Genomic DNA, 72,089 nt, shown 5'->3' on the forward strand with positions numbered 1-72,089 from the left:
GGTTTCTTCGGCTCGGTGCCTTCGCCTATTTTCATTCCAACGCGTAAGCCTGGCTTGTTTAAGCCTTTCCGACTCACTTTCCATTGTAAAAGGAATTATATGAAAGGAAAAGTGCAGTATCTGTCAAGGTCACTTGAGGGGAAAAACTGGCGCTACGCTGAAGGCTCGAACTACCTGTGAAGCTTGCGCTTCAGGAGAGACCCGGAAAGCGCGGTGTTTAAACTATAAAATTAAAGAGCACTGCAGAATCTGCATTGGACTAATGCGAAAGCACAGATGCTGCTGTTGGTCTCTTCTGGTTGCTTCTAGCAGCTAAATTCAATAATTTTTTACCAATTTAATTCTGCTACTTTCAAATTGCGCGCCAATTCTTTCCTAGTCCCTTTTTCGGCTCTACTTCCAGTTACGTGACGTCACATTCTTGACGTCACCCTAATTGACTGCCTTAATTACCTACTTCAGTCTTTGGTACTTTCAAATTGCGCGCCAATCCCTTCCTATGCCCTTGTTTGGCTGGACATCAGGTTGCGTGACGTCACATCCTTGACGTCACCTTAATTGACTGATTTAATTGTCTAGTTTAGTATTCGATACATTGATATGGGATGCCAAGACATTAATTATACCATTTTTGCTTTACTTTTACATATTTTGCCTCAATTATTTCCGTAATTAACTTAATGGCCTAATTATTTTTCGGACACAACATTACGTCACCCTCTATCGATTGACACCACTTATTAACCTCTACCGCTTCTCAATTACTCACAACTACTGCGGATATGATTTTGTGTGTTTTCCCTCTAATAAATTACTAAATTACTTATTGGCCTAATTATTTTTCGGGCACAACATTGCGTCACCCTCTATAGATTGACACTACTCATTAACCTCTACCACTTCTCAATGACTCACAACTACTGCAGACAACTTTAACATGTTTTACCCGTAGTTAACTACCTAATTAAGTTATTGGCCTAATTATTTTTTCGGTGACAACATTACACAATCTTCTGTCGACTGACACCACTCATTAATCTCTACCACTTCTAAATTGCTCACAACTGCTGCGGACACGATTTTGCTGGCGCGGTCTGCGGACTCAAATCTGTGAACAGAACGAAGTAATGCTTTCGCATTAAAACAGCATCGGAATAGAAAAGCGACTCCTCTGCTCGCATAAAAATCTAAAATTACTGCTAAAATGCGGCAGGTATTCACGTTTCAGTTTATCCGATTGGTAGGACACTTTTTTCGACGCACCAGAAAACAAAAATAATTTAAGAAAACTTTTTTTCTGCCTTTCTTGTAATTCCACCCAGGCCCTACACACAGCCAAGTGAGGGCACGAACTTTTTCTCACGTTTCGTTGCTCATGCTGTCACACCGTCTAGAGCAACCTGACAACTCTGCTCGAAAGGTCTTTCCATCTTTACCGCGGTGAGAACGACCGCGGAGTCGCGTCGACAAGTTGCGTCACACTGACGTGAGCGTAGAGCGAAAGACTTCTTGGCATGGGTGCTCTATTGAGCAGCTTTTGCTTCGCAACGCGAGACCCACGCTGTCTGCATCCTGGGTGGGGCTCCTTCCTAATCGTCCTACACGCTTCAGGGTGGAGACGGCGTTCCACTGAGCGCCAACGGAACATTGTGCATGGTTTCGGCCAATTTGCGTCCAGCCGACCAGCCTTGGTTCCAAGCCAGCTATAAGGGGTTTTCTTAGGAAGCTATTCTTTTGGTGGTTCAGTAGGACGTTCCGCAGGTTTCATTCCTTTTATTTACCCTTTTGTGCCGGTCCCGCGCTTTGTTATCACTAATCTAAAATGCCTGGTTATATCTGGTATAATGAGCACATGATTCCAAGATGTACATTTGTGCCACGTTAATCTGACTATGGACAACTCGAATTATGGACAGTGTTCCTGATGGCCAAAATTTTTCAATATATTTACGCCTCCTTAGTGTGGAAACACTGTCCGGAGAATGGACAAAGAAAAAATGCACAAAGCCCATTGGAGCCAATGCATTTTTGTTCCATTAATATTGCAGTAATAGGGCCATAATATTTTCTGCCCCAACCAGAAGTTTCATCTCCTGCACTTCTAGTGCATATCATCAGAGGAACGCAATTAGGAAGTGCAAATGACTAAGTAATGCCTCTTTTATTTCGTGGTTTTATATTTGCAGTGTAAATTTCCCATGCCAATGCACTTACTCTTCATCGTATTGCATGAATGGCTGTGAAAAAAGCTCTGCAGCGTGTGCAAGGTAGAAAGCCAGGTTCAGCAGCTTTCAGTCAATTGAATGCTGATTTCAAGAAGCAGCGGTTTGTGGGTTGTGAGCAGTTGTAATTGAAGGGACGTCAGTTTTCCATGAGGTGGCATTACACGTACCTGCCCTGTAAGACGCATCTGGTTGCACTGCGTTTGTTTTAAACACAATGTCGCCTGGGATAACGAGGTTGTAGTTCCCCAAATTACGACATCATTTCGGCTTCGGCGGCCTTCGCTATGCACAAAAGCGGACAATAATTGTAGCTTGCTTAAAAAAAAATTTTTTTTTCATTCCCGATTCGTTTTACGGACGACTCGCTTTATGAACGATATTGGTCGGCAACAAATGTGTCCATATTAACTAGGCAGGACTATATATGACCTTGTGCGGATTCTAACTGGGCCGCCCTGTGTATTACATTAATAATGCGTGTGCGCTTCGCTGCACTTTTGCGACAAGCATTTACCGGCACCACTGACTATATGATCAACGTTTCCGTAGTTTGTCACCTAAATAGCAAAGAAGGTTATAGTTGAGATCAGTTCCGCAGTTAATGGAAACGCGCATGGCTATGAGTGCAGATGAATAGCGGGTTCTAAAAAATAGAAACCTACTTGGTATTTTTCGGAAACTAAAATAACAGATCTGACTAGCTCATGCATGGCAACGCCATATCATGAGGAGGCTGGTAAGTAGTACAAGCCGAAGAGGTGCGTAAAGTGCGTTCGCGTTTGTTATATTCTGACGATGGCTTTACTACACATTATACTGCAGGGGTGTTTAGGTGCTGACGAAATTTAAGGCTGAGGACATGGCGTGGTTCATGATTTCAGATAAATAAACAAGCCGCTTTAGAGACATGTGAACCACAAGATTGTAAGGTTGGTGCCGATGAACGTGGTCTCTGAGCTATTTTTTGTATTTACGTGTGGTGCTGCCCACTGATACGCTTTTTATCTTCTTTTTCGTTTCGACAAGTCTGACGCCTCTGCGTATGTCTCGATTCTGCACATTACGTAGTTTTCGATATTTTTTTTTTTATTTCAATCTGTGCGAGTAGGAACTCCCCTGGTGCTGTAATTATATCCTGTGCGGCGTCACATTTCTCAGGTATTTAATGTGGTATTTAAGGTATTTAAGACATACAGTGCAGCGTAAGGCCTGCATATTTTGTAGCAGAAGCCTGGTTACCACAGCGATCGCTAAGGGAGCCCTGCCTTGTATAGCGGGCTCTGGGGATGTGACGGACACCGGAGCAAAATAGGACCAGCGGGGTGGTTGCGCAGAATTGCTGTCACAACAAGAATAAAGGACATTCGTCTTAAACACGCGCGCTTTGATATTTCGGAGCACTCCGAGGTGTTGTAGGCAGCAACACACTACGGCACGTAACTTGTCGGAAGGCATGCAGGGCAGTTGCACGTAAGATTCTATATATCGGGACTTGAACTGGGATTTGTTTGGACTGGTACTGGGATTTTTGTGTGTTTTGCGTGGGAATTTTGTGTGTGGGACGTTTCGTGATCGAACGCGGTGAATCAGAGAGCACAAGACATGCGCAGGGGTGTGACGACGCGAAGGAGATCAAAGAAGAGTTCAACGGTTCCCCGGAACCCCCGTCTGAACTCATGCCGGAATATTCGGTGTTGTCCTACGCGGAAGAGCGGACTGCAGGCAGCTCCGCAATTTACCTGCCCCCCCCCCCCTCCCCCCTTCATTTTCTGTTGCAGGATGTTGCAGGATGGGCCTACGGCCTACGCCGGCCTATTGCCCTGTACCGACGAAGAAGAGGCGCGGAGGGAGTTCGGTTAGCTAGCGCGCGACAGATCACGAAAAGAATCGATTCGTGCTTCTCTGGGTCTCTTGCATCCTGGTCTCAATTTCTCTGGGTGAGCTCGCCGTTCCGGTACAATATCAATCAGTACTAAAAGGAAAGGTCTCCTACTTTCCTAAGCCATTTTTCCCAACTTTGTATCTTATCCGTAAGGGCTGACCTGCAACCGAATCCTTCATGTGTGCATTTATTGTAAAGCTGAGATGCTTGGTCCATCTCAATAAGGCGGTCTAGTATACACAAGAAACGTGGATGACTTTTGATGCGTACTTTTAGAGTTCCGTTAGTGTTCATTGCTCAGAAACACTGCATGTTTATTACAGGGAATGCTCAAAAGCAACGTTATGGCTGCGGTGTTTGTGATTGAAACCAAGCGGGTCTTCGGAAACTATGCCTGCGGCTCTTCGTGTAACGGCTGACCTGCACTCGTATAACTAAATTTGCTTCAGGTGGGAGCCGCCATCGCATTTGTTCTTGGGCAAACTCTTGTCGAAGTATAGGAAGTAGTCAGAGAAACTCGGCAGGAGATAAACTGTTATTTTGAGCTTGCTTTTTATGAATCCGGTCACCCTATGTTCTTCTCTCAGCCAATAGGAACATTCCTGTAGTGCCTCCGCAGCGTCTAGCTTGCAGCGTATGTTGTACACAACACAAACCTGAACATGCTTTAAATAACCAGTTCACTTCCATGCTTACATCGTGTGTCTGAAGTGGAAACTTTCTCTGTGAAGTGCGTCTCATTTCAGGCATAACGCCAAATTCTTGTTGGCAGCAAAGGCTGCCCATACTGCGCAGCCCTAAGCATTCTTTGTTCATTCCCTTTCTACTGAAGATAAACTGCGGGCTAATATTTGAAAGCTGAGCTAGAAGCTCCTATATTTGAACGGGTTATATTACGAGATCTTCTTGATATTGCCAGTCAATTTGATCAGTTTCAGATAACAATGTTATCTCCACTGAGTTCAGTGCTCTTCTTGTATCGTCACAACAGCAAGGAAAGAAAAAGATATTTCGTTCACAACAGGCGGCATCAGAACGTTCTGATGGCTGAAGAGCTATTTAAAATTGAATACTGTGTTTGAATGACAGCATCGCGTGAAAAGGAGTGTTGAATGCGTAATTTCTTTTCAGTAGACTAAGACCAGAAAACAATTAAGCCAATTATGCGTTTGCGTCCTGAAAAGGTGTAAAGTTTTTCGCGCATCGAACACCGTTGATAACTTTAATGTAGTTAACCTTCGAGAACAATGACATTCTTGTTTGTTGTGCCCTCGATGATTCATTAGTTATTGAATTATGTAACCACTGCATTTGGTTTCCTGTGCGTTGCAGCCTCAGAAAACCAGAAAAGCATGCACTTTCCTCATAGCTCTAAGTCTCGTTAATCGGCTGTAATTGAAATACCCTTAAAAGGATTTTTGGTGCGCTAAAGCACGGCACAGACAGGAAAGAAGCTCAGGACGGCGTTACGTATAGCGCAGTCCTGTGCTTCTCTTCTTCATCGGTACAAATATCTTATTAGGCTATGAGCCAACATATCCATCTTGAACTTTTGCTACGAAATACCTTTAGCGCTTTTCCAGCCCGAAAGCAATTTCGTCACCCTAAACTCGCCTTATGTGATTACGAACAAGAGCGATTTCACAGCTCTGGTTCTCGTCTTTCCTTACAGGCTTCTTGGGGCTCTCTGGTATTGCCTGCATAAAATATTAATCTGCCTCTTGTCTTACAAGAACCTCGCGTCATCAGCGATTTTCCCCAACACTCGCTGTTGTTCGATTGTTATTCCCTCGCACTTCCCTCTCTCCGGTGAGAACAGAGCGCTCGTCCCGTCACACTGGGTCGCAGATGTGCGCGCCTTTTTTTATGCCACCTCCGTGCGAACCTGCCAACAACCAGTGCAAGGATCGTTGGGCAGCCACAGCCAAGGTTGGCCACCTGCCGCGCCGGCTCTGCTGTCGTTAACTGCGATTTTGCAGTCATTGAGAGTCCTCAAAACGTCTCCCAGATACATGAGAAAGTGGGGAAGGAGAATGGAAGAATGGGGGGAGGGGGGAGGGGTGCTTGTACGAGACGGAGTTCCTCTGATATCTCCGGGTCCATCTCTTGAGCGGCGGCAGCACCCTGAAGACATCTTCGTAAAGCGGGTGCCGCCTTGCTAACTGCGCACTCGGCCGGCCGCATCTCGCAAAGCGTGGCAGGCGCTGGTGTGACCTAGAAGCCGGCCAGAAGGGCGCCTATTTCCAGCGGCCTCGTCGCTGGGCTCCCCTAAGCCAAGGGTCCTCGGCCCGAGGCACGCGTTCTTCGGCCGGCGGCTGCGGAGACATGCGTGGGAGGAGGTCCTTCTCCCTCCCTTCAACTGTTTGCCCTCACTTGCCCCCGTCTGAACCAGGGGAGAAACAGTGTACCTATTAGAGAGCAGTTGAACTTGCCTCCTCTTCTACATCATCTACCCCACTGTCTGTGCGTATATCCAATTTTGTGCTTTCCCTGACCGACACAAATGTGCAGATAGAGATTACAAGGATAACGGGGGCAGCTCCTTCCTTAACGCCGCGGGAGTGGAAAAGCGAGAGCAATACGAGCACACCTTGTAGTTCTCTCCCATAAGATGCCCCTCCACCTTCTCCTCTCCCCATCTCTCCCGTTTCTCTGTCATCCTGTCGTTCTAGGACACTCTGCTTTCCCTGGCACTCGAGCAGCTGGAAAAGGAATGTGTGAGTGAAAAGAAGGGGGCGTGAAACAGGAGAAAGAAAGAAAATGGTACAGAGAAGAAGAATGAGCAGAGTGCGACGCACTCGCCGATATTTCTGTGCCGCCACGCAATGAAGCGAAGTTGGGTGCGAGAGAGCCGGCAGAAAGGCGTTGCTATGTTTACGGCAACATGTGGTTGTCGCATCTTAGCTTCTTGCTCTCGAATATTATCTGTTGCAAACACGAAACAATTTGCGCGTAATACGGGTGTGCGCAAGCAGTCGAGGGCTTCAGCATCGCTGCCTTTTTCTCCATTAGCTTGCCCGTGTTGTGTAGACATAGCACGAAACAGCTTTATTCAACTTCTACTACGGCCGTCATGATTATTATGACACGGTACTTCATTTATTGGGATCATAGCATTTGTAATATCAAGTACAGTTTGAAGTGTGTTCGGAGTTACTTTATGTTTTAGGGTATATAGTACAACGAAAGTTGCCTTCAAACCCCAGCAACGTCTACGCGCTTCGTGCATTATATTGACAACACTGTCAATTTGGCCAACAAAAATGAATTCTGGCTCTTTTTTTTCTTAACACGATGCTTTCTAGTGTGGATAATACTGATTATCGAGTGTTGCTTCATAGGAGTGGAGTACCTGCTTAAGGGTACATTTATTCCTTTTGGATCACAATACAGTGAGGAAATAAAGGTTATATAAGGTACTAAATTTCCCGTGACAGGTGTATGGCTTTTTTAGTGTTGAAACGTACGGAAATGCTGCGACCAAACTCATGGTTCACAGAACCCAGTGTTTGAAGGTGGTACCAAATCTGGTGTCTGTCTCATGATTATAAAGATGGCATGACGTCTTCAGGGCCTTTCAAAGCAATTAAGCCTATTGGTTCATCACGTATTTGATAAGTATATTTGAAGACGCATTTGAAGAAAATTTAAGAGTCTGTCTGCGACCCGGATAAGCCTATGGCTCGTGAAACGCTTGGAAACCAGCCAGAGGCGGCGCTTACGCTGCAAAATTCCCAGTCGCTGAAACACCAGAAAAGCGCGACACCTCGTCAGTGTTTGCGCGCATAGCACCTGCCGGAATCCTGTCCAACGGCGTCACACGACGAGAATGTGTGTCTGCATTTGCGAGGTCGGCGGAAGGCCGCCTCATCCAGCGAGCCATATGCCGAGATGGACTGCGCAACCGCAACCAGGCGAACACCCAACGCGATGCGCTGGCCAGCTTCCGTGTTGATCCAACGACGCAGAACGATGCCCTGCGCGCCGGGCGGTGGGCTGCTGCCCGGCGGCTTCGTGCACAGGTGCCGGCGAGGGGACCTTGTTGTGGCAGTAGTCACATCAAATGGCACGCGACCAACTTGTCGCAGCGGCGCAGCAGTGTGAGTCTCGTTTACAAAACATTGCGACCGCGACAACGAGGCTGCCGCACGAGGCGCTCCGCTGATACCGTCATCATCTGAGCCCCCGATAAACTTCGTTAAGTATGCAAAAAAATTGTTACAAATCAGTAGCTTAAAAGTTTTGTAGCGAGAGCTACATTGGCCAGTCTCTCCATTTCGCCGCGCCTCTCAGTGCCTGTCCGAAGAGCACGTGACTGTCCGAAGAAAAAAAAAAAGAAGGAAAAGACGAAGAAAAAGAAGAGAAAGAAGAAGAAGAGGAAGAAGAAGGAACAAAGAAGAAGAAAAAGAGAAAAAGATGAAGAAGCAGAAGGAAAAGAAGAAGAGAAGGAAGAAGACGAAGAAGTAGAAGACAGATAACTCGGTATTTGGCAGAGGCGAACGACAGCAGCGAGTTGCTAGGACAGAAGGTTCGCTCGAACCTTGTGACGGCGCTGTGCCCCGGAGTTCGACGTAGAGACGATGTCATACCACAAGAAGTCTACTACACTCGAATGAGAATGGTCAATGATGAGAGGTAAGGGGTGCTCATACGTGAAGTGATTCTCCTATGGCATAAATAAAGCTGAAACCATAGAATAAACTACTATGCGCAAAAGTCATTTCTTTTCATTTCTTTACTTTCAAACCGTACCTAAGCGTAGCCATGCAGATCGCTCTCGCTTAACTCCAGGTTTAATCACAAGCTAAACCACACCCAATTTTTTAATTAACCAGTGAAAAAGCAACACGTCGGAAAGGAATAAAGTGTTCCTATATATTAAGCAAATAAAACAATGTAGCTTTGAAAAACAATTATTAAAGGAAGGTGTCGCAACTTGTCCACGACTCGCGGCTCGTAATTAGAGAAAAATTTAAAAAAAAAGGGAGAGTGCTTGCTTCAAAAACCTGCACACTCCGAAAAGCTACTGCCACAAACTGCTTTCAAATACACTCTTTAAAAAATTAGGATAATTCACTTGGTAATGAACTGCATAGTCGCCGCAGAAATAACCACTTCCTTAGTAACTGGAGGAAGTAAAAGCAGAATTAGGGAACGTTAGTACCTAAGGAAGCTAGCGAGGTTCACTGCACTCACAAGCGAAAAGGGATTAGTGTTTAATAAGAGTACGGTAATGAATGTTTGGCACATGTTGGTGTGTTCGCATGGCTTGCTATATTTGTGCAGATCGAAAAAATAAAAATAGAAGGAATTTTCACTTACAATGTGATCAGTGACCGTCTGACCGCCACCTGTAAAAACTACCAGGAAAGACCCTGGCGTAACTAGGCACGTTGGGCGCTAAGCGTACAAAATTAATATAAAATAAGCACGACGTCTTCGGTTGAGTGTTCGCAGATTCTATCAAAAACTCACCCGGAAAAGGTTCAGGATTAAAGACAGGCAGAAACCACAAAAGGTCAAAGACGAGGGGCAATTTCACAGCGTGTGTACGGATAAACATTCCTCCATCTTGTACACTCCGTAAGACACGCCGCGGTGGTGCAGTGGTTAGGGCGCTTGATTCTCATGCCCACGGATGCGGGATCGAATCTTGGCCGCGGCGGCCGCTTTTCGACGCAGGGGAATATCAAGACACCTGTGCACTGCGCGATGTCAGTGGAAGTTAAAGAACCTCAGATGGTTGAAATTTTTTGAACCTGCCCCTACAGCGTCTCTCATAGCCTGAGTCGCTTTGGTACCTTAAATCCCTTAGACCAAACCAGTACAGTCCGTGAGTATTACACTCATTTACATGCTAATGGTTCGCGCTTTTTCAGGTGAAATTGCGACCTGAATTACGAAGTTGTAACCTCAGAATAAGGTATATCTGCATAACTGCACGATACTAAAGAAATGTTTAATTACAAAGCCATTTTATTCACGAAGAAAGCCTGTGTCGGTCACAATCTAATATTTATAAGGATGCAAGAAAGATTTACTTATTAGCCACTAAAGAGCGGCTGTAAGTACTAAAAAGGTACGTAGGATAAACGTTTGCTGTCTACTTTGAAAAGGGTAATAAATGTTTACTAAAACAGTAGTAAAATACAATCAAAGTTAGTAACCGCGGTTATTGCTGCCTTTCTAAAACCTCCGTTTCTTTAGACTGCGCAAAGGTACTGGCTATCTATGAAGCAGAACGAATGCTTGAGCTAGCTGGTAAATATTTTTCTGAGAAGACAAGAATAGAACCGCAGATGAAGGACTGAGTGTTAGTTGAGAATCCTTGACTCGCAACTCAAGTTGTAAACCCATGGAAAAGGCTGATGTGTACAGCCAAGTTCACGCTTATTGAAGGCGCCGTGAGGTCTTCTTTATTCGCAAAAATATACACGCGTGCATACACCCCTGTTATCTAGCGCTGCATGAAGAAAACTGTCCAGTGCTGATTTAGCGCCTTAGTTGCTGCAGTGAACGCATAGATGTAAGCAGAGTTTTCCAATTACTGTAGCCCGTAATGTATATCTTCTACGGATGACAACAGCACCACAATTCTTTGCTTATCGTTTTCATAATAGTTTAGATTCTTGGTCGCGAAACATGTAATGTCCCCCCCCCCCCCACCCCCCTTTTTTTGTCATATTCGTTGCTTAACTTTGCCAGTATGCGGCCTAATGTCTTCGATTCCCAGAGAAGCGCCACCCGATCCTCCCTGAAAATTTTATAGTCGCGCGGAACAGTTCCTGTGGCGGACGGAATCATCGTTGCTGCGTTTCTTGCTAATAAATATGCCGGATTCGTCATACATGTAATTTCTACCCATAGGTATTCTAATGAGGAGATGTTGCCTTTTGCCGTGTTCAGTTTTTGTTAAATACAGATCATGTAGAGGAGGTGCATGCAGAGGTTGTCAACGATGAGACAACAGATATCCCCACATAGTTCGTGTTTTTGTAGTGAGAGCTACTTTGGCCACAGTCTCACCATTTCGCCGTGCTTGTCCGTGGCTGTCCGGTGCCTCTCTGTGCCTGTCCGAAGAGCGAAGAAGTAGAGGAAGAAGAAGAAGATGTCGTGGAAGGCGGTAGCTGGCAGCTGACATCGTCGAGCACTAACTGAACGTAGGGCTTCCTGACATTACGTTTGGCAAGAGCTGCCAATTAGGGCCTCTCCTATCATATAAGAGGGTGATATCACAATCAGCCTGCTAAAACCCTTGCATTCACGTTATCCCTAGGCCACGCGGACACGTTCATACGGCTCGTTTGAAGCAGGGCTTTATATGTTGGCTGATAGCTTACGCTATTGCGTCATCGCGAATGTGGGAGTGAAAACAGAGAGAAAGAGAGGCCGTAGTGGAGGACTTCGGACCCCCGCTCGATAGAGGCTTTCGCATCATAGCACTTAAGTAATCAAAAGTGCCCCCTGTGACATAGTAAAGTTGAAACCATAGAGTAAACTATTATGTGCAAACGCCATGTCTTTACTTTGGAGCCGAACCTAAGCGTAGCCATGCAGATAGCTTTCGCGTAACTCCAAGCTTAACCACAAGGTAACGTTTCCCCAATAAATCTTTAAATATAAGTAAGCAAAAATGTTGTCTACTCGCTGGTTGCCCATCGAGACTGATTTATGAAAACTTGAGAAGAAATAACTCTCTGCAAGTAAGATTTGCTCCATTCTCTGAAAAGACAATAAACTGAGAAGAACAGCACCGGCCGAGACTACTTTGTGTGACGCATCACATCATCACGGAGAACATCTCTCTAAAGAGCTCACAATTTTATTTTACAATCACCTAATCTCAGGTGTCAAGAGCTATAGGCGCGTCGACTGGCTGCCTGTGAACTTGGCCAGGTAGACTTCCCTGGTACATGTTTCCTTTTACTGAAAACAAGCATTCAGTTCTTCCTGATGTGCAAAAAGGTTCACATACACCTAATGGAAAATGTTCAATATAGGGTCCTTCATCTTCAAAGAATGAAGTTGCACTGGTCCTTCGTTCAATCTTATTCTTCGCTCCATCTTGTGTTACTACTGCGCAGTACTGTGCAGTTACACTGAATGTGCCGAATTGCTAGAACGGCGTGATGGATTCTCCTGTGCGATGTCAAATTGAGGAAATAAGCCGGTGAGACACGCCCGCTAGAATGCGCATGTTGCGTATAGTTCCGCGAACCAGGTTGTCAGTGCACTGGTGAAGTGTTAAACAGAGAGTAGAAGCAAATACCAAATCATTTGTTGAAATGAAGTTTATTGAGAGGCTGTCACAAGTAGACCTCATATTTTAAATTTTATTTATTCAGTACCCTCAGGGTCCGAGGCCACTACAGAGGGGAGTGGGGTGCAATAATAAATAAAAGAACAACAGTCAGTATTAATACAAATGTGAACAGTAGTATGGCTGGCACAAATAAGCAAGTTACAACAATATAATAATACAAATAATAGCTACTTGCACAGAAGTATGAGCAAAATATATAAGATCACGAATATACCGCGTAAACAAAACATACAAACAATTTTACGAGCAGACAGAAAAAATAGTTGCTGAAAATACCATCATACACCTAATCAGCAGCACAATATGGGGGAAAAAAGAGAGAAAAAAAATTCGTTAAAAACAGCAGATGAACTGAAAACAATAAACAAATGGCAGTGTGGAAGAATTCAATGTATTATGTTAACGTCAGGTTAGCTAAAGCAGATTTAAACGCAGAATGATCACTTATATCGACAACGGATGGGGGAAGGCGATTCCGTTGTGCCGATGTGGTGGGGATGATTAAGTAGTAGAAGTGATTTGTTTGGCACGAAAGAATACCAACTTTATGACGGTAATTGATCCGAGCGGACATATAGCACGGTGGGGTTAAGAGTTTTCTCTTAAAAATAGAGTTATCATAGCAGATCTTATGAAATATACAAAGGCGGAATATATTTCTATGTTGAGACAGTAGTGGTAGTGATAATCTTGATTTCATAGCAGTGACACTAGAATTACGATGATAGAGAGAATGAAACGGGCCGCACGGTTCTGAAATTCTTCTTTTCTGTTCTGGAAGCGCACTGAAGTTGAAGGTACAATGAATGCGAAAAAAAAAAAAAGTAGTTGTTCCTCATAACAACAGCTAGGGACGACATTTTTTATCCCGCACGATCATTTCTTCAGAGAACGGGACAGTTGGTCGGCCTAGTTGTTGAGGGTGCACTTGATTACCGCTATCTTTTTGTGGCACAACAATTGCCGCTGGTTGCAGAAAGAAACACGGCTATCTTATCCTTCTAGTGGAGATTACACCATCTCCATGGCGCCCTAAACCAAGTTGTTCTCTTTTAGTGCACGCCGAGGTCACTAGGTATTGCTGTCCTGCCCTTTAATTCGGTGTCTGGCACAGAAGGTGCAGGAAAATGGGACGGAGCTCACAATTTGTGCCTGCTGTTGATAAGACCTGTGTTTTTCTCACTTATGCAAGCATATTCTGTTCTGAGCTGGAAGCCATGTCTAGAGCGACGAAAAAAGTGTATCTGATCCTTACCTTTCAATGTCGTTTTTCTTGCAGTAAAATAATCACGTACCTAAGGGTACGTTGGCTATTTTAGTGATCGTTGATCGTAGCTATTTGAAGGTTTTAAGCTTCAGTGGTGAATACCACTTTGTAAAAAGACTTTTTAAATAGCAGTAACATACTCTATAAACAAAAGCACAGTTAGCCATACTATAGTACGTAAAAAAAAAAAAAAGATGACCTACACAGAAACTATGAACGGGAATTCAATTTAATGCTCACTATCCCTTGCGAATCAAAGGAAGCAAAACGTCTAAGTCTTCTGGGGCTTAATAACTGTTTAATCAAGCTTTATAAAAGCCCAGTAGTCTCATTAGCGTAGCGAAGGACCAAATTTTACTTAATATAAAAGAGGAGGTTGCTTGCAATAGCAGTATGCTTAAACGTATGAAGCAAAACGTGAAAAATCTTTGGTCAGTATATGCGCAGAAGTGAGAAAAATGCAAAGGTGTTATACCTCCGCTTTAGCTTTGATTCTGTACGGTATGTCTGTACGATATTCCTGCACTGAAGATTCCATGCCCTAAAGTTATTGTGAAATGATGTATTGCATTGTCGACTTTTGTTTTAATATTCCGAGATGACTTAGATGGCTTTGACGAAAACCCATTGGAAGGCCCTGCATCAATGTAAAATATCTGGGATCTTTAATATGCGCACATATGTCGCAGCACACTGGAGTTTTTGTTTTTAGCCGCCATTTGAAATGCGTTTTACGTGGGTGGTATCGTGCCTACGACCTTGGGTTAGCTGGCAAACAGCAGTGACACTGAGCCATTAAGCAGGGTGTGTGCAATGATGATAATAAGGGCATGGGACATTTATTGGATCTAATAAGGAACGAAGCTCAAACCCGTCTGGGGAGTGCTTGTATCAGAGCTTCTGCAGCAGCTACCCGCAGCCTCCTTTGCTCTGTCCGCCAACTTTAGCTGGTCATCGAGTCCCAAGCTGAACTGTACAGTTTCCATTTGTGATAAGGTGACTGAAAGATTGAGTTGGCGCGGCTGGTCGATTTGCCACTCATAAGAGTATTTATTATAGGCAGACATAAGATGAAACCTGAATAGGAAGGCTTTCGTTGTCATAATGGCTACATTTCCGGGCGAGATATTAATGTGTTGGCAAATGTTAGGATGAAGTATGGGGTGCACTTTGTATAAGAAGTTGACATAAGCATATGTTTTTTTTTTAGCTTTCGCCAGACCACGGGCACATCTCTCGTAAGTCGTTAGTGGTATGGTGGATATTTTTGTATGGTTGAACGTTGATGTTGGTTATGACTTGCAAACTCTTTCAGTAGTCATAAGCGAGAGGTAATGCTCCTGCTCTCATCAGTATTGCAGCGCATCTGAGGTGCTCTACATGTGACGTTTACTCAGATCTATAGACCTCGTCCACATTGCTTACTAAGAAAGCGAAGCCCGAGAGTACTATAGCTATTCGTTATATCCACTGTACGTTTGTTGAGGTGTCGCTGGATATAATTTTATTGCTGATGCTGGCAAAGATCACTAAATTTGCACGCACTGTAGAGGAACTGCATAACGTAGTTTATATTAGCAAACGTGCTCTTTCCCACATTTAAGTAGCTTGTCGTATGACACGCCAGATCAACAAGTCTCCTTGCTCAGTTTGGTGTCTTCATTACACCAGCGTCTGGATCAGGGTCTCAGTCTTCTTCACTCGTCCAGCGTAACTCAGCGATGTTAGGGCGTGAGCTAGAACAGCGAGAAATATAAACAAAGGACTTCCGAGCACTCAGAACACGCGTTTGGCTGCTAGCTCCATCAACAGCTGTCTCAGTGAAAACACGACAGAGCGCAACGCGAAAAGAGCGGACAACAAACAGCATGCAGTCCGTTTCTAGAACGCAGCATTCGGGGCGCGGAGCCTCCTGACAGAGACCGAGAACGGCACGAAAGGCGTCGCACCCCTCCGCCAGCTGGAGCATACGTGCCACCGCTGCCCAGGCGGCGTCCAGGTCGCGCTATTTTTGCGCACGTCCCTCTACACCACAGAGGCGCCAAGGCTCGAACCTCTACGAACCGCGTCCCACCGCAGCCATGCTGGAGGCGCTCCTGTGTTGACTACCACCTCTCCCCACTCGCGGCTCCGGTGCCTCGCACTCGCCGCCTCGTCCCACACCTCCGAAGCTTCTCCGCTTCCTTGCGACAGCTCAGAACCTGGCTTCGACTCCTAGTGTGACTCCGCTGTCTTGTTCTTGCTGTGAACATTGCAATCGCTGCTATTGTCATCCCGTAAGCACAGAGCGCTAGTTATAAATGATGACTGCGTGATCGCTGAGTCATTAGACGTTCCTGGAATTCTCCGTCTTTACTTGCTTTGCGCACTGAGTCATGGCATATTCATCCGCTAGTGTCAAAGACATGATGAAAATGGGTTTTCTTCCAGCAGTACCCCATCCTTTTAATTTTTACGGGATTCCATAAGGAGGCGTTTCCCCGGCGTTGTGTCACTGTTACATTTAGTGATGTGCTCATTTCAGAAACAAAACAGAGATTGTGGTTCCCTTAACTCTCTTACAAGGGCGGGGCTGATTCTGCGCTACAATCAGCGTGAGTTCGAGAACAGAATGCTCCTAACTTGCGCCACCAATAGGCTGGGAGTCAAACCGGCAACCAACAAATGCACTGTGACTATCGTATGTCTTACGCTAGAGGTGTCTCTATGACATGTGTCTCTATGGCATGTGTCTCTATGGGAGTGGTCACGTCCTCGCAGTCACACTTAATCAGTGATTATGTATTTCTCTATGGAGTTACTTCCTTTTTTTTATGTTTAAAATGCCTGAACAAAGGAATGCTTTTATATAAACACAATTACGCCTTTCTTTACTTATCTGCTTCTCCTCTATGTATGTAAACGACGCAAAGTGGCATTCTAAAAGGATCTCCATTTCAGGCTTTCTTCGCATGAATTGTTTCCGCAGTTCTTCCGACCATTTAAAACAACCTAAAGATTCAGAATTTAGGTCTTCTTACAGCAAAGAGAAAATAATTACAGATAGACAAAGTAGTGGAGTAGAGATAGTAAACAAAATGAGTTCCAGGTTGTACGCATTCTACAGCGTCATCAGGCTACCAGAACAACGTAGATGGATGAAATTTACTCTAACCTTAAGGGATAACGAGAGCAAGTAGAAAGTGTAAGAACAGCTAATACTGCAGCAATTCCGGCTGCGAGGTACAATGGTCGTGGAGGAAAGAGTAGAATAAAATAGACAGCGACGCAAGTATCAATACAACGAGCGAGATCTATCGGCATTGTCTCCAAAAAACAGCGCAAATAAAGGCGCAGCCGACACAGATATAGACGTGACAGGGCTGTGCCATCTGTGTCTATATTTGCGCTATGGTTGCAAGAAATTGTTCCAACAAGCCCAAATCAAACATATGTCTATCGGCATTGATACCCTTGATGCCGATCCGCTTCAGGTTGCCACATGACGTTAGCCTCGGATGCACATAATGCAGACGTGAAAGCTTGCAGAAGCGACTGCGCTCTATGTTCAGGAGTAAGAAGCGTGTTTTGACTTTAGTCAGCGTTTTCGAAGGTCTCTGCTCTGTCCCGTCAGAAAATTTTAGTATTTCTTTAAAAATATGGCTATGATGTAGTATAAGTGATCCAGCAATAAAAAAAAAATGCCTTGCGGATCTAGCAATCAAAAAATCATGCTTTACTTTTCAGTCTCATACCGTTTCCGCGCATTGGGAGACAAAGTTAATTTGGGCATGAACGTCTATGTAAACCTTTACGTAAAGCGTAGTGAATGTGAAGGATATTATGGAGTGACTGCAGGTCTTTTCCTCACGGTATCTCTATAGATTAAAGCTTCAGTTTCTTCCACCGACCCTTCGTTTTCTCTGACAGTTGAGCTTTTGGTCTTGTTCGAGCACATCAAGCAAGGAGGGAAACAAGAAAGCGCGTTTTCCTTACGGGAAGCCATACAGCTGGTGTTCTTATACCGTGATGCAAACCGACAACACTCAAAGACGAAAGCAAAAGCTCTTCAAGGACTCGATGCTTGAGTTGCCATTTCGCCTCTCTTACGCTTCTCTTCGGCGCGTTCGTTTATGCAGATTCGCGGCCCATCGTGCGCGTGGAGGATGTTTCTGCTCGTGTATTTGTGCTACGCTTGGCAGCGTCCCAATGTGTCCTTTTCCTCGGCGCGCTATCGGCCTCTCCCAACTCCTCCTTCCAGCTGCAGCGCTAAATTGAGCCTTCGAGGCAGGCAGGTAGGGAGGCTGGCAGGCTGAGAGGCATCTGTGAGGATCGCAGTACGCAGTATCCTGGCACCTCATCCTTAGGCTTCGCTGTACGCCAGCCAGTTCTGTGCGTCCTCGCGTAAACACGAAACGCGAGACTGCGTACCACGTGAGGTTGCCGCTATTCTGGGAGGTACTTCAGGGAGCACCCATATAAGTGAGCCTCACCGGAGGCAGAGGGCGCCGAGCGCCTACACCGGACGCTTGCCTCAGTTGCTACGGTACGTGACGCTGCAGGGCTTTCTTTAAACATGCTCCTGTCGCTCAATTGCCTCAGTTGCTACGGTTCAGGTTGTGGGTCTTTCTTTAGCTACCGGTCAGCGGAGCCTTCCCAAAGCATGAGGCGCCTCTCAGGTCGCGTGTACGGTGCGAGGTAGAGAGGCAAGGCGAGGGGGGTACATTCGTTCTTGGTGAGAACCAGGTTTCTTTTTGCAGAGTTGCGTAAGCGTGTTTTTGCTTACTTTAGCTTGAACAGTACGGGTGGCCATTGGTGTGCTGGCCACGATCCACTTGTCAGTACTGTACTGTGCGCACGATAAAGTAGAAAAAAAAAGCGGGCGAAAAAAAAAACAAATACAGAAAAAAAAAGTCCATAGTTGTTGCGTTCTCCAGAAGGTTATCGCTTTTGGTATTTAGGTTTAACAGTGCCGAAGCAACTATGAAATTGAGGGAGGCCTTAGGCGATGGCTCTGGAGTAATTTAGAATACCTGGAGATTTTAACGTGTACAGACAGCGCACAGAAAAGGACGAATTTCGCATTTTACCACCATTGAAAAGTGGCTGCACGAAGGGTGAAGAAATTCACAGGCGGTTTAACTTGAGGCTAATCCCGAGTTATCGTTTTGGAACGGTTAGCTCCATTGTGAATTGTTTCTCTTAAATTTCAATGGTTTTGCTTAATATGAACTTGAGATGAATGGGGACCGTATAGTGGTAGCGCACTGCAACGCCTTGAGGCCACTTAACCTGCCTTCAGACGGCCCTGCTAAAACAGTGTGTTCCGAATCCATTGCGGACGGGTGAAAGTTTATGAAGATGATGAAATTTTGTGAAAGGCCATCAGACATAGAAACTTCCGCTTCAACCAAGCTGTACGAGCGTGCCCACATGGTTTAGTCGCAACGTGTCTGACTCCAGGTTTCAATCATCCTGAAGGGTTAATTCCTATCTCAAAGGGACTGCCGGAGTTGACAAGCGCCAGCTCTGCCATGACATGCATTCTCGTGACGTCATAGGACCCAGCGACCAATTAGTGTCCGCACCGTCATCATCATCATCATCATCATCAGTCGGTATCAGCCCGCGCCTTGTCACCTGCCAATCACCAGACAAGCATCAGTGAAATATGCAAATGTTGGTTCTAAGTGCTTGCCAATCGCCACCTGCGAAAATCCACCTATTAGTGGCCAGAACTTGAGGAACGTTAGACTAGTTTTTCGGCGTAGTAGTTCAGAGACCTAGCGTTAGCACCAAGTAGCCCAACTAAACGTTCTGCTAAGGGATACCCTTACTGACGATTACGTCATGCTCTCGTCTGAGCACCACCAAAGGGTCTCCATCTTGTCCCCCACAGCTGGAACTCACGAGAGATGGTACTCGATGCATAGAGACCGCTTTAGTTTTAGGGTGAAAGCTTTCTTAGGCTCACGGTGAAAAATCTCTCATTCGCGAGATGTATGCAAGAGATGTGCCTCAACATTCCGGGGTCTAACCTTTAAGGAAACATCATTCTCCATTGATAATCGATCTGCTATCCCTTGGATCACCAGGCGAGGACGTTAGCCGATTATGCCATGCCGTGCATGAGCGAAATATATCTTAGTTCTCCTTGTCTAGCATTACTTTAATCTCCATGAAAACGTAGAAACACTTCGACGACGCCTTCACCCCGCTCTCCAGGTGGGAACGTAGCGCACGCCATCTGCCGCCAGCTATAAAGAACAATTGGCGAAACAAGCGCGCGCCATCTCCGCCGAGTGGAATTACTCACGTCGAATCCGGCAAGAAAGAAACCTGCTGTCTGGCGAAATGGGATCGACGGGGTTCTGTTAAACACTGTAGAAGAACTAGCACTAAAGACCTTCGCCTTATCCTCCTGAAGAGGTCTAATTGCGCCAAGAATTTTTCAGTTACGACATACCACAACGCAGACGCAATTTCACCTGGTATTGTTGTAGAGAGCCAGAATAAACAACCAGAGAGAATATAGGAACCTGGAAAAAAGAAGGAGAGCAGAGAAACAGCATAGTATAGATATAAAGTTCTTTGCGCCTGCACTAAAACCCGCCTAATGCCCCACTGCGGGTGTGTCTTCGGATGTGGGGATCAATATTGGTTAGTAGCTCCAACGCACTTATTTGGCTCACAGTATTTGTCTACAAGTAAGTAAATTGATACGAATTCAGCCAAACCTCACTGAGATAAAGAAAACAACGAAATTACCATGCTTGAGCCAAAATATCGCTTCTGGCAGTGTCGATATCATAGCCAGGAGCAGGAGGCTCTCGAACTGTTGGTGTCCGCTTCGTTAGATCGCGTTCCACTCGGTACTTGCACTATTACAAGACGCTTGTGGTACACCAGTATGTCGCAAAATGGCGCCGGCGAACATTCCCAAGATTAGGCTTTAGCTTAATACGAATACACTCCAAATTAGAAGGCGGCAAAAGGCGCCGCCGCCGCTCAGTTGTTAGAGCACTGTAAGCGACATGAGGAGGTGGGAGGTTCAAGGCGGCCTGTGGATTTCGTATTCTCCATTCTGTGTGAAATTGTCTTGTCCATAAAAAGTTGCAATTTCGAATCTCTACCCTTATCAGCAGTGCTTTTTATATATATATACCTGCTCAGAGTCTTATTTAGGCTCTTAGCTCGTGCTTCTGTTCGACGTTGATGCGTGTGAGGGTTCATCGTGGAGGAGAGGTTTGATGGTGATCCTCATTCGGATGTTTCTTGGGATCTTTCAAGGGTTCACCTTCAATCCCAGCTTGTCGAGTATTCTCCTACCAGCGGGCGGGCTAGACGGGCGCCTTACTTGAGCAGTTTTTTGTGCTTCCGTTGGTTCCTCGACGGGAACGAGACAGTTTTTATACCGTCAAGCTATAGTGACAGCGCCATCGCCTATTGCCAAGGCCGCGCGTCGGCAACGCCATTTATCTCGCCACCAAACGTGATAATCCTTTAAAAGAGGGGTGTGCTTACTATACTGTGTGTTGTTATATTATTTGCACCCTCTGTTCTTCTTTACGACTTGCCACACAATGTGACCTGATATTCAACTTTTGAACAATATGTGGTGGACGACCGGGAAGAATTGTCTCGGGAAAGATAATACAAAAAAGATTGAACACAATCTTGAAGCCCGTCACGCGCTGTAGAATTTTTCGTCTTCTGCAGCCGGTCCTGTGCCAGCATAAAATATTTTGCAGCGTGACTAGACGTGACTGTGAATAATAAAACAAAAGCGTAAGTAACCTCAAACCGTTAGATCCTGTTTGTTTACGCACTCAGACTGAAACTTGTGTAATCGCAAGAATATACTTGTGATCGCACCCCATGCCCGGCCACATAAAAAGAATAGACCATATTCCTAAAGAGAAGTACACGTTGGACCGCTACGCTAGAGTCAGAAATCATTAGTCCTGCTGCGACGCACAAGTGAAGATAGCTTTTTCTTCTTTTCCTTCTGTTCCAATAGCCTCACTGCCTGTTTTTCTTTTTACCCAAATGTACGTCGAAAGTAGAAAAAAAAAAGAAATTTGTTTAGCCACCTCTGTAAATTAAACTACTCTTTTATTTGCTTATACATCCAAATTTTAGAGCATGTATCTGTTTTATGAATTTCAACGGGTTCTTTCTCTGAGTCGCTACCTTTGCTCACTTAACGGTATCCCTAATCAAAATGTTTTTGATGTGTTGAATATCACCTTGAGGCGCAAGAGAAAAATATATAAATAGAATATCGCTTGCCAAATGATCGCCGTGGCTTATCTTTTATTCAGCGGCGTCTTCTTCTCACTAGATCGCGATTGCTCAATACCTCCTCACTTGCCTCTAGCGCCTTTGCATGGCTCCGCTTCGCAACACGTTCGGAAGCGATTTGCTAGAGGTCCCCATTTTCTCGACTTTCTTTTTTCACTGCGTCTTCTTGACGTCTACTGATGGGCCTCGTGCGGTATTATCTCGCACAGCGTTGCTTCCAGCAGCACCGTTATCTCATCGCCGCTCTCTCTCTCGACTCCCACGCAGCTCGACGAGCTAACATGCATCGTTATCGTCACACTTGGGGAAAAGCATTCGCCGCTTCCGTGGGCTCGGTAATCTCTTTGTGTACGTGCCATCTCTGCGTGTGGATACGCCTTCCACTGCGAGCGGCGGCTAGGTGCGCATAGCGACGACTCATCGGCGGAACGTTCGACAGAATGGCTTTGTCGCCTCCGCAGCTGATGCTATGAGTTTTGGTGGCTCGACCACCGGTGCAGTGCCCTTGCCCACGTCTTGTGCAACAACTCGTACTGGTGGGCGTGTTCGGCCCTGAGAGGGCTAGGCGAAGCCATGCCACTCTTTCCCAAGCGACAACCGTCGCTTCTGGCTATGCATCTACCCCTCAGGTCTACCAAGTCGGTGCCCAACATGGACCTCTTCCAGGTTTGACCCTTGGCTTCCGCGAAACTTTGGATTGTGGCCCTCCTTTTTTTAGAAACACTTCGCTGCCTTCTTATCAAGCCCTTCAATGTAATTTCAATTGAGCTTGCTTAACATGGGTAGTTTGGTGTAAAGTGATTGTTAACAGTCGGTATTCCGTGGGCGGAGGCAGGGGATAACTAAAAGAGGTGATAGTGATGCCAAGAATCGTAGGGTAGTCTGTTGCAAGTTTGTGTGGTTATTGTGGCGAACATGACGCGCGTAATAAGGAATTGTAATCTTAGCTGTTGAGAATTCTTGTCTTGGGCACAGTGATGCGTTTAGCCACCCGCGTGTCGTCTTCTGTCGGGCTGTTCTTAGCTGTCCACGTGTAGCAGACAGGGCTGTGCTTTTCTTTATTCTGGTTTGCCGACAACCCATTTACATTGCGATTCTGGACATATGGGGTGAGGAAATGAGGTAACAAAGCTGTTGTTTTGCTGGTCTTTTAAGCATTCACAAGAATGGTGTAAAAGTTGTCCTTCAGGGCCTAAACATGCGAGAGCGTTGGAATGTTTGGGATTTATTTTAATATCCGCCCATCTGATCGTTGGTTCGTTCGTTCACTCACTCACTCACTCACTCACTCACTCACTCACTCACTCACTCACTCACTCACTCACTCACTCACTCACTCACTCACTCACTCACTCACTCACTCACTCACTCACTCACTCACTCACTCACTCACTCACTCACTCACTCACTCACTCACTCACTCACTCACTCACTCACTCACTCACTCACTCACTCACTCACTCACTCACTAACATTTTAAAGCCGGTAAGACCCCACGGAAAATCCTTTGTCGCCATTGTGAGCGAAAAATCACGGCATGACTCAGGTAGGTGGTAACAAGTGGCTTACATGGTCGTACATTGAGGTCGTAGTGCTGCCTGACATAACACAGCCATACTATATGACCGATTCAGGTATTTCCTTTCAGATGGGAAGGTGAGATCAAGATCAGCATTACAGGGCCCTTGGATCGTAGGTATACACTGCTCCTAGGTCACTCGGGTACTTTCGCACAGCCTGGTTATTGGGGGCTTTGTATCTATGTCGAGTAGGCTTTCACATAAGACTGTACACTAAATATATGTGCGAGTATATACAGCAACGCCAATGTAGGCGAAAGAGGATCTGCAAAGAGAATTTGGAAACGGGAGCCTGTGACGCTGTTAATTAAATTGATACTGAATGTGCGGGGATGAACTGTCCCCGCTACTTTCTCTTTCTTCTGCGCCCAATATGGCTGCTATTGCGGCTATACCCAAAACGTAATCAGCAGCCTCCTAATATTCTACGGGGAAAACGCGAACTTGCGTCACCCTTGCGGCAACCATGTAAGCTTGAGATAATGCCTACTTCTTTACCTGCTAAAGAAACACAATGATCCAAGAGTCAAACGGCGGTCAAAGGGTTCATATTATTTTCAAAAACCCTAGAATGTCTAGGCTGCACCATACCCCAGTAGGCGAGCCTGTCAACACTTCGCCTTGAAAGCTTTGTTTATGCAATATATTCTTATGGAATATCTATTAGGTCGCGATAAGCCTAAAGGAAAGGTGCTATATCTGAGTTGTTATAAAGCCTGCTTTATATTTCAAGTTACGAATTTATTTATAGTGTAAAGAAGAATCGCTTATGTTCGAGCCGCATGGCCATATTTAAGGGCACAACAAATCACAACACAACAATGCACGGCCGTCGCCTAGCGCTCCCGTCTGGCTGGGATCGCTGGTCTCAGACTGCAGTTTGGCCTGCTTCAGTTTCCAGCTTTTCCAAACAAGTCCCCCATTTAATGTACTGCAGGAAGTGCCTTCCATACGATGAAATACCCGCGAGGAAGCACTTTCTCGACTGCCTTATTACCCTGACCTCTTTTACACGCTCATTCCCGGCAACGCGCCTTTGAGGCCGGGTCTCGTTGGAAAGTGTCGCGGTGCCATAAAGATACGACCACTGCTGCACGGGGTGCAGGCGATCGCGGAGGGCAAAGATGCCGTCCTGAGCCACTACCTCGAAGACCTGAGCGACACTATACGGAGGCTGAAGGTCAATGACCGCGACAAGAACACCGGGGCATCCCTGCTGCACCAGGCAGTCAAGGTCAAGAACCCCGCCATCCTGGATATGCTGCTCACATATGGGGCTGGTAAGTTCACCTCCAACTGAGGGTTAGTAACTTCAAAAAATACCGTGCACTATATTATTCATTCCTAATGAATACTTTCGTTATAACTGAGGTCCTGGCTATTAAACGTACACAGGCGGCCATATGAACCCAATTCTCAACTCTGTGAGTTTTAGTCTGGGAAGCGTCATTGTTCCCTTCCGCTATACCCCTTGAGTCATCTTCATCCACCGTAGGAAGGGTGTCTACGTAGCTTGTGTGCTGACTTGTTTTTTTTTTCCAGGAATAAATTGACTTTTGGCTCTTCACGTAGCAATAACTACATAGTATGCCCCAAGCATTTTCCTCCTTTTTGAAACGCATTTATTATTTTATTGACATCGAAAATGTCAGAAGGGCATAAGCGCTGGATATGTACTCCAAGCTGCGTAGTTCATCATGCATGAATAAGCCACAAGGAAGGAGAACGTCTTGGAATTGTTTTTTCGATTTGTGCGTTCTGGATATTTTCTTTGCGCAGTAGTCATTATGTGCGTACAATACCTTTTCTGGGTGATCTATTTCATCGCGTAGTCTCCCAAATACAGCCACAGAAACCAAAAAAGCTCCCTGAAACTCGGTCTGTTAGAAAAGAAATGGTCCGATTCGTTAGCAAACGGCGAATAGGAGCAGAAACGAAAGGCCGATGCTAGGGTTTTGATAGCGGAGAATGTTCACACAGTCTGCACAGGGAAGCTTGCAAACCCTTTTGAGAGCACAACTGCAACGGGATTTTTATTCGCAGGCTTTCGTCGTTATGGGCATCTCTTTCTTTTGTGAATTACCCGTTGAATCATTTGGTATGAGTCATCGTAAGCGGCTTTGCTCTTCATCGCTGATATTCTTTAGTATACGCTCAAGAAGCAAATTTTCGTTAATGTATGGGAAATGTTGGTCGTTTCTTGATAGCCATGGAGTTGGAAAGGAATAGCTAAAGGGTGAGATAAGGGGGAAAGCAAAGTAAAAATTTTGTCACTTATCAAATGAATTCGTAAATGTTACCACATCACCATTGCACGTGGTGAGAATGATTCGCAAAACAAGTTGCTTCAGAAATGAAAATGGAATGCCTACGTGGTACGCCAGCTGAATGGGGTTTAGTGAAATTATACACATGATTTGTAACAACAGCACAATTCTTAACTGCTAAATATAGCTGTATTATGATATGTAAAAAAAGGCTGAGATGCCTGACGGAGATGAAAGAAGATATTAAAGCGCGCTTGTTGCATGCAGCAACACAACTTTAAAGCCAAGATCGCTATAGACGCTAAGAAAATGGCACCAATACCATATATGTGCTTTTTTTTCTGCATTCTTAAAAACGCTTCGTAAAAGTTCCAGTGACTTCTGAAAGAGACTTATGCACTGCAAATCCTATATGCACAGGGTGAGTGTAAATGTGCCTCTTAAGGAAAACTTCCCGTGTTAAGACTATAGCGTACGAAGGCTTCACGCACCACTTTAAAATTTGCATATTCCCAGATTCGGCATGCGCATCAAAAAGTACTGCCAGTGAAAGATCTCTGAAACACGCGATAAGCAAATGAACCCACGTTTACATTTACATTGCATTATACCACCATCTCGGTGAAACGCGAGCACGTAATCCGCTTTTTCTCACACCGTATTTCGCGTAACAGGTCTTGCTTGACCTTCGCCAACTTGGCATCCCTGCTGGTTATAGGTAGCAACTTTCGCGCGCGTTCTTTTTCGTTCACAGTGGTGGCTCGATGAGGATGGCTAGGACGAGTTTGTTTCAAGACCTTCCACAGTGTGAAAGGCAGAGAAAAACGTGACACGCTGGTAGAAAACAATAGCCGCATTTATTGTTGCGCATATTGATGGCCAGCATGACGTTATTGTCTCCTTTGCCTCGTTAAACGGAGTAAGGACACTGGCAAGCACAATGAAGAAACGTATTATTCAAATGCTTTTGCAAGTCAAATCTTGACTCCTTGCATACGATTTAAGCGCTGCTTTTGAAGTCACCGAATCGATACAAATAGTTCTTTTTTTGAACAATGACGAAGCACCGTCCCTGCTCGTGACGTCTTGTAAGCAGAAACAGAACAGCAATAACTTCAGCGGCAAACGAAAGAGAACTCTCGTGAGCCTAACCATGAAATATCTATCGTATTGGGCTAGGTTGTTGTTTCGTGCAGAGAAAAAAAGGACTATAGTAACTTTTCTGGTGCATGTCGATTAAACAGTGCTACCTTTCAACAAATTCGAAGAAAGATTAGGATACTTCCTCATGCAAAATTTGAGCTTACTTATGTAAGCGTTTTTGCGACATTTAGAGGCAAAGAATATGAAAGATGCTCTTACATACACATGCGCAGGTACAAAGCACACTATATTTTTTCTCACCAGTCAAGATAATTTCCGATAAGTAAAAGAAAAGCCACAAGCGAGCTGTGCCGAGCTCTGGGCTCTCCTTTCTCTTCTGAAAAATATAACTCTACTCCCGACAATAATGTTTTCTCTCTCTCTCTCTATCTCTCTCTCTTCGGCTCGTGACTCTTTCGTTCGGTTACACCGACAAGGGCGACGCAGCTCGACAACCGAACGGGCACTTAAGAGTCGCGTTCTAAAAGACAAAATACTGCTGGCTTTTATGAGTGCCCCATATACCGTGCAGAAAGACAGTGTCTCTGCCATGCGCTGGAGCGTCTAGATGGACGCCCACTGTTTGAAATCAAGATTCTAGGTCACTGGCCGCGGCGATTGTTGGTGGTGAAAGCCTCTCAGGCACTGCTCCGCTTCATGACAACCACGGGCCTGATCGATAGGTTGTGACCTTGCTGTTATGTGACGTGATATGATTGTGACGTGATGTGACGTGACGTGATATGGCTTTGATGTGACTGTACCCACTTCACCCATCCCTCTCTTACCCACCACTTTTATATCCACTCACCCCCTTCTCCCAGTGCAGAATAGCAAACCAGTTTCTTTTACCGGTTAACCTCCCTGCCTTTCCTCCTCCTCATCTTCCTCCTCCTCCACTTTTGTCTTTGACAAAGGAACAAAAGGCGTATCTCTTTCTTTAGCGTCCGATAATTATGTGCATAAGCCTAACTAGGCTTCACAAATTTAATGCGTATATAGGTTTTCTTGTCTTCCTGTCTGCAGCGATGTGCAATCAGGGGTCAGAAAAGATAGGAGGAAAAATTACACTATAAGCGAACTCATAGCTGGGTTTCTACAGCTACCTTATCATGCTTGCTTTTGTCTGTGTCACGAGCTTGCATATCTTATTGTTCTCTTATCCTTTTAGGTATTCGCGGCATTCTCAGCAGTTGTCGTCGTTCGGTGAACTTAGAGGGGATTTCACAACTGCACCCTTGTCAAGCCCTTGTGCAGTTTTTGTTGCTTATTCATGCTCTCAGGATTTATTACATGGCGTCAATTATGAAGCTCACAAGATTAAAGTAAAACTATCTTATAAAATGATAACTGGCGATGAGTGCTGTACAAGCGTATACGTTACCAGCAGTATAGGAAGTTATCCCGCCCGTCGGAATGGTAGCCATTTTGTGGGGCGTGAAGCACGGCGAAAGACCGCAGACATATATATATATATATATATATACGAAAACCGTATCGTATATATATATATATATATCGTATATATATATATATATATATATATATATATATATATATATATATATATATCAATTAAGGGGAAATGAGGGTGCTCATTATAATACATGAAGGAAAGAAGCCAATAGTCGGCGAGGCCAAGGAAAGCGTTGGGGATGGTACTTTTATGTCTTTTTTTTTTAATGTTTGCTTAGATAATCACAGAAATTAGTAATGTAATCTGTTTAGGGGAAAGATAATTAAACACAAAGTAGAAGAAAAAACAACGTGCCGATGGTGGGGAATTATCTTTCCCCTAAACAGATTACATTACTAATTTCTGTGATTATCTAAGCAAACATTAAAAAAAAAAAAAAGACATAAAAGTACCATCCCCAACGCTTTCCTTGGCCTCGCCGACTATTGGCTTCTTTCCTTCATATATATATATATATATATATATATATATATATATATATATATATATATATATATATATATATACGAAAACAAAGGTTTATTTCCGACGTTTCGGCCGGGGCCCGGCCGAAACGTCGGAAATAAACCTTTGTTTTCGTTTGTGCGCCCCTACCTCATCTTATATATATATATATATATATATATATATATATATATATATATATATATCTCCGGCTTATCACTATCTGCTCCGGCTTGCACTGCTGAAGCTGTGTTCTGCACCACATTCAGAATGGTGCCCGTGACGTCACTTGAGTGCTTGTTATACGAAATTATGGCTGTGGAGCTCTACATGCTTTATACCGACAGGAGTGGACTGCAAAATGCGCTGCGATGGAGGTACTTTGTAAGTAATGTTTCGTTCTTTGGGTGGCACTACACTAAGATAAAGTCCGTTTATTGCTAGTTCAGGTTAATAAATATAAACTGTCACGGATAAGGCTGCTCAGCTGCGTTTTCTGGTATATCTCTCGCTCGAGGCCTTCCTCAGCGCTTGCACAAGAAAGCAATGAATAAACAGTTGGTCAGAATAATGGTCGTCATTATATGATGTCACTGCTTATATATTTTATCTCCTGAAATCTGCGCCTAATTGTTCCTTTAGATCCAAATGTGAAGGACAAGATGGGCTTCACACCATTGCACTACGTGGCCAAGTTTGTACGGCCGGAGAAGAGAAGGGTAAGACCTCCTTGATTTCAGGACCATTCTGTGCCTTCCCATCACTCGCGATTCCCCTTGTTATTTTCGCGGCGCAGCCTAATTTTGCACAGGTCAAATCACTGCTCACAGTTTCTAAAACAAACGATCCCAAGAGGGTGGAAAGGACTGCTTTCTTGCCAAATCATTACTTCAATAATATTGTTTTCCTCAACTCCCTGTGTAGAATATAAAATACAGAAAAACCTTCCCACACTCTTTATTTTGAACTTCCACTGGTCAGTGCGGTTTGAATATATTTTAAATTCACCATATTTTCTTACCACTTTCCTATAATTCAATTCTTGAAGCTATTTGACGCAGACATTATTTTCGTTCTGTAGACTCTGCATGCCATAATATCGACCGTTGTGAAAGGGCCCAGTGGTAGATGTTGCTAGCAGGGTCGCATAGGGTTTGTGTAGCTCTGTATGTGCGCACTTGGAAAAGGTTAAGCGAAGCCAACGTTTTCAGTTACGCTCCGTTTTTAAAACTGACCTCACACTTGGGAAAAAAGCTATCGACTACCTCTACTTCGACTGCAGAGGGATACGACACCCTCGTTATCGACACCTGACGACAACTTCGATAAAACTTATAACCTTACAGATGTGAGAAAAATTCCCCTCGTGGTGCCAAAGATGCAGAACAGACAGTCAATACTAGCAACACTGGATATCAGAAAACACGCAATACTAAAACAAATTAATAAAACACTCAATAAAATTTGTGTTTTCTGCATGGAAGTAAATAAAGGGAAATACTTATGTAAACGTAGAGAATTCAAAGCTCCAGTAAAGGACTGAAGAAAACATGCCGAGAAGGGCACTTAAATTTGCACAATATAGTTTAGTGTTCATCAGTATGACAGCTTTCCTGAACCAGAAACTCAAAATGTTTGATATAAAATCCTCTTAATTGAATTTACATAACTAAATAACCTAACCATACGTAATTATACTGTCATGCGGGCATAATAAGCAGGTATTCTTCAAAAATAGTTTAGAAGTCGGAAAACACTATGGTTTATTCTGTCTTTTTTTCTCCTACTCGTTGCGAAAGTAGTTGAATGAGTAAGGTGCCCATTACAGGCTTATAGTGCAATTTTTGAAAAACACTTGTGAACGCTTGTTGGACCATATGACGACGCAGAGCATCATCTTGGCATGCGAGGACTCGGCGTCGCTGGTGATCCAGACCCTGATGTCTGCCCTGGGCACAGGCGCCAACGCCATCGACGCCTGGGGCATGACTCCGCTGCACCACGCAGCCCTTTCGGGCAACAGTCACGTGGTGCGCTGCTTGCTACCCTACACCAGCGTCGACAAAGAGGTGAGCGCTCTCACCACGGCGATGAGACCACTTTGACCCGCCTAGCGGCATGAGGCTGGAGATACATAAAACTAAACATAAAATGGCGATAATTCATTTTTAGGAAACTGGTTGGATGAACTTGGAGGAGCATATATGTGTAAGAGCACAGTTAATCAAAAATTAATACTACCGCTGAGATGAAAAAGACCGAAGGGAGTTATGACAATTCACGTCCTGTAAATCAGTTAAGATCTCCTGGCCTGTCAATTTCATAACGCCGCATTGCACAGACTTCAGTTATACGGAACTTATTCTGGACCTAACGCTTTCAAATGGCCCTCCTTGTTAGCACTGGCCGCACTAATGTATCTTAGTGCCACTTTCGACGTCCGCAAGCTCAGTAATTCCGGACACGCGCTTCAGGCTTGCAACGCTGTCACATCTTGCGAATGGCGTTGAATGCTCAAAATCATAGTGGCACTTTCGAATGTTCAGTAAATCTCATGATTTTCTATGCCCATCCGAAAGAGCTCCCTTAGGCGCGGGCAGCATTTCATTGATGTTTGCTTATATATATATATATATATATATATATATATATATATATATATATATATATATATATATATATATATATATAGTGAATTTTATTTATCAGAAATTCTGGTGGGTCACCTGGGATAAAAGCTAAGGTCAGAATTAGCAACGATGAGGAAGGATCTACAGCGATAAATATCATGTTCGCGTAGAATCTCTCGCAGCTGTCCAGTTTTCTGAAAATCACGCGGTAAAATATCTCTGCTGAGTTACGTGTCCACTGCTGGCGTTTAACAGATGACGCAAGTTGGTGAACGTCTAGAGCAGCTGGGCCTTAGTCAAGGAGACAATGTCCACTATAATCTGTAATAACTCTTTGGAGCACTTGAACACTGTCGGATTGAATTAAGTGCGTAGGGATAAGTAGGCGAAAGAGTTGCATCTGAAGTCTGCGACCACTTATTCTGCTCTTTGTCAAAGGAATCCTTTGCTACTCTACTGAGGGGGAAAAACTTTCATGTTCTGAGGTATCTGCTGAAGCGCACCAGTTGAAAGGCGGCTGTGGCATGAACTTTTATCCTAGCCTTATGGCCCATTGAGGAGACACTAAGGGCAAACTGAAGTGACCTAATTTCTCCGGGGGATAGTCGTGACAAGGAAAGACGTTGACTAAAAGAAAGAGCACACAAAACTCCAAGTTTTAATAATTACCCGACCGTAATGAGTGAATAACTGCGTTGGTAGGATATAGGCGCGGCGTGGAAAGACGGGGACTAAAGAGAGAAAAGAAAAGAACTTCCAAGTTTTAATAATTGTCCCGTCGTAATGGCAAGGAGGCTGCTTTCACTGAAAAGGAAACGTTTTATGAGTGGATCAGGTTGAATAACGAAACACCGGTACTTGTGGCACCGGCTGTTTTCTCCAGAAAACTGCTTTGACATCAACACAATTCTTTACGTTTTTCGTGCCACGCTTCTCGGCTGTTCACTTCAAAACAGTGATCCTGGAGTCATTCTCGGTCTTTACGTCCCGGGCTCAAATTCAAGTCCGAAAAAGAAACATTTCCTCGGTGAATCCTATTTTTCCAAGAATAAGTGAGTTGTTTTGGTGCGCAACGCACATCATCGCAGTCCTGAAAGAGCCAAACTGTCATATTTTACTAGGGGGAAAACGGTGTGGAATTGCCATCGGCAGCCCTTTGGGCATCCTGAAGTGAGTGCGTCGCGTGCAGGTGACGGACAAGCAGGGCCGCACCGCACTGCACAACGCGGCCACGTTGGGCGACGCAGAGGTGGTGCGACTGCTGCTCAGCCACGGTGCCAACATCCACGCTGTGGACAAGAAGGGCCTCACGCCGCTACACATCGCCGCCAAAGAAGGAAGCCTGCAAGCCGTGCGGCTGCTCAGCGAACAGATACTCAAGGAGGCAAGCGTCACCCGCTCTGATGGGGTGGTCTTCCACGCTTATAGTGATTGACTGACAGTGTGGTTTGTACTATCGGCCACAAACGTTCACGGGACGTGAGCCAGCGGGAAAATGTTTATTTCGGCGCGGTTTTACAATTCAGTCGCCCGAGATATGTCAAGGTCGGATGAGATGCGCACTCTGCACCGGCTGGTAGCAATGACATGCGACTAGGTTGCGAGGCGCGTAAGAAAGAACCCAACAGCCAACCAATTCAAGGAAAAGTATAATTAAATGTTCTTCCTTTTCATAAATGTGAAGAAATAATTAATCGATTAATTGTAACTAATTACTGCTTACATTCATAAAAAGAAAAAATATTCCCCTTTGCTTTCCTTTTTGTCAGTGGCTGTTGATTTTTTTCTTATTATTGCATAAAGAAGCCAATATTTCCCCGCATTTGTTAGAGATCCCCAGGCAGAACTAAAGGCTTTTTTTTTTTTCGACAATACACCCGTCTCGTGAACATTTGCGGCTAACAGTACATCTTCAAAAGTAGCCAATCATGTAATCTGCCACCTTGTGAGTTTTGAGATGCAATAGAAAAAAAAAACAAATAAATACGCATCTGTTTTCCAGCGACCACAGCAGTACGCTCCTCATTCCGCACTCGTGAAGGCTAAAGTACGTTGTCGTGTTAGGCCCACTTTTTTGACAATCACGAAAGTGATTAACGAAATTAAATAGACGCGAACCTGGTGAATAATAAGCGCTAGACTGTGAAGATGTGTGAACAGTGTTAGGAGCATCGCTCGTGCTTCTAAAATTTTGCGTAGAAGTCCTGTTGCTGGAAGCTTAAGAATATTGTCAGCTGCAAAGTACATCGACCATATATGCCGCGAAAAAAGTGCCTTAATTTGGTATTCTACGCGCACAGCAGTGAGCCCTGTAATAATAACCCGCGCGCATTGGGCGGGAGAAAATTCATCTCTTGCCACAAACTCGTAGCCCTTCAGTTTCTTCTCATCTCGCCCTCGTCGACGGCAATGCTTTTGTGAACGCGTATAGTTCATAGTTGACTTGATAGGAAGTAGCTAAATTAAATGAAGCCATAGTGAATTTGGGCGTTTTCATTTTAGTACGCGAAAATTCATTTTCTTCTAAGGAACGACTCATTATACTCATGCATTTAACAGCGAGTAATATTCAAATTTCAAAATAATCAGTGCGTGGTCGAAGGCGCAGACAAATCGGCACACGTGAACGTTTTGCCGTCATTCAAACGTGCACTTGTCTGCGTGTTCTGACATGAAATCTGGATTAGAGTGCACTCTTAAGTTATCTAAAATAAGCAGCGAAGGTTAGGTATGCTGACTTTATAGTCCTGCTTATGCGATATGTTGTTCCATAGTTCTGGTATCTTCGATGCCCACTCAGTCGTTCCTCTCACTTGTGTATTGTCGCAGGATAACCCCGTCGTGCTTCTGTCCAGGAGGGACAAGCAGAACATGACTCCCCTTCACTACGCCGTTGAGAACAACCACATCGAAATCGTCCGCTTCCTCCTAGAAAAAGGTTCGCAGGCTGGCATTCTTTCAACGATATCAAGATTTCTGAACCTATACATAGCGTGAGGATATGAACGACATGTGGAGCAACAAAACGTTCGCTAGTACATTTCTTGCTTCCATTAAACATGAAGCTGTCATAAACTCTAAGAGTGGTTTAGATACAAAATTGGTGTTCAAAATTTAACATGTGTTGACATCAATGTAGCAAGGTGAGAACGTACACGGTCGTCCACTTCTGCCTATAACACAGTAACTGCTTTCAAAGCAACAGTGCATACGACAGGGGCGCTTATCGAAGCAAGATGATGCAAGCACAGATGGGCGCGGAGGTTGTGCTGACTGATTGATAAAAGGCTGATTGATTGATTGATTGATTGATTGATTGATTGGCCGTCACTTAGCTTTATTGCTTGGCTGGGTGGGACGCAATGACCCTTTGAAGATAATGACCGTGTTATAGCTAGAAGTGGACGAGACTGTATGTACAGGTGTGGACCAAAGTAGACAGAGCTCGCAATTTCCTTCTCACGACTTTTAGTTGGTGGCTAACTTAAATTGGCCGCCATAGTAAGCGAAGAATGGAGGATAAGCCATTACGCTTTCATCAGGGCAAATAATGCGTTCTTATGTGCGTACAGAATGTGTAATTGCTTTTGGAACGAAAAGAAAGCGTGCTTCGTTTATTTATGTCTGCGCTTGTACAGCGAGTGTTACACGGTGTTTTTACTTTGTTAGCTGCTTAAGCTTGTCAAATCAAGTCAGACTGCGGTCGATAAAAGTCCTTGCTAAAGGAGTGTACAAATTGCACAACCGTTGACTACACAATATGTACTCATCAGCTGTGTGGCCATCAAGAAAGGAGGGAAGCAGCTATATGGGTTGTAAGGCTGGTCTGACTGAGATCCATTCCATATTCAGTCGCATTTATAGTAAAATCAGCCTCATAGATGTTCCAGGAAAACCTGCAGTCTTCCGGGCGGTGAAAACCTTCAGTGCGCTTATTAGCCATTGCCCCGCTGCGCGATCGCTCCTTTCTTTTTTTTTTTTTTTTATAAAGAAAGTCAGGGAGTGAAAGTGTTGACACACCCGGGCAGAGATGATGATATTTAGGCAGGGTTAGTATACAGACCTTAATTTAGGGTTGCTTTTGCAGAACCCTCTCTCTCCCTTCTCCTGTTAATACTGAAAATAACGGTAAATAAAGAAAAGGTTGTCATCATTGCAAGTTATGTAATAAAGTCAAATTGCTCGGCTCCTGGTTTGCGCACACGACACATGGCTTTAATCAAAGTGACTTGAAGAAATGAACACGTAGCGTGATCTTGTGGTTTCACTTCGCATCCGGCGCTGTACTTGCATTACAATAGGTATTTTATTTGGAACTATAACATTCTCTAGTACGCGCAGCAGTTTAGAATATGAAGGCAACTTCACTGTACTCAGTCAAGGCGGCTAATTTACGGTAAATGTTTTAAGCATAAAAGGAGCACAATGTCGGCCTCTGCCCTCCCAATAAACTCGGATCAATCGCGCAAGTACCGTCATTTCAGAATAACGTGTTGCCAACCAGCAACAGATAAATGTTGGCATTACCTCACTGCTTTCCAAGCGGTCATTGCTGCCACACTTTTTTATTTGCTTTTTCTTGATGTTAGTTCTTTGCTTACTGCTTGCGACACACGAAGCTTTCACTTCGATGCGCCAGACTCTACCATAGAGCTGTTGCACGATCAACCATAAGTGGCCGTTCAAATGGGACTAACATTCTGAGATGATACAAGCTGGTCCCCTTTTCGACGGCTAAAACGAAATTCCCAAATAAAGTGCACCCTCTATCGCTTCGAAATTAGATATTGGACCCAGTATTTCAGGCGCCGCAACTAGAATTGCTTTTCGTCTTGTTTAAAATGCGCTAAGTCAATAACGGCGGGTGTTCTGAAGGCGGCGCAGGTAAGGCATACTGGATGCGAAGTAGTTCACTTTTTGTCAGCATATGTTATCCAGTTAGATAAATTATGCGCCAGCATGACTGTCGTCTACAATCATGTGTCATCCCCCCCCCTCCTCCCCGTCACCCATCTTCCTCCTCCAGTCAGAACAAGTTAACATCAATCTGTAAAATCTTTGTTTTTCTTCAGATAAAGGAATAATAATGCAAAACTGCCTAAAATGCGACAAGAAAACGTGAAGCGAAAAGCATGGAGAGCCTTTGACTCCAGCTTTTAAACGCTAGGAGGAAACTTAAATCGGGCGGGTTCTGGCACGCGCAGGCGTGGACCCGAATTTCCCATCGTTGACGGGCCTGACGCCGTTGCACCTGGCAGCCATGCGAGGCGGCGTTCCCATGTGCGAGCTCCTGGTACAACATGGCGCGAACACCGACGTGCTGGCAGACGGCAACAAGACACCGCTTTACCTGGCAGCCACCAACGACCGGCCTCTGATCGTCGCTTTCCTCCTAGACCAGTGAGTGACCGTCATTCTGCTGGCCGAGCTAGGTGCGTTCGGGAGGTGTTTGGGAAAGTGAGCGTGATTATAGGCGACCACAGTTATCTGATATGACGACACGGTCAAGGAATAGGGTGCTCAAGATGTCCTCCTGGAGCTCGGAAGCAATTACATATGAATGTGAAGTAAAGCGAAACTTTAAGAGGCTTTGAAACCTAGTAGTGGTAATATAATGGTAATACTGGTAATATTGCATTGGTAGTGGTAATATAGCGGTAATATTGTAATGCAAAAAGAAGAAAAAGCGGAATTGAGGTGGTCATCGTGAGTATTCCAGGGAAATATAAAAGGTCAGCGTGGAGCCTACAATCTAAACATAATTTTTAACAAGAGCTTCTGGGGTCACTCGAAACCAATTTGACCGCCGGCAGCTGGAGTGTTATATTGAAGCTAGCTCGAAAAATATTATTGTGCTGTAGAGAGAACTTATGGCATACATATTGCTCGTGGATATTCTCTATAGCTTTAGTGAACGCTTTTCAAGGACGTCAAAAAAAACTACAGGTCCCCAACAAATATAAATGCTCGAGCATTTATAATTGAATTTTTGCACATGAAGCAAATGGCTGCAAAATGAAAATTACATATTTTCCTCCGAAACTTTGCATTTGGAGCAGACTTCGTTCTGGCAGCTTTATTTCCCAGCCACGTAGGTGTGTTTTGTAAAATGATAAATAATAAATACCCATTTCGTTGAATGATACTAGATTACCTTATATCTCACATTCACATTCATCTGAAAAGGTGAAAAATTCATATTTTTTTCATTATCAGCGTTTTGATCCTCTCTGCACTTTTTCTGTTGCACAAGGGGTGCGGGCATCGAGGACCGCGATGTAGAGGGCAACAGCCCGTTACTGGGCGCCGTGGACAGCGGTAGCGTGGAGGTGGTGCGCCTGCTGCTGGATCGCGGCGCCGACGTCGAGTCTCGAAACAACGACGACCGAAACGTTCTCCACATGGCCGTGCTATCCAAAAATGAGGACGTCCTCCAGGTAAGGTCTGCCACCTTAAGTTCTTAAGTTGGCTTACGGGCGTGGTTGCAATGCTTGATGGCAGATCTGCGTAGCGGTAATGAAAAGCGACTGAGACATCAGGGAGATTTAGAAGAGGTTGACCAGATCAGTCAAAGTTATAGGCGAATAATGGGGTGCCAGTGCTCATGCGCATAACGATAAAGCCTACTGGATTTCCGAATGAGGTGCGCCCTATTGACCCCCAAAAGAACCTTTGCCCCCAAACACCGGTCGGCAAGATGGCAATATCGGCGAAGCAACGGCTTTCACCACCACCAACTCACGTTTCTGCTTCCCTGTCTCGCATGTGCTGTGAATGATTGGGGAACGAAGCTTTATAATTGTATCAATGTGCTCGCATCACAATTTTTATTTTGCGCTGAAATTATCTAATCTTAAGATTGCTCCTGTATTTGGAAGCTGCTAGGCTTTACAAGTGGGCGTTATTTGGTCGCCATGGAGACAGGCCGCCACAAAGCGCGCGATGTTCAAATAGCTCAGTTTTACTGAAAAAGTAAAGTTTAGCAAGCGCTAAATGTCGCATGACACGCTGTTTTCGATATCTACGACTGCTGTTTGCTTACTCTGGGCTAAATGACATAAACTCAATTTGCGAAATTTACAATCTTCTGTTCTACTTTTCACAGACAGGGTTCTGCGAGCGGCTAGCGTAATCCAGACGCGGCCAGCACCCTACGCTAAAGCCGCGCCCGCTGAATGGCCATGCTAAAGCTCTCCCGAGTGCACAATGAGAGGGCCACCTTACACTCAACAATTAAGGGGTCCCAAGCTTGTTTCTTTGGTTCTATAATACCTGTATTGCATTGGCACTATCCCATGGTTTGAGAAGATTTCTCTTGCACCCTCGCTGTGCAGCCAATTAGCTTGAATAGCGAGAGCTATACATGCGACGTTCTTTAAAAAACTGGCGATAGATTTGCTACGGGTGAGAGTGCTTCCTTTGTTGTCTTTTGGCAGCACGTGCGACCGTAAGTCATCGCCAAACGCCTCGAAATGCTTCATGAGCGATTCGCGTTGTCGGGAGGTGAGAGCCAGAAAGCTTGTGAGAGGGGGGAGTGAATATTGCGAGTCTGCTGAAACGCGTTGCTTAAAATAACCCGCAAAGACCCTGCGAATGAATATAAACACGGTACTATATAATTATAAATCTGCACAACGTGCATATATTGCGAGGTTCTCGCCGAGTTTAGCGCATTAGACGACGTAGCGCTCTAGTCCATATTTTGTCGTCTGCACAGATCGAAAGAATTTCATGTGTCACTATTTTGAGGCTAATTACTAGTTATATTTTGCCCCTGTATGTTGCCACGCCCACGGGGTATGGTCTTCAATAATCTGGTCCTACTATATCAGCATCTAAAGGATCTGAGATGAGGGTGAACTGAAGTTGGCCTGTATGAATAGAGTATGACATTCTGAAACCAAGCTGCTCCTTGCTTTGGGACAGGAGGGTTGATAAGTTCGAATATAGTGAAAAAGAAAAAAGAACTACAAGTATCGTCACTTATTGGCCGATCCCGCAAGTAAAATGAATGCGCGACTTCGAACCCACGGGCGGACCTGTGAGACTTTGTTACATGGTCGTCCACTTCAAAACAGCCACAAACTCATCATTTTGAGCTTAAATCAAGTCGTGGCAAAAATGTTTAAGTTCTATTCTCTCACATATAACTCGACCTCTTGCTCCAGATAATTGTTGCGAAATATGTGTGGCAGTTTTTTTGTTTTGTTTTGTTTTGCGTTTAGGTGGTGGGGTTCGTTCTTATTTTTTATCTCAGTGGGTGACTGTTTTTGTTTCGTGTGTTTGAGTATGACTTGATTTCATTGCTGGACTGTGCTTTCGCTAAGACGTTTGCCAAATTCTAATTTCGGAAGAAAACATTCTTTATTAATTAGCCGTGTATGTCTGCGGCTAATAAAGGGTTGTACGAGATTGATATAGGTTGTGTGCTTGGGTGCAAAGGAGAAAGTTTGGTTCGTTATGTTCGTATTACCCGTTGGTAGCATGCGCCCTTATTGTGTTCTCACTTTGCGCTGTCCTCTCTGCGTTGTCGGTCATCCCAGAAAAAATCTTGATTCTATTTCTACATACACCAAAAACTCACAAAAATCTTATTGGCGTTGACCGTTTAATCAGGTCTGCTTGCCTTACTTTTCGTAGGTGCTCCTCGGCGTCAAGGGATCAGATCAGCTGATCAACAGGAAAGACTGTGATGGGGACACTCCACTTCATCATGCCGCTCGGAATGCTTTCCTCGATATTGTTCAGGTGAGGAAGGTCTCGAAGTGTTTGGCAATGACCCCGAATTAATTTCCATTATGCCGCATCCAATTAGAGTGCGGTGTTGGCGGCCACATTTATTAGCGCGGTGGCAGTCGGGCGCTTCCACTGAGCTTGGCACCCATGATGTGTTCGTCTCCGCGCGAATCCATCGCTTCGTCCTCGTCTTGCGCGCTTAGGCGATGGCGCATACAAGTGTAGGACATCGTGTGCTCATCCGTCAGACGCTGTAGGAGTTTATCTTTGACACCCTCTTAATTTTCGTCTTGTAGCGTGTCCGACCTTCTAGTCTTCAACCTCGCCAAGAGAGCTAAAACGTTATTTTTTTTTCTTTTTTTAACACGAAACGTGTCAGCACTGGCATTCAGTTTGTAATTTTTAAGTTCGAAAATGTTCACCTTTCCTCCTGACCGATGAAAATAAATTTAATGAATTAAGCGACTGCTCTGGAAGAGCTGGAGGAATGATAACTAAGCATGGAGTCGAACCTCGTTCCCAGGCGTATATACTACGGAGAAGTTTGAAGAGTTTAACATGGCTTAGTGTGTCTACTGGCACGGAGCCTGCAGACAACATTCTGGTTTTGTTCACTGAGAATATGCTTTCTTTTCAGACTCTCTTAAGGCATGGAGCAAAACCGTCCGCGAAGAACTCAAGCGAGGAGACGACCCTTCACGCAGCATGCCACTATAACTATCCAAAGTAAGTAATGAGGCTTATCGTTTAGCGGGCTGACCTTATCAGATTGAATTCCGTTGCCAATAGGCGACTGCATGTAAAATTTTATTTATGTATTTCGAACGTACTGCTAGCCTCTTTCGAAGCAGTTGCAGGCTTTGAGTACATCATGATAGTTATTTTGTAGCATGTCACAACCATGTAACATGTTGTAACCACTAGTGAATAAAATGGGAATTGAGTAGTCATCATGCGCGGTAATGTCAAAGTCTATAGTCTAATATACACTGCAACATGAGTACAGATGAATATTTCTTAACAAGTAATATACAAATGCTGGATTTTTACGTAAAAAAAAAAACAATTACGGCCGGTTAGAAAGAAAAATGTGTAGGGATTCAGAGTTAACACAATCCTTTGATAACACGTCCCATTCTTTAATCGCTTGTGGAAGAAATGAATAACGAAAGTTGGCAGTATGAAATTTACACTTAACTAAATGCTGTGAATGTTTATTTCTGGTATTTCTTTTAGATGAAGGGACTTATTGGTAAAGCTCAAAATCTATACATGGTGAGAGATTCCTAGCTCAGAAGTGTACATGCTGAGAGATTCACAACGTGATGCAGAACAATATTAGTTATGACGGTCGCCATGAATATATCAGCTTGGAATGAGACAAAAATACATACATATAAACTATAGTGCCACATTCTGAAGTCAGTGTCCTCTCGCAGCGTGGTTCGCGAGATAGTGAAGCAAGACACTCGTTTGGTGAACGAGACGGACATTCACTGGAACACACCTCTGCACGTGGCGGCTCAAGGCGGGTACAGTGAAACTGCCGCCATTTTGGTGGAGGCCGGCGCAGACCTGGAAGCCAAGAACTACTACGAGTGGACGCCGCTCACGGTGGCGTGCAAGAACGGAGACTTCGACACCGTCTCAAACCTGTTGGGTGCTGGAGCATCCGTCAACAGCGTCGACAAGATGAAGGTCGGTAAGAGGCCTATAGTTCGACAGCAGGTCACGAGCTCAATTTCAAGCCAGTGGCACTGCCAAATATCACGCTGGTTACGTTCAGTGCCAGATGAAATGTCAACAGGAACTCCGACTCGTGCTTATAGCACTGTCCTTAAGAAATTCCGACAACAGCACTTTAAGCGTGTACAGTAATTATGCAAGAATGTTATCTTTCAAATGTTCCACGGAACTACCCAAATGAAAGGGTAGTCGTATTTTAGCTTATTCGCCTCTCTTGTCTATTTTACCGCGTAGTTTGGAGGGTGAATAGTCAAGGCACTTCATACCGACGTCTTCTCCGTGTTCGTTCTAAGCCATTTTGCCTTTAAATGCTTAAGAATGCACTGCTACCAATTAGCCAGGCAGCAAGCTTGGAGGAAGAATTCTGGTCGTGTGCTGTTGAAAGGGTTGAATGCAAGGTGCTGCTCAGTAACATGAAGCTATAAATGATCGCGTCAAAATTTGGGCAGAATGAGCGTTCATGGTTGTGATAATGCTTTAGAACCGTATATTTATATATGCCTTCTAATGTGTTTCTTCGCGCTGTATTCTTACTGATCGCCGTCATTTCTTGTCAGAGTGACCGAGCAAGAAAGAGTTGACGCGTTCGGAATAACGATGCTTGTTGTTTTGTACAATTGACTGCCTCAGTGTCCTCGGCTTTGTTCCGTGAGCATTAAACGCATACTTTGCCCTCCTTCATAGTGCTATCACGTCTTCACGTACCTGAAGAATTCCGCCCATATAGATAGTGGGAAGTAGGGTGCATAACTAGTATGCATCTGCAAATGGTGCATTTCGATCGGCCTGTATATGTGCTGTACGTTGTCACACTTAGTGACAACACTCCTTGGCGTTGCCAGGGGAGTCTACACGGCCTGAGGGTCTTTGATTGTGTTCATCGCCTGGTGCGCCACTCTACACTGTAGCTTCCCTGCGTTGTGGGCGTACCTTCATCAATGCAAACTTCTTGCAACAAAGCCTGAGTTTTAATTCTGCGCTTTCTAACGTTGGAAGTTTACAGTTGTGTTAGAAATATGCCATAAATAACAAAATAACACTATATGAAAAAGAACTGAACAAGGGTAAATGGGGTACGCCTCAGTTCGCAGATGAGCCAACGTTTCGACAAGTACCCCATTTACCTTTGTTCAGTTTTTTTTTCATACCGTGCAAACGATCTTCTTCCTTCCGTTCTACCTGGATTCAAAATAACACTATACCATTTAAAAAATAAACTACCAGGGGAAGGGAGCATTGTCACGGCGTTGGAAGACCGCGTGCTTGACTCTAGCTTTTGCTCCGTTGCAGAAAACGTGTATCAGTGTTTTTGAAGTCACGCCGACGTGCAGGTATGCGAGTCTGTAAGGTGTGCAACCCGAGTTAGCTTCCTCAGTCGCTACTTATAGATGCGTTATCCTGCTTTGCAATGTAACAGCGCCCGAGGTAAAGCATTGTTTCCTCAGAACAGGCCACTTCACATCGCGGCCCAGTTTGGCAACGAGTCGGTTGTGAAGCTTCTGTTGAACCGCAAGGACGTGAGGGACTTCGTATGCAAGAGGAACGCCAACAAGAAGAACTGCCTCGACATTGCCATCGAGGAAGACCACAGGTGCGGCTGCTTGCTTTGCGCGTGGCCTCCGTTGGCAGAATAGGCGGATATATTGCCTGTACCATCATTACTAACCCGTAAATGGCATTTGTTTAGCACTTTGTCTTATCGCATCTTTATTCTTTATTCAGTATTTTCTAGACACAGTAAAGTAGATGACAGCTAGGGCGAAAACAAAGAAAGCTGCTACAGCAGGATGACGAGGATCAATACCTAGTTTTCGGCACTACAGCGCGGAAGGTTTAACCCGCACACTGAATACAGTAATACGGGTTATCGGTTGCGTATTAGAGGTTTTCAAGAATCGAGGTGTGAATGCTGCACGTATTTTTTGTTTTGTTTTTAGGGATGTAGTTGAAGCGCTATTGAAGAGCCAGTTCTGGAAGGACTTTCTGCAAAATCCCATCGAAAGCGACCAGTACGGAACACACCAGACTCCCTTGCGAAGCCTGATACGCACCATGCCAGGTCTGTTTTTTTTTTTCTCTGTGAATTGAACGCAAGGCTTAAAATTGTAGGAAAATAGGGTGAATGGTAGGAATGGCAGAGGTCCAAAACTTCTGTTGCAGTATAGTTTCGATCACTGAGGCGAAAAATGCAAGTCACGAGCCATTCTTAGACGCGAGATAGGGTGCTTCCTCTCCGCTGTCAACTAACTGTAACGTATACTATCTTGGGTCAAAACAATGAACATTTCTTTTTTTTTTTTCTACACTTATTACAATCAAAGTGTTCTTTAGATATGTACTGGGGCATGTTGCTTGTTTCTGTTTTTTGAATCGCCTTATCACCACATGTACAGCGTCTTTACGTTCAAACAATATGCTGGCGCTTTTTTAGGATGCTTGAGGAGGAACAACTGAGCTATCAAGAGATTTTTGTGGGGGCTCGCTTCTTTCGCAGATTTGGCTACGCTTGTCTTCGACAGCTGTGTTTTGGTCGAAGCGGCCTCGGACGAGGACCCCAACAAGTCGGTCACGTACCAATACCAGTATCTGGACGACGCATTCTGCGGTTGCGGGCACGAGGACTCTGACGACGATAGCGACTCGGACTCCGACTCGACTGTTCCAGGCAAGCGTGCGATGAAATCAAATCACTCTGTTCTAATGACAAAGTCATATAAGATCCTTATGAGACCATTACTGCGGCTAATTCTGTTATGGAGCCGAATATGTTTCTTTGCGGAGATTGAGGTGAAACATATAACCTTTTGAAATGGGAACCTAAACCTGGAAGTAAAGATGGACGACATGCGCGATGCTCCCAGGGAGAGACGAACAGAGTTCCTTCTGTTGTCGCTATGAGTGTCAGGAGAGAGATGGACTGATACGTTTATACGTCGGTTGATTCAGACAGTTTGGCCGCTGCTACCGCTACGTGGTTTGCTATCAGAGTAATTCCATAACCGTCTTCAATGTACAAGAGTATGTGGGCTGTTTTAAGACAAGAATTCGTAGCTTTACAGCTAGTGGCGTTAAATCAACGGCGGTCGTACATAAGCTGTTCTGATGTCAGCTGTGCAAAAAATTGACTATTCGGATAAACTTTAAATACAATTAGCCATCGTTGCCGTGTCTCACTCTTCTGAATCTGTTTTATTTTACGGCACGTTTTGTAGATCTTGAGTCGCGAGTATAATTGATTATTAGGAGAGCATTGTTTTGAAGGTACAATTATGGCACGTATCCTTCTTCCCAGTGAGGAAAGTCTACGATGACAATGGCAACGTCCTTCCTGGCATACCTCTCTACTCTAAGGATTTCGCGACCCTCAAGCAGAATCACCCATTGATGATTATGGTGCGTATTTAGTTGGCCTTGGAATGCCTGAGATGGTTGGTAGAAGAGTCACACTTGTTGTTCAGGGCTACCAACTGAAACGAAGCCTTTACCTTGCCTAAGTGGTGATGCTGATAGCCAGATGCGCTTATCTAGGACAGAAGCGGCCTAAGGAAAGCATTTTACAATCTGGCTGTAATCTATATTGAGATCAAAAATGAGCCGGTAGAGGTTAATGATGTTATTTTACAACAGTATATTTTTTTTACTTGACATTCCCGTCATGCCAGAACAAATGGAATCGCACGCTTACGTAAATTTGACATTACTGAGTTCTGATCGGGCGTGGTCGAATGCCCTGCCTAAGTTACACGGCTGATAACCTTAGGAGCGGCATGAAATCTCAGCATCCAGCTTTACCAATAGCTTGTTAATGGAAATTACCAGCGTCTTGAGAGTCAAGCACCCCTGGCTTTCACTCTGCTATAAACAGCATTTATTTCTACTCATCTGCAATCTAGGCCATACATCCATGAGAGTGTGATGCTTTTCTCTAAGAGCGAATAGTACGCGTGCCAGTAAAGCGTTTCCCTTCCCTCTTTGCGAATTATGTCCGCACACACATGTGCCTGAAGCGTTTGTTACAATGATCTTAGGCAAACGAAAGACGGCGAGCGCTGCTAGGACACGAGCTATGCAAGAGCCTGCTTCTGCACAAGTGGGAGAGCTACGGCCGCTACGTGTACTACGGCACGATGTCCATTTACATGCTCTTCCTGGGTTGTCTCACTTCTTTCGCCATGGGCACTCCGGCACCGTGTCCGCTCGACTTTCCACACTTCAACACCACTTGCTCGTAAGTACCACCAGCTACTGGTGAGAATTACGAGAACGACAGCATACCTTATACTTGCCTGTCTAAAACCCTTTCTCGTGGCCTCTATAAAACCTTTTATAGATTCATCTCAAGGTACAACACATGTGCCGTCATTGGCGAAGCATCCGACGAAGGACTATATATGCAGACGGACTTTGCCCGGAAGGCTAAAATTATCATCTTCATGGTGTCTTTAATATTTCTGCTCAAAGAAGTGAGTTTTTTCTGTTTGTGACTGTGTGACTAAGCAGATCAATGTGAGCTTTGTGGTTGCAGGTTTTCCAAATGTACAACACGCGCTGGAACTATCTTGACCTGGAAAACTTGTCTGAGTGGAGCTGCTATGTCTGCTCGCTGCTGTTTGTCTTCAACTTCACGGATTGCTCGGCGTCGACCGGAGTCCCTGAGGTATAGGAAATTGTTTAATAGATCTTATTGTTTTTTTCGCAATGTGCTGCACAATGAGGAAAAATTATTCGGTTTGTATACGACCCTAGTTCCCTTCATTAAATATTCTCTTTGCCACAGCTTACTTTCTCTGGGTAAGTACAAACGAATCAATCAATCAATCAATCAATCAATCAATCAATCAATCAATCAATCAATCAATCAATCAATCAATCAATCAATCAATCAATCAATCAATCAATCAATAAAACAATCAACCAATCAATAAATCAATAAATAAATCGATCGATGGATCGATCGATCAATCAATCAATTGATTATTAATAACTGAGAATTCGGGTAACAATCAAGTGCTTTTTCGTAATTTCAGTAATATATGCAATAAAATGACTCAATTGTTGTTAGGTTGGTAGCTAAAACTATCACTTTAAACAGGCAAGGCTGGAAAAGTCGTGGTTGAAGATGTACTCACCAATATTTCACGCAGCCTTGGCAGTGGCACCTGGGCGTCGTGTCTGTTTTCCTCAGCTGGGCTCTGCTGGTGATCTACATCAGGAAGCTTCCTTTCCTGGGAATTTACGTCGTCATGTTCACTAACGTGCTCAGCACCTTCTGCCAGTTCTTCATGGTCTTCTTCCTCTTCATCGTGGCCTTCGCCCTGACCTTCTTCGCGCTTTTGCAGAATCAGGTGCGAAAAAACAATTGTTGTTAAACTCAGAACGATCAATGCGATCTTCGTGGCGGAGAAATATGAGTTGGCATTAGCAATTCTCCAGGACTGAGAATCCGCTCCCATTGATGTGTTTAGACCTTGTGAGCAGGACGCTTGACGCGCCATCTCCCCACTCCACTCTCCTCAAAGACGGCCGACCGCGGTTTCCTTCTTTTTCTTCTGTAATAGCCTTTCTGTTGTCTGCCATCTCCCGCCCCCCTCTCTTCGAAAAGAGTTGAGAGGAATTTCTCTCCCCACTTTCCCTTCGCTTCGCCTAGGCTCCCTTTCCAACTTTTCACGACAATGCGCGTTATAATGCTAACGCATTGAAAGAAAGAACATTTCATGTCGGAGCCCTACACGGCTTTGAGGGTTCCTTGCTTGTTTGTGAAATAATCACTGTGGATTTGTCGTTTAAAAGCATTAGTCAAGGCTGCCTTGTAGATTTAGAAGCAATATTCACATGGTGCTAGATCATAATACTTACGAGATGTAGCTACTGCTAGACGGCAAATGAAATGCAGCATAGCTTTTAACTTGGGAGCATACAAGATAGAATAGACGAAACCGCAAACAAATTAAATAAATAAATAAATAAATCAAGGCAGCCACCAGCGCAGAGCAGGGTACGTTTCAGGTTAATTCTCTACGCTGACGTGAGCCGCATTGTCAGCATCTGATATGCATCATTTCGATCTCTCAACGGCACAGCATCCCGACTTCAGGTTTTGCTTTTAAGCTTGTGCACCAAAGCTTTTAACGGCAAATTAAAACGGTGCCTAAAAACCAAAATATATTCTGGAGTATTTCATGAGAAGAAGCGTTTTCAGTTGCCTCTCTAGCTGGTCGTATGACGTGAAATTTCTTATATTTTCTTCGTGGCAGGCTGGGTGAGATAAACCGAAAATAAGGTAAGTACCGATAACGCAAGTTATGTGTTCACGAAGTCGTGGACATGAAATGGTAATCTAAAAGCGGTTGTTGAATGATGAAGGTAAAAAAAAAATTAGTGGTTGTAGAATATTTTAGAACCGTGTGAACTAATTAAGTGGGAAGAGTGGAATAGTGCACGAGTTCATACCGAACGAAAAGGTCAACAATCTAGAAAGGAGCATGTTTTTGGGCTACATTGATGTGGGTAGGTTGCAGGCAAAAAAAAAAAAAAAAAAAAAAAAAACAAAGGCACGGGGGGGGGGGGGGGGGGGGAAGCGAGGGAGAATGGGATAATGAAATTATCACGAAATTCAGAAAGAAGTTTCCTTGAACGGAGACTGGTGAGAGAAGGGAAAAACAGGAACAAACGACTCATTTATTGTATGCAGTGCTGGAAGTGGAATGAAACGCTGTATGATAATTCAAAAGGCAGTACACTTCTATATAAAGGTACATCGGAATGTCCAGCGATGTAAAAAGTATGAACAGGAAGGCGATATTTATGCAGCATGTCGGAGCAGTGTACAAGATAATCAACATATTATGCTGAACCTTAGAACTATAGATCTGGATATAAAAGAGCACTAAGGAGCATTACGAGAGATGTGAGTTTAAGGAGAATGAATGCAATTCAATTCAATTAATAAATTAATAAGTAAATATGAGCAAGAAAAGATAAGGATAACGGTGATGCCGCAAAGATAAACTATAAATATCGTCACAAAAATGAAAGTAAGACTGATGAAAAGATGAAAAATTGTGTTGAGTATAGAAAATGAGAGAACGAGATTCGAGGTAAAAACTAACGAGAAGAGTTAAAAATAATAAAACGGTTACTTCATTTCACTAGGCTAGGTAGCACTCATTGACCCGCCAGTTCAAATAAAATTTAAGTTGTTATCAATATACCTATTAATGGGACTTTGCTGCTAAGACAATGAAATGATGCCCCCTGAAGCAGCCAGTGAAACTGAAAAATAATCATCTCGTAATTCTACTAGAGTTCAGGCGCCACAGACACCTTCGAGGTAGATCCTCAAGAGCGTTATGACACTTTCTCATGCTTCTCGCCCACAATGAAGCGGCAGCCTCGGCTTGTTTTGAATCGTAATTTCCTTTTCTGAATGAGCTCGGAAAGCGAGAATTCCAGCACCTTGTTTCCTTTTCCTGTGTCGTACGCAGGCTCCGTTTGACACTCCCTGGAAGGCCATCATGAAGACAACAGTGATGATGGTGGGCGAAATTGAGTATGACAGCATATTCACGGAGAACGTGCTGCCCTACGAGACCTCTTCGTACATACTGATGGCCATGTTCATCGTGCTCATGACCATCATCACGTCCAACTTGCTGGTCGGTCTCGCTGTTGACGATATCAAAGAGGTCCTGGAACAGGCTGAGCTGAAGAGACTCGGAATGCAGGCAAGTTGAGACTCATTTAGTAATGTAGATTAGTTGACGCATTAACCTTCTTAAAAAGACATTAAATTTTTCTTGTCACAAAAATATGTAACAACGGAGGACCTCATCACTCTACAAGGATATCTTTAAAGCTACGTGTATTATTTTCTCCATTTTCAGCAATGTCTACCTTATCAAGACGTGAATTTCATGGTTACTCGAAGGATGGAGGAAAGGAATAAGCACGAGACAACTTTTTGTCCATCGAAGTAAAGCTGGTTTGTTCGCGAGTTACAGTGTATTATTTGGTGACAGCAACGACAGTGTGCTTAATATTAGTTTTGGTGGGCAGCAGGTGACTGCTTGTGTGGCAATCTTCTACACGCATGCCAACTTTATACCCCGCAGTATAAAAAATTAACGTTCCAAAACGACATAGAATATGAAGGGCACCGGAACGGAGCGCTCCGGGTTATTCTCCGTGAGTTGTGTAACATCCACTGCCACTACATAGTACACAGATGGCTTGAGTTACACCTCAACAGAAACGCTGCCGTCACGGCCGCAATCGCATCCGCCTTCTCGGGTTCAGAAGCCGAGCTCTCTAACCACTGCGCCACAGTGGCCGGAGGTAATTCTGCACACTGCCAGCCGCCTAACTGTCTCGAGAACTGGAGCGAAAAGCTCCAAGTGAGGGCTGCTCGCGGCCCGGTGGGCGTTGCACAAAGGAGGATGGGAAGAGCAGTGCAGCGTGCTTTCCGAATAGGCTTGCGGAGAGCTTCAAGTCTAGCCCCATACCTATCCCTTTTTCATTTATGATATGAACTGCATGGGGGGGTGTTGTTGACAGGTTACCCTATCCTTCACTCACGCATTAGACAGGGGTTGAATGCAGAGCTCGAGCATAGTGCGTACTGCCTCTGTAATGCTTTCTACGTATGGCGCACCGCCTTGCGCTGATGGACCCGAAGCGGCAGGTATGCATACGTAAGTGGCCGGCACATGGAATCATGTAGAGCCATAAAAGCTGTCTGTTACGCATCACTAAAGGCGAAAGGGTAACGAAGGCGGCACGAGGTCTGGTAAAAATACTTTCGAATTTTCCGGACGGCCCTATTTCTGCCTACTTCTCGCCGTGACGCAGTGCATCTGCCATCTTGTGGCGTACGTGGTTGCCTGCCTTAAGTTCATTGTGCGTAATCGACTTAACATAAATAGGCGCTGTGTGCTGCAAGAGATACGTCACGTAATCTTTTTTCGTTTTTCTTTGCTAAAACAGACTTCGAAAAAAGCTCTCGCGCGTATTTTGTTATTGAAAACGCCTCTTCGAGTGCAAATGTGCTGCGTGCAATCTGCGGCATTCCCGCTTTAGCCGCGCGTCCTTTTTCGGCACGTATGCACTGTTAAGGCAAAAGACGTCGGACACCGTTGAGAAGGTAGCCTTACCGTTGTGTTAGCAGTGCTGATAATACCATGACCGTGACTAACATAACGTACAGAACAACAAGGAAATTAGCTACTGACATGAGTCCTGACAACCGGGAAATTACCCTGCTGGATTTCTGTCCATAAAACATAGTAGTCTAGCTTGGGGAACTTAATGCGTTAAGTAATAATTTACGTAATTATTGGCATGCATTTATAAACCCCAGCAATATATGACGGACATTTTATGCAGGTGAAGCTGGTCCTCACTGTGGAAACGATGTTACCTACATGGGTCCGACGCAGAGTCGTCGTTCAAAAAAGAACTGTGAAGCCCAACAAGAAAACCAAACTGGCCATCTTATTGCGAAGAATGTTTGGTATTAACATTGAAACAGTTCAGCAGAAAAGACAAGACGAGAAGGTGAGACATCTGATTCGCTTGGACGATAAGAATAGCATTCTTCACTGTATGACATGTGTCGTAGAAGGTGTCGCTTGAATTTGTCTACATATGACGATTTTTAATTATTAAATTCACAAACAAGTGACATTTGAAAGGTAATACAAAAGGGGGGGCTGACTCGGTAATGATATCGGTATCTATTATTGGTAATATGATTCAGGGCATTGTGCTAATTTTTATTGTTTCTTTAGTTATTCATCCGTTGTTTCATGTAGCTGGGGAGCGCCATAAGATATCAATATGGAGCTTTTTTGGCAGCACCCATTCTTTCAGGTTAACGACACTATCTATTCGAGAAAACTTCAGAAAGTGTGCTGTTGTCGCATCAGATTTTCTCTGCGGTTCTGAACAGCTAGATAATCTTTCGAACCTGTTCTGATAACAGGGGCTTCTGTAGTAACATGAAATTTTGTGCAGTGACAGCAAAAAAGCTCCGAAGAACTACACACTATAGAAAGTATTACAGGGAAACTGCAAAACTACAAATACGTACTAAGTAACTGCAGTAAAGTTGACTTTGAGAGAACCACGGAAATATTTGTTCTATTTTGGACACGGGCCTGTAGTTTGACAGAGTGCTTAATAATGCTGTCATGGGTCGCTTAGTTCAAGAATTCTTGCCAGAGTAGTCACTAGTGCTCGAAAACGGTTTCCCCATCGAGTTACATCGTTGGAGGTTTTGTTTGCGAATCTATAGTGACTATGATCCGCATTCTAATTTCTACACACCATGGCTCTGCGATACGCCCGTTTTAGAGCGCAGCTCTTTGGCGGCCGTTCCTGGGTTTCGCGGCGGCGTCGGCGTCGGCCTCGTAACCAGTTCCGCCCCCCTTTCAGCCCCCCCGTTCGAGCCGGCGCTTTGGCCACCGGAGCCTCGCAGGAGGAGGGGGGGGGGTACACTCAGCGGCGAATGATGGGGGAAGGAGCGCGCGCAGCTACCGGAGCACACGAGGAAAAAAAAAAGGGGGGTCGCCGGAGGCAGCGCTAGCAGCGACTGACTGACGTCGCTAGCTAGACAACACAACGTGCTGCGTAGAACACCGTCGCCGCCATGCAGAAAGAGGAGACCCCCCCCTCTTCCTGAGTGGAGGCGAGGGTGCTCTCCGGTTGCGGAAACGCCGACCCGCTCCGCAAGTATGCGGGCGCACCGAGACGACCGGTCCGGAGGGGGATACAATAGCGCTCGCATCCTTCATCCGCAGAAAGCAACCGTACAGCGGCGGATCACGGTGCGTGCATCCCGTTCTCACTCGCTTCCAGGCTCGCTCCACTCGCTAGCGGCGTCAGCGAGTCGCTGCTATCTGTTCGTTGCGCAACGTTCCTATGGACCCACGCGCTGCCTCCCGCAACCTCCCGATAACTCAATTGCTCTCTTCATTTCTCGGACCACAAAGCTTCTTTCATGACAGCCAAGAACTGTTAGTGGAGTGTTTCTTGAAGGAATAGGTTGAAAAATTAAAAAAAAAGAAGTATGTAATTGTGCTTATGTGCCTTGCTCGAAATCCTTGCCTCTTTTTTTTCTCTATTGGTTCACGGGAAAGGAAAGGCGCAGTATTTGTCACATTTGCTCTGTGGACACCTGAACCGCGCCGTAAGGGAAGGGAGGAAGGTGGGAGTGAAAGTGGAAAGACAGAAAGGGGAGCCGTAGTGGAGGGCTACGGAGTAATTTCGACCCCCTGGGGATCTTTACCGTGCCCTGACATCGCACAGCACACGGACGCCTCTTCGTTTTGCCTCAATTTATCGAAAAGATGAAACAGCTGATGAGCTGCGCTCAAATTTCGCATTAGGAAGTAACTTAATCGTGGGCGTTTTTTAACTTCCCTGTGGTGTTGTATGAAATCATGCTTTCAAGACGGGCTCTTTTTCTGCATTTGTTTTTTATTCCTCAGGTTTGTTCCATTTTAAACAGCAACGTCTGTCAAGGCCACATTTGCCATTCATTCAGAGCGGTCGCCACTGGCTTAGCAGGCCCGTGTCACGCTGATTGGGCGAAATAAAGTGACGTCACGCATGACTTCACGACAACTCGCTACACTGATTGGAGCTTCGAGGGATTCACGTCGACTTTTCAGAATAAAGTGACGTCCCGTGCGGCGTCATGGCATCTCATCACGCTGATTAGCGCTTGGAGGAATTTACTCCAGAGTTTATTCGTCACGTTAATGCGAATATAGAGTTCTAAACTTAAAAACATTTTACACCTGTAGCAGAGGGTTCGTACCATAAGCTATAAAACACTTTAAATGGCAACGACGCACGTCACACCTCCTTCAATCTCGCTTTGATGCACGCTACCGCAAGGACAAACGTGTGCTATATTTCTTTTTAGTCGCCATCTTTGCCAATGTGTAACGGTTATTTCGTTGAATATTCCTTTCCCCAGTACACCGTGGAGAAGGTTTACGAGCACCAGGAGGCCATGGAGCGCATGTTGAAACACCTTGAGGAGCGAATGAACATCCTCACGCAGCAGGGACACCGGCTAGAGAAGTCTCTAAACGCGCTCTCTCGACGGCTGGACGACGAAAATGACATCAGGTCTCGTTCGGCGAGGACGTCACTCTCCAACGACTTGTGACCCGTACATATCATCGAGAATGATGCTTTTCTGAATGAAATTTTATTCACATGCTTGTTCTTCATTTCTGTGAATTTTTATGAATGAATAAATCGCCTGCTGAAAGGTCCCAGGTGCAGGCTAAGTGGATAAGTCTCAAAGGTGTAGCATGTCATGGGTGGCGATTGTTTCTACTTTTAAGTGTTAGTTAAGGATTAGTACATCTGTTGGGCTCAGTGATTTTACTCTGGCGATGACAGCATTCGAGAAATGGCGAAAACGTGGATAAAGATGTTAACGCAAAGCTCAGATAGAATATTTACATTTCCCGGACTCAAGCGATCACAATGGGAATTTCTGTTTCTAGCACAGGTGTCAATGACAATTCTTGCTGGAGAATAAACCCTCATTGTTTCTCTGTTAACTCTTCTGAATAAAAGCGCCAAAGAACACTGATGCTTTATATCTTACCTAACTCTCCTGCGTTTGTCAATTTCCGGCACTTGTCTATATTTTGTATCACGAACAGTACAGTGGCCCTAAATAAATGTGCAGAGACATGAACGCTATAATAATACAATGCAATGCTTTCAATTTTATGGTTTCGTTTACAAGACTGTAAGCTAGTACATGGAGTGTTCTTGCGATGGTATATTCATTACCATTCAGTCCTGCCTGCCGTTGGCGCCTACTGTAAGCAGGGTTTGCTGCCAGACGGCGATATACACTCGTGAGCAAAAGTGGTATACAACACTCAGCCGGTGGAGGAGCTCGAGAAAACTGCATTCCAAATTTATCAGCAGCAGCTATCTAAGACCGAGATACTAGTGGCAGTGCCCCATTTGATCCACAAGCATGTGTCACTGTCGCTGTCCCTTACGTTGTCGCTAGATGGCATTTCGATGCAGTTTTTTCGAAGTTTTGTCGCTGGCTGAGTGTTGTATACCACTTTTGCTCACGACTGTACATCTTTGAATTTGCTTGCGAAATTGGTTCGTGTTATCAAGAGGCTTCTGGAAAAGGTTGCATAGGTGAAGTCTGCTGGAGGTTCAATGGAGGTGGGTTGACATTGTTGGATATCGAAGGTTGGTATGCTGATGGTTGCCGTACTCACGTGGACAGAAGATGCACCGTTTTGAGGTCCAAAGTGTGCTTTAAGGTGGTAACTCGATCGGACACTTCGGAAACTTTTCGCGGTAGAGGGCGTTTAAAAAAAACGAACATATTCAAAATTTCCAGTAGATTTTAGTTGTGTTTAATTAAGATTCGAAAAATAGAACTTAAGAGAAGCAAACTTGTTGGATTCACTAGGTCCCAGGCAGTTATTGCAACTACAAAGTAGTCATAAGCTGTATTTCCCGAATCAGTTGTACAGAGTGCAAAATATGAAAAACTATTTGCACAATCTGCATTATTAAGGTGAAAAATGAAAACTGGTATCTATGAACTGAAACGAGAGAACTGAAACTGGAAATTCACGCTTTTGACGAAATAAAGGCAAGGAAACAGCACTACAAGCCGCAATCCCGAATTTCGCCGATGTGTCTGAAGCAGCATGGTTCAAATCCGCTTACTCTCTCTCTCTTTTTTTTCTGCGTAAACTGGAAGTGGAGAAAGAGAAGGTGGATGCAAACCGCTTCACACGGTTTAGCAGTAGGGAACGGGAGCGGCAGCACAGCTGCAGCCGAAACCATTCTCTCTCCTCCTCTCAGTGAGCTTGAAGCCTACAAAGAGAAAGTGGCAGCGAAGTTGAAGGTACTTGAGCGACATGCGACTGCTCAGTCTGGAGAAACACGCGCTTGTACAATATTGCCCGGTGATGGCAGCGTCTATGGTTAGAATAGACGCTATGTCCGCGGCGTGGCGTCGGCAACTTTGACACGCTCTCGCTTTCTCAAAGGTCGCATCCGTGGCCTCTCCGTCTCCTCCTTAGCTCGTGTGAACGCGTTTCATAGAACTGACACTTATATTTGACTTGATCCAGTTAGTTCAAAACGCGAAAATATAAAATCGCATATGAGAGCTGATATAGGGCCACAGTATTTAATAAATGATAACGGAAAATACCAGGTTTATGAAGATCAGAGCTGCACTTTTGCAGTTTTTTAACTATGTAATATAATGTAATGGCATGCAAGTGACGTATAAAGTTTGAGAATGTTAAATATGGCAGAGCATTCTTATGTACTGCATCAAATGCGGAGCCACATGATGTCACGGATGCCGTGAGTAGCATGTCATATTAAACAATGCTTTATTGCGAAAATGGCCTCATCAACCAATGGCCTCCATCCTTTCCTTCTGGACTACAATATGCACTATATTAAGTGTCATGCACGTGTATAATAACAATAATTGGTTCACAGGAAGGGAAAGGCGCAGTATCTGTCACACTTGTGTCTGTGGACACCTGAACTGCGTCGTAAGGGAAGGGAGGAAGGTGGGAGTGAAAGTGGAAAGAGAGAAAGAGGAGCCGTAGTGGAGGGCTACGGAGTAATTTCGACCACCTGGGGATCTTTAACGTGCGCTGACGTCGCACAGCACACGGATGCCTCTTCGTTTGTGGCAGTTCCTGGTCCTACGGGGTTGGGACGGTGGGCCAACGCCGCTCGCGGCGGGGGCTAGCCAGCCACCTAATTTTTATCTGTTGTAGGCCGTCATTGCACCCGCCACCATTGCACCCGCCACCATTGCACCCGCCACCACTTCGGTGGTGGTGGACGACGGCCGTTGTTGCGGCGCGCGTCTTTCTCTCCCTCTTCTTTTTTTTTTCTTCTCTATTTTCTCTTCTGTCCGCACGAGGCAGCGGAGGTGGCTCAGCTACAGAGCCAGTAGCAGGCCCGTGCATTTTCCTTTCCTTCTTCCTACAGCCACAACAACAACAACAACAACAACTTCGTTACGCCTCCATCGAAACGCAGCCACTGAGGTCGGGTTCGAGCCCGGGTATTTCGGACGGTAGTCGGGCGTCTTACCACTGCACCACCCCGGCGGGGCGTGTCACTTTCTCCTGCAGGTGTGTTTGGACAGTACAGCATCGCTCCTGTCGTATGTCGTTTTTTTGCGCACTTTCAACTATGGCATTACAGATAGCAGGAATGCTAGACAAGAACTAATCTCGGAGAATCTCGCGGAATATGACAGATCTCGAGTACAATCGAGTAGTCGGGCGTCTTACCACTGCACCACCCCGGCGGGGCTCATGCGCGTGTACGGATCACGATTCAGTACGGGCCGCTAAGATTAGCTGTGGAGGAGATAACTTGAGAGAAAAAATAATTTTTTAGAATGCACTGCAGAAGAGCTCTCTGCTAAGTAATTAAGAATGCAAACCTCTGCCCTCTTTGAGAATCAGGACGTCTGTGATGGGCGTACGTTAACTTTGCTGGCCGGCTAGTGTGTTCATGTTGTCTAAGGAAACTGTGACAAGATGATGACAGTATCAAAAAAACTTCATTGAAAGGGGAAAAAAAAGGAGGGTGAATTATGGGAAGGTTCGTCAGATCATTACCGTCCGGGATTCCGCTGTCTACATGAAACGACGGCGCCAGGACGTACGTGTGGGGTTGCGCGGAGGAAAAGAGGGGGCGCGAGGTGTCAATTTTGTGTATTTTGATTAATAATGGCGCCTCTGTGGAATTTGTTTTGAAGACGTGCCGAGCAGTTGAGATGAATTTTCAGAAAGCGGGCTTCTTGACTAATTAGGCGATAGCCAAAGATTTGAAAGAATAGCTCGAAGGCTCCAGTTCCGCGGAAAAGGCGCCATCGTTGCTGGTGAGAAAAACTTACGACAAGCCGCCGTTGTGTCTAAAACTATCACCAGGCATGAATGGCTGGAAGGAAAATGAAAAAAAAAAAAAAAGAATGGGTCTTCTTGTGTGAATTAATTTCTGCTTATGTCCCAACTGGCTTAAATTTATAAAATTTTACGCAAAGCAAAATTTACGTGTTTTATGTCGAATATATACTCGCAATACTTCGGCCCCCAAACAAACACACGATACCGAGTAGTTAACTAAGAAACGCTTGCACGGCTTGATACAAGGAGGTTCACGTACATTTCGTGTGGAACTTCACGTAAAGTGCTACGCCTGAACGTGATTAGAGAAGTAGTAATTAAGGGAGAAGTGAAGTACACGCTGGTGCTTCTTTTCTTAGACGAATGGATGGAACGTAAGAGCGTCCCTTTCGAAACAGAGTGGTGGTAGTCGTCCCCATGCCAAATTAACCTTTTCTTTGTGCTTCTTAATTGCGGGCAACTCTTCAACTTTATTAACTTTATTTTTAGACCCGGTATTTTTTGAAATATCGTTTTTTATTTATGGTTTATCACCATTGCATCCCCACCCTGCTATTTAGCAACCAATCCTCAAATGCCTCTTGCTAGCCTTCATCGCAGAAGCCTTCACGTTTTCTTCGTTATCTCTAAACACCAGGACCTCGGCTAGAGTGACTAAATCCGCACCGACATCTGGATGCATACTGCCACAGTCCAAGATCTTCAATTGTCTCCTTCACGTTTTCTTTGTTATCTCTAAACACCAGGACCTCGGCTAGAGTGACTAAATCCGCACCGACATCTTGATGCATACTGCCACAGTCCAAGATCTTCAATTGTCTCGACGCACGTACCAAAAATAGCACAAGTTTCATCTACTTGATCAAACGTCTTTCTCTAGCTTCGCGTTCTGGGACACCTTGATATAGCTTGAAAAAGAGAGCCGCTGTGTTGTTATTGTCTTTTCATTGAACTTTGCCTTTTTTATCTGTGTTTTTCATTTTCTTCGTTGATCTAGGGTCGGCTTCTTTTCCGCTGAATTATTTCAGTTTTTAGCTTCTGTGTTCTTGACCTGTCGTTTAATGTTCTTTACTACTCCGTCCTCCCTTCCTAAATACTTACTGGGTAGTTTTCTGGTCTTTTTCCGCCACTCTGAGTCAGTGGCCTTTCGGTATATGTATTTAAGTACTTTAGCAGCCCACCTATTGTCGCCCATTTTCCTGAGGCGAACTTCGTACAATATTTTGCTCGAGGCTTCTCGTGCCTCGAAAGACGACCAGCCCATGTCACTCCGTACTGCTTCGTTCGTAGTTATGCTGCGAGTGCGAAGCGCTAATCTTCCCACGGATCTCTTGATTTATTTCTATCTCCGACAGGACTTCTGCCCCTAAGCACAAAACCATCTTCCCGAAGACAAGCCCTGGTGCCATTATGTTTTTTCCAAATACATTTTAATACTTCATATCTACTGCACTGCAATAATTCTCTGTGCTTCACTTCAGCGGAATCCCTTCGTGCCTTCGCCCTGGTGGTGTGTTCGCGTTTTTTTCATGCATACCGGTCCTCCGTCTATCCATACCTCGAGATATTTATATTCCTCCAGTCTTGGTAGTTCACTTCCTTTATTGTGTGCTTTTTATCAGTGAAATCGTAGAATACTATCCGACCAAACTTAATTGCACTGAAGATAACGCCTACCGCAACTCATTCGTACCTGCAATATTAACCAATGCTTGTAAATATTCCTTGCTATCAGCCAATAGAACAATGTTGTCCGCATACACTAACTCCGGAAGCCTTTGTTCTACGTCTGTTCCACCTAGCTTGTACGAAATATTAAAGCTGTTCGTTTCATTTGTCACCAGTATCACCGGAATTTTTTGCCCACTTCCGCCCTTCCTTGATTGCACCTAACAACATTATCAAGTCGCCGGCAAGTTGAATCCTTGAAATGTCTTTACTGCATCGTACATGGTCATTATCGGCTGTCGTCTACCAGTTATATTAATCCAGCGCATCGCACATCCACAATGAATTATCATGAACTAAACCTTGGCACCTATTTTGCCAGAAGCGATACATTTAAACACAGTTTTTTCCCTCGTACGATCGAGGCATGGAACAGAATACCTGGATCACATCGTTCCCTCCCATTGCTTGAATTTGTTAGGGCAATCAGCCACTGTTTAATCACTGTCTTTATAACCTGAATTCAATGATTAGTTTTTTTTCTGTGTTTGTTTGATTGTTTGCTCGATTGTTTGCCTATAGTGTACTGTATGATTGATTACTTTACATTATTTCGTTTCCTTTTGTCATTTCTTAAAATACGAACTCCCCCACCTCACTCCTGCTATAGCTCCAGATGGAGCTACAGTATGTACAAATAAATAAAATAAATAAATAAAACCAAGATTGCTTTCTTGCAGTCTCGTTTCCATATTTTTCTTATAAATCATGAACAACAGCGGTGATAGTGGACCCCCTTGCCGTAGTCCTTTTCATACCTCGACAGCAGACATACTATAAAGCTGAAACTGCATGACTAGGGGTTAAAATGCCTGCCATGCAATATCAGCTTTATTATTTCGGTATATACCCTCCCGTAATTTAATTACTTCTTGACTTCAGATTTCAGTATCCTCCACAAAAGTTTTCTGTTTACGCTGTTGTATGCAGCGCTTACGTCCCGAAAAGCTAGATTCAGTAGTCTGTTTTCTGGCCTGGCTATTTATACCATAAAAATGTTATCGGCTAGGCGTCTGCGGCTTTTGAATCCATTCTGCAGTTAGCCAGGTTTTGGCCTAGTACATTATTAGTTTCTACCCATTCCTGCATTTCTAGTTTCACTTCCTGCGTTTCTAGCCTGTACGTGACTGACGTTATCGTGATCGGTCTAAAATGTTGATAGCGCATGGTGACGTTTCAACTTGACATTGCATGGTGGCGCCGGCATGCGGTGGCGATCAACACTTGCTGGGGACCGATGTGCCGCTGCCCCAGCAGATGACGCTTGGACGAAATTCTTTTTTTGAGGCTTCAGAGTTCTCAACTTGCAAGCCACACTTTGGCAGTGGCGGCGGCTGGTGAAGCACGACGACTGATGCCCAACATTTGATACTTTCAGGTACTTGTGCTTGCGTTCCGCCTGGCCGTGCTGATACTTGGTTCAACCTATATCTGCCTGCCTGAACCTGTCCTTGGAACAAGCCTCAACTGTTGCTACCTGTTTGCTTCTACGCTTTGCAGCCAAATCATCGACGCAGCCCCCCCCCCCCCCCCCCCCCCGACCCGAGTCACCGAAAGATTTCTACGCTGTTTGTGTTATCGCCGCAAGCCTCAAGCCGGAAACAGCAAACAACCCCTGGATTAGAATTTTCCTGCATCCTGGATTACTGCATCGACTCACACTTTGGAAGTGGCGGAGGCTGGTGAAGCATGACGACTGAGTCTCAACATTTGATACTTTCAGGTTGGTTGTTGGCCCTATTTCTAGTCGTTCTTGTTTTGCGTTAATTGCCGCCGCTGCTGCCGGGGAGGTTTAGTATGTGCACTGAAGAGACTACTAGGCTTTTGAAGGAATTTCGAGAAGATTTCCGTTAGATGCGTGTGTCACTTGAACCAGAGTTCCGTGAAGAACACAGAGAAATAAAGGTTTCTCTAGAATTTTTCAGCAGTAAGTTCGAGGAAATGACTCGAGAATGCTCTCAACTAAGGCAAGAAAACCTGGAACTTAAAAGCCAAAACAATGTTCCAACAGATGAATGTTCGCTGCTGAAAAAACAACTGAGAACGAAAGGAGGACTGTTGACCTTAAACAGTACTCCAGGAACAAAAACATTGAATTGAAGAATGTTTCAATGACACCAAATGAAGACCTCAATGAAGTCCTTCGGAGGCTTGGCGAACAGTGGCGATCAATATGAAGGTGATCGCTCGAGCGACGACCGAGGTAAGGAGCAGCGCCACGTTACGTCATCACCCTCTGTGGCAAGGGGAACATCAGAGTAGCTTCCCTCTCTCTTTTCGCTGTTCCTTGAGCTGCTGTCACTTCCTTCTAGCAAGTCCGAATTTTTATTTATTTTTTTTTCTTTATGCGTCATCAGACAGATACGCACGTGTCCTAAGCTTGTGAGGACGCCCGGTGATATTTTTTCCTCTATGCATTACTAGTCCGGCGCATGTGGGCCGCAGAAACAGTGACAGTGTTATCACAACCTGTGACGGCAGAAAAACCCGCCCCTGCTATGTCGGCAAAAATGAAAATAATTGATATACAATATACCGAAGCCCATAGAACAAACACAGGAAAAAAGTGACGAGGTAGTCATAGAGGTGACGGCTGTAGCCCGCAAGAGCCTACGAGGGAATGAAGACAACGCAATCTTTATCGTCGCAGTTCCGATATCGGCCGCCATGCAGCTCGAAAGGCCCGCTGGTCGGCGCTTGCGCGATCACCTTCATATTGATCGCGACTGTACATGAGTCCATTGCGGGAAGTGATATTGATGTGTGTCACCGCGTTCATTCGAACAATTCTGCATGCCCCACATGGTCGTCCAGTTTCATACGAGGTCGAAGCGAAATCCCGAAAAATGCGCTTAGCTTATTCCGATGTCGGTGGATCTAGCACCAGCCCAATCTACGTTAATGAGCACTTGTGCCCACAACTGAAAAAGCTGTTATCGGTGAACGTCGAAAGAAAGAAACAGAAGAAATGGTGTTTGGCATGGTGCCGGGATGGGAAGGCTTTGCGCGCAAGACCGAAACGTCTTCTGTCCTTCAAGTTAGGTCGTTCAGTGATATTGATAAGATGGACTAAGGGTTCCAAGGACAAGTCAAATTTTGTGAGAGACTTAATTCTTTTTTGTTTGTGAATAGGGCCAAATTAACACAAAACAGTGTGAACCTATCAGCTGCCACTGACAGTAGCCGCATATCCTGCCTTCACCTAAATGCTCAGTCTGCCCGGAATAAAGAAGCCGAAATCAGTGGTTTACTTGACAGATTTGACTTGTCCTTTCACATCGTCATGATTTCGGAAACATGGTACAGTGACAGTTCCGAAGCTCTATGCGTACGTGGTTACACTTCCCTTTCGTTAACCCGCAGCCGTAAAAGGGGCGGTGGTGTCATGCTTTTGCTAAAGAATACTTTAGACTGCGAGCTAATTGACTCTTTCTCAAAAATTACTGAAGATTTTGAAATACTGACCGTAAAAAGTAATCAGTGCATCATATCTGTTGTATATAGATCACCGGGAGGAAAACTACCTGAATTCTTTTCATTTTTCGACTGTTATTTTTCCGAGTGGATAAATCATAACGATTACTGGTTAGTCCTAGGAGGCGATTTAGATATAGATCTTCTAAGTACCACTACACAACAAACTGAGTTTTACGAGCTCCTAGAGACTAACGCTGTAATTGACGTAATTAACCAAGCTACACGCATCCAACTCAATACCTCGACACTAATAGATCTTTATATCACAATTGTTAACGACACTCCCCTTGCATCAGGCGTTTTGGACGTTCACCTAAGTGACCGTTCCCCAATATTTATGACGCTTGCGTGAAAGAGCCTTAAATTTCGAGCTCCAAAAATCCTTCCTTTAAAGTACCATAACATAAACGACCGTACTCTTCAGCAGTTTGCCAACGAATTATCCGCGGCGCAATGGGAAACTGTGTTTCTTACTGACAGTGCCGATATAGCGTATGAAGTGTTTCTTGAAAAATAAATACGTTCTTGAACGTATTTATTTACGTTGCTTTTCCTACGTAGAAAAAAGCTGCCAAGAAAAGGCCGTAAGCCATGGGTTAATGCAGAATGCATAAAATCCATCAAAAAGAAAAATCACCTCTATGAGCGCTTCATCAAAAAAAAGAAATGCTGATGATCTGAAAACCTTTAAACAACATAGAAATAAAACAACTAGCCTGCTGCGCAAAACCAAGCTGTCTTACTTTGCAAATCTCTTCGGCACCGACGCTGTAAAACAGGCGGACGTACTCTGGAAGCGATTAAATTCTTTGATAAATCCCAACCAAAACAAGAATACCTTCCCGACTACAATAACAATCGATAAAAGAATCTTCACTGGTGATGCGTTAGCCACTGCCTTCAACGATTATCTTGGTTACATCGCTAGCACCACACATGATCCGCATTCGATGAACCTAACGAAACACAGCACGTGCGATAGTGCTTTCATGTCACCTGTAACGGCGGCCGAAGTTCAAAATGCATTTTTGTCTCTAAAGAACAGTAAAAGCTACGACATTGATGGATTACAGATAGTTCCGAGAAAACATGTCATTCATGTTATAACTAGAGTTTTAACACACCTAATTAACTTATTATTCCGGACAGGCATTTTGCCGGAAAGACTAAATGTCGCTCAAGTTTCTGTTATTTTCAAAGGTGGGGATCGAGGCTGTATATCTAACTACAGGCCAATATCAATTCTTCCCGTTTTTTCTAAGGGTGATGAAAAAGTAATTCATAATAGAATGAGCAGCTTTTTAAACAAAAATAACATCCTTACACCCTACGAATTCGGATTTAAAAAGAATCGCTCTACAGAAAGTACGCTACTCCTCCAAAAAGAATTAATTTTGGAAGCCTTTGAGCGCGAAGAGTACACGCTTGCAATAATCATTGATTCTTCAAAAGCGTTTGATCGCATTGACCACATTACTCTTACTGACAAACTAGAATATTATGGTTTCCGAGGTAGCTTCTTGGTTCTATTAAAAGCTACTTGCATAATCGCCGTCAACAGGTTCATATTAATGGTTTTAAATCAGAGCTGTAAACGGTACGGAGCGGTGTTCCGCAAGGAAGCTTTATGGGATCCTTACTATTCAACATATACATTAACAACATAGTTAATATTGAGACATCTGCACACTTCATAATTTACGCTGATGACACTAGTTTGCTTTTCCCCGGCCCGTCCTTACCTGGTCTCCAAGTCAAAGCTAATAAGGTGCTCGATTTGATAAATAACTCGAGTATTTCAAATTCATTGATTTTAAACACATCCAAGGCCAAAGCCGTACTATTTCGTCCCCGCAGCAAGATCGCAGATACAAATATCAGTCTTTTTATCGGTTCCTCTGACATAGAGATAACACCACAGGTCAAGAGCCTGGGTGTTATTTTCCATGAGAATGTGTATTGGAATCCGCAGATCAGCCACATTCGTGCGAAACTCGCTCGCACAATTGGCGTGATGTCGCGGCTACGGTTCCTCTTGCCCCAGAATATCAAACTGTTACTCTACAATTCATTATTCTTCTCCATTTTGAGCCAATGTTTTCTGATCTGGGCCACTACCACTCAAACTGACATTAACGTCCTTTCTAGGTTACAGAAACAAGCAATACGAATCATCGCTAATGCTAAACTTGACACCCACACAAAACCAATATTTGATCAACTAAAGATACTACCTGTTACCGCCTTGCAAAATTCCATTCTTACCGCACGCTACCGTTCCGGCATAGCAAAAATTAACACATACCTTAAAGACCTAGCCTCGTTAACACTACGAACAAAAGTATACAATACACGTAACTCTGATCCCAGGGTAGTACCTCACACCCGAACAAGTTACGGACGACAAATGTTAAAATACTGTTTACCGACCACTCTTGACCCAGAATATGCCTCTTTATTGTGAAAGCAGATTGTGAAAGTTACTGTTGTTTCCTTTTTCCTGTTTTTCCATTCACGCGAATTTTCTCAATGTTTTGTATTCTTGGCTGTACTACTGTGATCATCGCTGCTGCTTCTGCCAAATGTCTCTCTGTTGGGTGTAGGTCTCGTCAAGCCCCCAGAAGGCTTTTTGCCTACACCCGTAGCATTGTATAACGATGCTGAAATAAACTTCTGATTCTGACTCCGTGCCTTGTCTTCTCAATGCTCAAGCGCCGCAGATGACCACAGGCCGCTATCTCGTCATATCCTAAAGGCAGAGCTAAGTGTCCTGAAGAATGTTTGTGGGTCCCTGAATCTTTCTAGTGAATGGAGCGACCGCTATACTTCACCTCCCCTTAGCGCAGTCACTGACCGCGTGAAGTGATGTTCTTCGCGATGCGGAGTACGATGGTGACTACTATTGTCTACTGCTTCCGCTAGCCCTTGGCAAGCAGGAACGAGATTTGGTGATAGAGGGGTCCATTTAGTGTTGCTCTCTGACGGCTTCTCTGAAAGTGCCAAGTCGATATTTGCCGTTATAAAGTCCCTCTATAATATTTACATTGTCATTCTATTGCCAGAGAAGTATTAACGTGTAAGTACCCCAGGTTCGGAAGGACCCCACTGAATGCGTGATTTGTGTTTGGAGAAGGATGCCGCGCCACAAGCTATAGCACCCATTTTCGCTAAGGAAAAGTGTTTAATGACTAACATCATTTTTACTGGTATAGCTTGCAATTTGTGCACTGCTATAGGGCATGCAAAGATGCGTTCTTAATTCCATCTCTCTTTTGGTTGTAATTGCAATGTTCGCGCCGCTTTTGCACTTCCTTACTTTTAGAAATCTTGCCACATATATTTTTTCTATTCAAGAACACTGCTAAAAAATGATAGCAGTTCAAGGCATGTTACCTGCAGCAGTTCCATACATGGCAAAATTATTTTTGAGAACGAATAAATTACATTACTTATTAATTTTCCAAATACCACGAAGAATATAATAAATTACTTTACTAATTACGGCTGCCCTAAAGTTATATTACAATCACTTTTCAGAGCAATGCAGTTACGTTCAGATTACTTTATAGTTTTTGTTCATACAAAAGCTACGTAAAACTGTAATAGCAAAGCATCTCTCCAGCCGCGACGCAAACATCCCAGACAACTATTATTTCCGTCTTTTTTCCTAGAGCACTCGTATGACGAGCCACCCAACCTCTGCGGCTGCGTTTCGATGGAGGCGAAACGAAGAGGCGTCCGTGTGCTGTGCGATGTCAGCGCACGTTAAAGATCCCCAGGTGGTCGAAATTACCCCGTAGCCCTCCACTACGGCTCCTCTTTCTCTCTTTCCACTTTCACTTCCACCTTCCTCCCTTCCCTTACGGCGCGGTTGAGGTGTCCACAGAAAACAAGTGAGACAGTTACCGCGCCTTTCCCTTCCTATAAATCAATCAATAAATCCATCAGAAGTCAGCGCATCACAAAAAGCACGCAGGAAGAGGGCATGACGCGAAAACGTAGGTGGCTTATGTTTGCCGGCTCTTGCGACACATACTCGTTCAGTCCATCCACTTTGATATTCGCTTATTCATTAGTTGTTTATTTGTGTCTTTATTACCTTACACATAATCACTGATATACAACGTTAAGATACTACATTAAGACCAGCAGGCATATATATAAATAACCGCTTTAACTAAGCCCTAATAACGTGCCTGAGTAGCCCGGGGGCAGCTCATCCAAATCAATATCTAAGGGTCCTCCTTAGGCTGTAGTCTTATCTCTCCCTCCCACCTCAAAGGCGAAGTGCAACTTGGCAGTGCTGACCAACTCGGCCATGTCATGTCGTCTCGTGGCTGCGTAGAGCTCGTCGACCAGCCCATGCACGATCATGTAAACTTACCATGTGTCCTACCATTCCCGCGATCTTTCGCTCACAACATCCACGCCGATAGCGCCGACGCCATATTTACTGGCTAATGGAGCATTTTACGCTATCGCCGTAAAAGAAAAGTCTCATCCCGTAGACTTCAGGACAGAATGGAAAACCTGTCTTATGGAAAAGAAAGGACAATAGCCGATAGTATGGCGCTGTTTATTCTAGTCTCTTATGTTTGGACGCGATACAGATTCTACAAAGATGCGTGAGTAGGGCTCAGCCAGGGGGAGGGACTCCTTGCCGGCTCTCCTGCGCCTTGGCCGCAGAGAAGGTCTTGGAGTAAGCCTCCTCCGCCAGGCGTAGGACGATCTTTTGTTCATCCACAATTGGGCTGCCGATGTAGGACTCCCAGGTAATTTGATCAAGGGGATCAGTTTCTTTTGTTCTCGGAGAATCGGGGCATTGTCAGATTTGGTGATTGTGACTCAGAGGTAGCCCCGCCGGGGTGGTGCAGTGGTAAGACGCCCGACTACTGTCCGGAGTTCCCGGGTTCGAACCCGACCTCGGCGGCTGCGTTTCGATGGAGGCAAAACGAAGTGGCGTCCGTGTGCTGTGCGATGTCAGCGCACGTTAAAGATCCCCAGGTGGTCGAAATTACTCCGTAGCCCTCCACTACGGCTCCCCTTTCTCTCTTTCCACTTTCACCCCCCCTTCCTCCCTTCCCTTACGGCGCGGTTCAGGTGTCCACATAGCAAGTGTGACAGATACTGCGTCTTTCCCTTCCTGTGAACCAATTAAAAGACTCAGAGGTACGTTGAAGAGATTGCAAACCTCTGGGTCCTCTGCAAACTCATTATGCAGAGTAACATGAGGAAAGAAACTATTGACCTGAATTTTTCGCCAGGCCCTGCATTCTGAGGGTATAAGATCTGGTGGTGGATAGATCCTTCTGTTTAGTCTGGCAGTCTCAGAGAGCTCCTTGTAGGTTATGAGGGGCTCTTAGTCTCCGGGTAGCGGGGTCTCTATGGCCGTTCGGGTGTATACATCTCGAGCGAAGCGATGGGCAGCCTCATTGCTTGGTAGACCCTCGTCAGTGCTCCCAGATGACTGAAACCTCCCGGTTTAGCGGGTGCTTTCTCAGTAGACTGGCCGGCTGCTCGGAAATTAGGCCTTTATCGAAGTTCATAACAGCCGCCTTATTATCTGAAAGGGTAGTTCTGGCTTCAGTGCCTGTACATGCTAGCGCTATCGCAGCCTCTTCAGCTAATAAAGCGTTACGCGTATTAGTGCATCCAATTACTTTCTGGGAGTGGTTCCCATCTACCACTGCTATGACCGCTGCCCCTTTTAGCCCGCAGGCAGCATCGCAATAGGCTGATTCCTCAGGAGGGTCGTTTATTAGTTTGCTTTGAATAAATTTTGCTCTATGCTGTCTTCGTTCCTTCTCATGAATCAATTTGCACCGATACGAGGATGTGTCAATTTTGCCCTTCCCGACGATTTGACTTCCGCGCGGAATCGCACTTGATCAAGGCGATTCCAGATGGCGCAATAGATCTACGAGGTTTTTTTTTTACTATAGCGTTACTTGTAGCGCCATCTCGCTGAGCTTTGATCAAGTGCTATACCAGCGCGGTACTCAAATTTGGCGCACTGCGCTGCCTACATACGCTCGGCTACGGAAGCAAATTTTCGCTTAGTGCGCATTCTCGCAGTTATCAAGGCATTAAACAAGATTTAGATTTCCTCTAATCGCTAATCTCGAGAATTCTAGTGCCGCGGGTAGCTGTTATGCAATTGCTAATTAGATCAAATATATGTTGTTCGAGGTGGTAATCTGCCACTGCTGCCAGCCGCTTAAGATTCATTATACTTAGCGCACAAAAACCTACCCTTGGCCCAGAAAACAATATCCGGATCTTATAGCAAGAATATAACAGCGAGAATACAAGTTACCCTAGATTCGAAGCTAAAGCTTCACTGTGTCATGTAACAGCCAAGGTCAACCTACCTGGCTGCTTTACCTTGAAATGGGTGGTGTAATTTTGACCTCTTAAAAGTAAGGTTCGACCAATCCGTGCTGTTTACCCAGAACTACTCTGCGCCTTCGAGATAAAAATTAATAATAATAATATAATTGGTTCACAGGAAGGGAAAGGCGCAGCATCTGTCACACTTGCTCTGTGGACACCTCAACCGCACCGTAAGGAAAGAGAGGAAGGTGGGAGTGAAAGTGGAAAGAGAGAAAGGGGAGTCGTAGTGGAGGGCTGCGGGGTGATTTAGACCACCTGGGGATCTTTAACGTGTGCGCTGACATCGCAAAGCACACGGACGCCACTTCGTTTCGCCTCCATCGAAATGAAGCACACGGACGCCACTTCGTTTCGCCTCCATCGAAATGCCGCCGCCGTGGTCGGGTCCGAACCCGGGAACTCCGGCACAGTAGTCGGGCGTCTTACCACTGCACAGCCCCAGCTGGGGGGATAAAAATTGGGAAAAACTGATTTGGACCTAAGTTTAGGTATCCACCTTAAAGCACAGTGGACCTTCCTTTTGTCAGAACCGAACATAAGTGTACGTGCTCACCATTCTGTGGTGTCCACCCAAAAGTACCCAAGTTAAAGATAAAAAAAAGATATATAAAAATCTCGCCCTGATTAGGTGTAGGTGTAAACGTTCCGTGGTGCCCACGCAAGAGTGCATGCACTGCACTTTCCTTCCCAAAAATAAACGTCAGCAAAAATATAAATGAAATTTCGGAACGAAAAGGCGGCGTTAAAGGCGTTATCGCCTCTATTCATAAGACGAAGCTTGGGCACACTCCTAAGTGAAACCATGTAAAAACTTGCTCAATTATGCGAAACCATGATAACAGAGCTTTAGGTTAAACCCAGGCTTAAACCCCACCAGTTGTTTCTGCTATTTAGGGAAGTCCGACCGCTGCATGAAAGAAGGTGTGTTGTATTCATGTGACATGATAATATACACGAACGCATTCCCTGAAATCTCCATCATAATTTTTATTCACACTCGATGGCCAATTTCTACACCGTTTTAGATTGCCACGGGGAAGTACAACGAAACATGGGAGAACATTGCAAAGGCACTTCTATATACACTGTCATCAGTAACCACAACAAAAAAAAGGCTGAAATGAAATTACTGTTGTCGACAGAGACGCTACACAGATTCGGCCCACGGTCGGAATGCGTGCAGACCCTCTCCGGGGTCCCGCCTCGGACTCGACGGGGGGTGCTCTGCTCCGCTGCGAAGTAGCTCTCTGGTTACTCTGCAATTCCGACCCCGGACATCTGGTGGGAGAGGGTATGCTGAGAGGAACCGAGTGGACCGTGCCGCCACCGAAGCGGACCGTTTTCGGGCAGTGTGGGTTCTGTACGCCATGCGAGCGAGTGTTGTAAACGAAGGGACAATAAATCTTTTCCGTTGTTTTGTTTTGATGACTGTCGACTACAGAACTTTTCTCAGAAGTGGGATTGCTATCAGCCACATTCCTCAGCGAGTGCCCTCTGAATTCTGAAGTTATTCGACCACGAAAAAGCCACGATGATGCTACGTTCGAAGACAACGAATGGAGGATCCGAGGGCGCGGTATCACGACCGGCTCACTCGACGGACGACGAGTGCGTACAGAACGAAGGCGAGACGCAGCCCAACGTCTCAACGCCACCACACCACCCGTCGGCAGGTGCATCGGGCGTCGCGGATGGACGATTGGCGACGGCGAGCGCGCAACTGGTGCCAATATTCGACCCATCTTTGCACGATAAGCCAACGGTCGAGGCGTGGCTCAACAAAGTGGACAATCTGACTGCAGCCTACAGTTGGAGCGACCAGCAGACCACTTGCTTCGCCCTCACGAAGCTCCAGGGCGTCGTGAAAACGTGGTATGATGGGCTCACAGACGTCCAACGAACTTGGGCCGACTGGAAAGCTGAAATGAAGAGGGCGTTTCCTTCGGCAGTTTCCAACGCCCATTCCGGGACATGGAATCACGAACGGAGGAGCGCCACGAAGGTGTTGAAGCTTACTTCTACGACAAGCTGGCCACAGCAAGGCGCTGCAACATCGGTGAAGCGGCTTGTATCGAGTACGTCATCACTGGACTCATCGACGAAGATCTGGTACGGACCCTCAGCATTCGAGACTACGCAAGCCCAGATGAGTTGCTCCAGTGCATGAAACGGCTCTGCGACAGAACGAACACCATGAAGCAGATGAGACCCAAGACGCTCTATCAGCCGTTGGATGCTCGACGTTCACACCGCGTGCAAGAGGGCAACGACTGCGTAGCGGCAACCGCTCAACGTCCACCTCGCAGCGGAGGCGAATCGTTAAAGGCATCTGGACGGAAATACAACGAAAAAGGCGAGCCACTTTGTTTTAATTGCTCTTCATACAGACGTTTTTCGGCAGCAGGCCCAAAACCTCAACGCAAACCGCGATGCACGACTTGTGGAAAATCGGGCCACGAGACCAAAGATTGCTATTCGAAGAAAGGCTCGACAACTAGCAACGGGACGAAACCAGCTGGCCTTGCGCAAGAGAGC

The 72,089-nt window shown here is 44.9% G+C and overlaps 1 protein-coding gene across 1 annotated transcript; it reads left to right on the forward strand.

Annotated features, from left to right (window-relative positions):
- The first annotated feature begins 22,300 nt into the window (after nt 1-22,300).
- On the forward strand, nt 22,301-54,231 carry LOC146207908 (transient receptor potential cation channel subfamily A member 1 homolog). Its single transcript, XM_084591547.1, has 22 exons — nt 22,301-22,646; nt 24,666-24,840; nt 29,534-29,610; nt 30,781-30,960; nt 32,711-32,905; nt 34,351-34,459; nt 36,726-36,921; nt 37,775-37,958; nt 40,162-40,269; nt 40,895-40,983; nt 41,697-41,955; nt 43,449-43,594; nt 43,941-44,062; nt 44,498-44,668; nt 45,296-45,396; nt 46,032-46,231; nt 46,334-46,466; nt 46,529-46,660; nt 47,148-47,348; nt 49,488-49,727; nt 51,385-51,555; nt 53,984-54,231. Exons 1-22 carry the CDS (start codon nt 22,554-22,556, stop codon nt 54,176-54,178), a joined length of 3,477 nt encoding a protein of 1,158 aa, XP_084447673.1. The 5' UTR covers nt 22,301-22,553; the 3' UTR covers nt 54,179-54,231.
- Nucleotides 54,232-72,089: the final 17,858 nt, after the last annotated feature.

Source organism: Amblyomma maculatum, chromosome 1, assembly GCF_055883805.1.
Source record: "Amblyomma maculatum isolate TAMU_Amacu chromosome 1, ASM5588380v1, whole genome shotgun sequence".
Taxonomy (NCBI): Eukaryota; Metazoa; Arthropoda; class Arachnida; order Ixodida; family Ixodidae; genus Amblyomma; species Amblyomma maculatum.

Bases quoted from the DNA above. Each gene is read 5' to 3' on its own strand.
- LOC146207908 (XM_084591547.1), top strand. From the start codon at position 22,554: ATGCCACTCTTTCCCAAGCGACAACCGTCGCTTCTGGCTATGCATCTA. The intron at 36,922-37,774 runs GTGAGTGACCGT...CTGTTGCACAAG, and splicing joins GTCGCTTTCCTCCTAGACCA to GGGTGCGGGCATCGAGGACC. The intron at 49,728-51,384 runs GCAAGTTGAGAC...CATTTTATGCAG, and splicing joins TGAAGAGACTCGGAATGCAG to GTGAAGCTGGTCCTCACTGT.